We start from the raw sequence: 72,089 nt of genomic DNA on the forward strand, positions 1-72,089 counted from the left end.
TCAAGTTCTAAATCCTCTTAACATCATAACCAACAATCAACATGTCATCAACATATAATAAGAGAATAATAAAATCATTATCACTGACCCTCTTCACAAATACACAATGATAAGAAGTGGTTTTACTGTACCCATGATCTATCATGAAGGAATCAAATTTTTTATACCACTATCAAAGAGCTTGTTTCAAACCAAATAAGCTCTTCTTCAATCTGCATATCAGGTTCTCCTTGCTTTTAGCTATGAACCCCTCTAGCTGTTCTATATAAATTTTTTCTTCAAGATCATCGTAAAGAAATGTCTTCACATTAAGCTACTCAATCTCCAAATTCAGATAGGCTACCAAATCAAGAATAACATAGATCGAAGATATCTTGACCATGGATAAAAAAATCTCTTCAAAAATCAATGCTCTTCCTCTAATTGAAGCCCTTCACAACCAGTCTCACCTTGTACCTTGATTGTGAGTTGTGTTCTTCTGTCCTGAGTCTGAACCCATTTATTCTTGAGTATTTTTTTCTCCTTGGATAGCTTCATCAGGTAAAAAGTGTGGTTCTCATGAAGTCATTTCATCTCTTCTTGTGTGGCTTCAAACTAGTTTCTCTTCTATGTATGTGACATAGCCTTTGAAAATATTTTGGCTCTCCTACATCAATCACCGTCACATATGAAGAGGAGGATATCTTTGAGAAGGCTGATGCTCTCCAGTTGACCTTCTCAGCTACTGTTCTGTCATGTACTATGTAGGAGCTTACTCACTATACTCATCTGATGCACTATCATCCTGTGTAGGCTCATCATTCATCATGTCACCATTCTCTGTAGTCTATCCATCATCAACATCTACTTGGCTTGACACATAGGAGGTGGATCAATAAATAACTCTTAATAGACTCGACTTATCTGTTTTCTTCATTTCTCAATGGTCTAATCCTCAAAGAATACTACTGTTAGATGTGTGCCTAGATGCCAGATTGGCTGATACATTCTTATACAAATTAAGGAAAATTTATAATTTTGACTATAAATGAATAAAAAGTTATTCTACTATCACATTGTGTAATTATGTCTGTGATACATCCTTTGAGTTAGTAGGAATGTTAATTCATGTTTTCAAGAGTTGAAAATTTAAGGCATGAATTTACATAACTAACTTATAAACAGCTCCTGACCATAGGATCATCACGAAGATGGTGATCGATCCGGAAGGTTGGTGTACGATCGCTTTCTTAGGATAGATGTTCTTGAGTCTACGGTGTGGAGACATCGGAGCGAGAGTAAAGTATTCGTTGAGAATGAGAGTACTGAGGTGACACTCGAGCATTATAAGGAAGTCTACCTTCTCGTCGATGACTAGCTTGATGCTGCAGCTGTGTGTCTAGTTTTTTGACCTGAGGTGCATCGACAGTTCACCTTGAGTGTGTTATAGTTTGACTACATCATAACTCGTCTCCTAGCCATTCAAATCCTGAGGTGTATGTTGGCTGTAGCATATTCATTGTAGGAACCAGATCGCACCAAGATGGGATCTATCAACTTCGATAGATAAGAGGAGTAGTTCTATGATGATCGAAAGATTGAGTCCTTAAGCCATGGCATGCAGAGTGAAATAATGAAAAAGAGTTTTCCATTAAATTTCATATCGGACTTGGATCGATCGATTGATTCATATGATTGATGTTGGGTTTGACGAGTTCACCTTAACCTTAATTTAGTCGGGACTTATGATAGAGGAACTCAATCACACAGGTAGCTGCACCGAGAGATTCGTCTTCATTTCTGATGGGTTGCCACCATATACTGCTAGGTTCCCTGGTGATTTTGGAAGAATTAGAATGATCTTGATATCGATCATTCTAATTGTCTGAATCAGAAGAGTTCTGGTCCATCGAAAGGAGTTTCGATGATGTCGATGATGAGATCATGACATGTCTCATTATCATACGAAAATAAACTAACTAGATCACACAAACAAGAGTTAGGATCAGGATGACATCAATTGAGCTAGCCAGTTTGATTGATTTGGATTAGATCTAATTAGGTTTAAGAAAATCATGCTAGCACATGATTGAGCCTAACTTTCTCTCGTGTAATTTTTTCTATCTCACTGAGCCAAATATGATTTGACTCACCCAGAGAACTTGAGAAGGTTTCTCTCAGTCTGACTGGAGCCAGTCCAGTCAAAAAAATTTTATCTTAATTCATGAGATGAATTTAAGATAACACCTGCTAATTCTGTCACCGCCATTTTCGTTTTAGGATATCGGTCAAACATTGACTCATGGACTTGGACTGAAGGCCACTTGCAAGAGATCATTGGAGAGTTTTTGTGGAGTGTCCACCTGCTAATTTTACCCTCAAATGGGACCATAATCAGATATGGCATGCGCCCCAAGTGGATAAGGATAGAGTCCCATGAGATAAGACTCTATGCCTTGATCGACTTAAACTGTTGGGTGCCAATCTCACTGTGTTTATCTAGTGTTGGCCCAACAGTAGGAGGATTTGTGGATTCTTATCTGATATGATCAGATGATATCACTCCACCAATTAAATTTTTTTAAAATTAATTAAATTTTTGATTGTTGAATGATGTGGCACTGCATGGCAAGCAGGGTTATTTAAACCCTATCTGCCCCAGGATTTAGAGACTTGCTCAATACCAGAAAAATGTGAAACCCCTCCACTTCTCCATACCCCTCTCTCCTCTCCTCCCTCTTCATGTCCAAGAGGTTGGGCATCCATCTGGTGCTTGTCCAAGGTGTGGTGGCTCCCTATCAGAAGGCTGTAGGGATTTATCGAAAAGCTGTGCTCCAGCTTCAGAAGATCTTTTGAAGATCTTGCAGATCAAATCTAGATCTGATTTTTGGAGCAAAATTATGAGGAGAAGATGATCCAGATCCTGTTGAGTGGATACGATAGAGGCAGATGACTGTGTGGCTATTTTAGAACCTCAGGCGTTGCTGCGATCATCTACAGGGTAATCTAGTTACCCTAGAAGTATTCCTCTAATCCTCAAGTTTTAGATTTAATTTTAGTTAAATATCAGATAATAAGAATCAGATCTAATAGACTTAGATCTGAAATAAAGGAAGATAATTTTTTTTAAAAATATTCATCCCAGATCTCATTAGATCTAGAAGATCCTACAAGAAAAAAGTCGATTTTTTCTTCAACTGGTATCAGAGCCAGGTTGATGGCTCTATTTCAGATCTAATTTAGATCTAATTTTTATTTTTATTTATATGATATTAATAAATTTTAGATATTACATCAGATGTGATTGGATCTGAAATCAAAAAATTTAAAATTAAATCTAAGTAGATCTAACATGTATGAGATGCATGACTAGACTAGGAATAGTTTCAACTATGAATAGTCTTGAAGTTTTATATTTTAATGTGATTAAAATATAAATTAGATCTAATTTATTTCTGATTTTTTGATGTTATAAATATTATATTTAATCAAAAAATAAAAAATAAAATTAATTAATTCATAAGATTGATCTGCTGCATGCCTAAACTAGTTGTAGAATTATTCTAGTAATTATCTAGAATAGATTTTATATTGAATAGTTCATTTAAATCTTATTTTTTAGATGTTAATGTGATGTATCAGATCTGAAAGCATGTAATTAGATCAGATTTTAATAAATGAGATGTATGCAAAGCATGTATAAGTTAGATCTGAAATTATATATGTGATATGTAACTTAGATCTAACTAGTTTTGTAGTTAAATCAATATTTCTGATTAAGTGTTCCTCATGGTCGTCCGGTCATAAGAACAAAGTAGGTTTAAGATCCTCTCCTCCCATTCAATGGGGTGTTCTTCTGGCATGTAGAGGTGCTGTGCGTTCATCCTTAATCAGAAATCAAACTTACTTTTCTGCAAAATCCTAGATCCTGAAATCTTAGGATTTATTTTACATATTTTATTTATGAACCCAAGACTTAATTAATGAATTAAGCTTATGAAATTAAATTAGGTCTAAAATTAAGAATTTCAGATCTAAGTCATTTTCATAAAATTGAGTTCGGGCTTGGGTAGCTCAATTAGGTCTAGCGGTTGATCAAACCGAATCAAAAGTTGGTTAGATGGGATCATGAAAGCTAATAATTGACCAGCCTAATAGGATTAAGTCTAGGTCAAGATCGAATCACATTCATATATGACTCGATCAAGTTAAGACCTAATTTGGCTCAGTGGTTAGAGCCTAGATTGTAGGCTAACCCAATTGGCTCTGATTCGATAATTTGGTGTCTAAGGTAAGTTGGGAAGATGCGATCGAATGATTTTTAATTGGGAGCTACTCGACTCGAATGCATTCTTGTCGAGTTAATGGCATATCCCTTCCACCGGTCTCACTTACCTGACCATATGTGTCGACCAATTCTGATTTGAGGTGACTAATAATTCGAGCTAACCTATGCCACTAGGTTAGTCATAATTGTTATAACTATATCAAGTCAAGTTTAATGAGACCTAAATTAAATTTTCCTAAGAAAATATTAAGTCTAAAGTCTTCCACCATTGTGGATGTGTGGGTCCTTCCCGGGGTTGATTGTTCTCGGCTGGTTATAGTGGTTCAGTTGCACCGAAAGATGCAACCATATCCATTAGGCATTGGATGCTACGGATTAGAGGATGGGTTGTGCTCATATTTCGGATACGGTGAGGGACGCAATCAGGAATCTAGTTCATGCAAATAGTGGGTCTGACTTAATTAAGGATTGGAGCAATATTTGGATACGGTAAGCTTCATGAATTAGAGACCAAATTTTGGGTGCACCATGATTAGAGAATCATTGGACAAGATTGTCCACTCATCGGTTGACCCATCACCAATAACTGTTAAGTGAGGTGATGAGCTAGTCGGTGAGACCGCACCATCCACTAGAAATCACTAATCACGGAGATTTTCACATTTCTATCTAGGGAGTGTAAGGATCTGAAAAAATAATGGAAGCCTAATTTGTTTAAAAATAAAATTCTAAACAAATTGGTTAAGTCTGATTATAAAATCTAACTAGAAACTTTTGACCTCTACAGGAAACATGTCTGCATCCAACCCCCTGACCAAAATACTAGACACCCACAGATTGACTGGACCAATTTCAAAGACTGGTTGAGGAACTTAGAATTATTCTGAGTTTTGAGAAACTGACTCATGTCTTGGACCAGGACCCACCTGCCATGCCAGCACGTCCGACTACTGAATAGTTAGCGTCTCTGAAAAAATGACGGATGAAGATAACAAAGCCAGGTACTACATGCTGGGTGCGATGTCTGATGACTTGCAGCGCTAGCATGAAAATATTATGACTACCCGCCAAATATTGGCTCACCTACAAGAGTTGTTTGGTGAACAAAGTCGCACAGCCAAGTATCAAGTCTGCCAAAGACTTTTTAAGGCTAAAATACGTGATGGGCAGTTAGTCCAAGATCATTGTTTGACAATGATCAAGAATCTTGAGGAGCTTGAGAAGCTCGGTATCATCTTAGACAAGGATTTTCAGATTGATATGATCTTTCAGTCCTTGTCCGATGCATATGATCAGTTCATCATGAACTTCCATATGCATAAGATGCAGTATACCTTGACTGAGTTAATGAACATGTTGGTTACGACTGAGCTTTCTTTGAAGAGTTCAAAAGACTCAGTCCTTACTGTGGAGCGAACTTCTTCCAAGAGAAAGTCTTTTGAAAAGAAGAAAAAGTCTGCGAAGAAGTAGAAGGTGGATGGGAAAAGGAAAAAGATGGAATCGAAGAAGAAGGCTGCTGAAAAGAAAAAATATTTTCACTGCAATTCAGACGGCCATTGGAAATAGAACTGTCCTCAGTACCTGGCCACCCTAAAGAACAAGAAGGATGGTCCTTCTGGAGGTATGCTCGTTATAGAATCTAATCTTACGATTTTTCTGCATCTAGTTGAGTACTTGACTCTGGTTCTAGTGCTCATTTGTGCACTTCTATGTAGGGTCTTGAGGAGAGCAGGAAGCTGAGGAATGGAGATATGATCCTATGCATCGGAAATAGAGCAAGAGTTGCTGCTGTGGCCGTGGGAACCTACCCTCTGCGATTACCATCAAGATTAGATTTAGTTCTTAGAGATTGTTATTATGTGCCTGCAGCAAGCAGAAATTTGATTTCTGTTTCATGTTTAGCACAAGAAGGCTATGTGATTAGCTTTCATAAGGACCATTGTAACATATTTTATAAAAATAATAAAGTTACAAATAATTTTTTATTAATGGTCTCTATCAGCTACATATTGATGTATCTGTATTTCATATCGAGCAAAATGTGAATGCCATGGAAATTAAAACCGTTCCATGATGAGCTTCATGGACCTCCCTGAGTTTCTTTGGGGACATTATCTCAAGACAACAATATATATATTGAATAGGTTCCCTCTAAAATCGTTTCTACCACACCGTATGAGATATGAATGGTAAGAAGCCAAGTCTGAGTCATCTCAAAATTTGGAGTTGTCCGGCTCATGTCAAGAGACAGCAGGCGGACAAGTTAGAGTTCAGATCTTTTAGAACTCGGTTCATAGGATATCCTAAAGAGTCATTAGGATACTATTTCTATATTTCGGAAGATCACAATATAATTGTGAATTGACATGCTACTTTTCTTGAAAAATAGTTTATTCAAGATAGTGGCAATGGAAGAATAATTAAGCTCAAGGAGAATGTCTCCCAAGAGCAACGAGCTAAAGAACCTGAGAAACCCAATCAATTAGAACCAGTCCTAATACAACCTCTTCCACCTCATAGATCGACTAGAATTTTCGTCCTCCTGAAAGGTACTTAGGTACTATACAAGAGGAAGTAGAGGAAATGTTCTTCACAAAAATGGGGCTCATGGTGATGACCCCAAGAACTATGATGAGGCGATATCAGATATCGACTCCGAGAAATGGTTAGAGGCAATGAGATCAGAAATTGACTCGATGCACTCAAACCAAGTCTAGACCTTGGTAGATCCACCTGAAGTATTGTACCTATTAGGTGTAAATGAATCTTCAAGAGAAAGATAGGTGCAGATGGAAATGTGGAGACATTTAAAGCTAGGCTTGTAGCGAAAGATTATAGTCAGCGCGAAGGCATTGACTATCAGGATACCTTTTCACCCGTAGCCATGCTAAAATCCATCCGCACATTGTTTGCTGTTGCAGCCTTTTTCGATTATGAAATATGACAGATAGACGTGAAAATGGCATTCTTAAATAGATATCTTGAGGAAGATATCTATATGGAACAGCCGCTTGGTTTCACATCCAGTGATGATGATCACAAGATCTACAAGCTGCAAAGGTCCATTTCTGGACTTAAGCAAGCATCTCGGAGCTGGAATACTTGTTTCAATGATGTGATCAAAATGTTTGGTTTCATCAAGAACGAGGTGGAACCATGTGTGTTCAAGAAGGTCAGTGGAGCGCAGTTATCTTCCTCATACTGTACGTAGATGACATCCTCCTGATTGAGAATGCTATTCCCATGCTGACCTCAGTCAAAATATGGTTGTCTAAGGAGTTCTCTATGAAAGATCTAGGAGAGGCATCTTTTATACTGGGTATTAAGGTCTATAGAGATAGACCAAATAGGATGCTGGGACTTTCACAGAAGATGTACATAGAGGAGGTGCTAAAAAGGTTTAGCATGAAAAACTCCAAAAGAGGTTTAGTACCTTTTAGACATGGCATTCATCTCTCCAAGAAGATGTGCCCTAGCACACCTGAGGAGATTGAACGCATGAGCAAGATCCCTTATGCTTTGGCAATAGGGAGCCTCATGTATGCCATGCTATGTACACGACCTGATATAGCCCATGCTGTGAGTGTCACAAGCAGATATCAGTCGAATCCAAACAAAGAGCACTGGACTTCTGTAAAATGTATCCTTAAGTACTTGAGAAGGACTAAGAATATGTTTCTAGTCTTTGGAAATGGAGAACTCCAGGTTCAGAAATTTACAGACTCAGACTTTATGTCTGATATAGATGATCGAAAGTCACATCTGGAAGTCTGTTCATTTACAATGGTGGTGCAGTCAGCTGGAAGAGTTCCAAGCAGACGGTAATTGCTGATTCCACCATGGAGGCAGAGTATATTGCTGCATCGAAATTGCGAAGGAGATATTTTGGTACAAAAGTTTGCCGCAGAACTTGGAGTGATGTCATCGGATGCCATCCCTCTTTACTACGATAATAATGGTGCCATAACCCTAGCTAAGGAGCCAAAGTCTCATCAGAAGTCTAAGCATATCGAGCGGTGATTCCATCTGATCCATGATTATCTCGAAAAAGATTATGTCGAGGTTAAGAGAGTCGATTCCACAGACAATGTGGCAGACCCACTGACAAAGCTATTAGGCCAGCAGAAGATCGAAGCCCACTTTGAGAAGATGGGACTTAGATATGTAGCCAATTGGCATTAGGTCAAGTGGGAGTTTGTTAGATGTGTGCCCTAGATGTCAGATTGGCTGACACATTCCTGTACAAATGTAAGGATAAATTTATAATTTTGACTATAAATGAATAAAAGATTATTCTACTATCACATAGTGTATATTATATCTGTGATACATCCTTTGAGTTAGTAGGAATGTTAATTCATATTTTCAAGAGTTGAAAATTTAAGGTATAAATTTACATAACTAACTCATAAAAAGCTCCTGACCATAGGATCATTACGAGGATAGTGATCGATCCGGAAGGTTGGTGTACGATCGCTTTCTTAGGATAGATGTGTCTTTAGTCTACGGTGTGGAGACACTGAAGTGAGAGTACAGGTATTCATTGAGAATAAGAGTACTGAGCGTGACCACCTCGAGCAGTCATAAGGAAGTCTACCTTCTCGTCGATGACTAGTTCCATGCTGCAGCTGTGTATCTATTTTTTGACCTGAGATGCATCGACAGTTCACCTTGAGTGTGTTATAGTTTGACTATACCATAACTCGATCTCCTAGTCATTCGGAACCCTGAGGTGTATGTTGGCTGTAGCATATTTATTGTAGAAATCAGATCGCACCAAGATGGGATCTATCAACTTCGGTAGATAAGAGGAGTAGTCCTATGATGATCAAAAGATTGAGTCCTTAAGCCCATGGCCATGGCAGAGTGAAATAATGGAAAAAAAGTTTTTCATTAAGATTTCACATCGAATTTGGATCGATCGATCGATTCATATGACTGATGTTGGGTTTGACCAGTTCACCTTAACCCTAATTCAATCAGAACTCATGATAGAGGAACTCAATCACATAGGTAGCTACATCGAGAGGTTCGTCTTCATTTCTGATGGGTTTCCATCATATACTGCTAGGTGTCACTGATGGATTTTGGGAGCAATTAGAATGATCTTGATGATCGATCATTCTAATTGTCTGAATCAGAAGAGTTCTGATCCATCGAAAGGAGTTTCGATGATGTCGATGATGAGATCATGACATATCTCATTACCATATAGAAATGAACCTAACTGGGTCACACAAACAAGAGTTAGGGTCTGGATGTCATCAATTGAGCTAGTCCAGTTCGATTGATTTGGATTAGATCCAATTAGGTTCAAGAAAATCGTGCTAGCACACGATTGAGCCTAACTTTCTCCTCGTGTAATCTTTTCTATCTCGACTGAGCCAAATATGATTTGACTCATCCAGAGAACCTTGAGAAGGTTTCTCTCAGTCTGACTAGAGCTAGTCCAGCTCAGAAAAGTCTTGTCTTAATTCATGAGATGAATTTAAGACAACACCTGCTAATTTTTGTCACCTGCCATTTCTATTTTAGGACATCGGTCAAATGTTGACCCATGGACCTTGGACTGAATGCCACTTGGTAAGAGGTCATTGGAGAGTTTTTGTGGAGTGTCCACCTACTAATTTTATCCTCAAAGTGGGTGCTATAATCAGATATGGCGTGCGCCCCAAGTGGATAAGGATAAAGTCCCATGAGATGTGGACTCTATACCTTGATCGACTCAAACTGTTGGGCGCCAATCTCACTGTGTTGATCCAGTGTTGGCACCAACAGTAAGAAGATTTGGTGGGGTTCTTATCTGATATGATCAGATGACATCACTCCATCAATTAAAATTTTTCAGAATTAATTAAAATTTTTTGATTGATCGAATGATGTGGCACTGCATGGCGCAGTAGGATCTATTTAAACCCTGTCTGTGCCCAGGATTTAGAGACTCTACTCAATACCCAGAAAAATATGAAACCCCTCCACTTCTCTATACCCCCTCTGCTCCTCTCCCTCCCCTCTTCACGTCCAAGAGGTTGGACGTCCATCTGGTGCTTGTCCAAGGTGTGGTGGCTCCCTGATCAAAACGCTGCAGGGATTTGTCAAGAAGCTGCTGCTCCAGCTTCAGAAGATCTTACAGATCAGATCTAGATCTGATTTTTGGAGCAAAGATTCATGAGAAAAAGATGATCCAGATCCTGCTCGAGTGGATACCGGTAGAGGCCAGACGACTGCATGGCTATTTTAGAATCTCGAGCGTTGCTACGATCATCTACAGGGTAATCTAGTTATCCTAGAGGTATTTCTCTAATCTTTAAGTTTTAGATTTAATTTTAAATTAAATATCAGATAATAAGAATCAGATCTAATAGACCTTAGATCTGAAATAAAGTAGGATAATTTTTTTTTTAAATATTTCGCCCCAGATCTCATTAGATCTGGAAGATCCTACAAGAAAAAAGTCGACTTTTCCTTCAACTACATCTTGGCTTCTGACTAGCTTCTTCTCTACTGGATCCCATAGTCTTTATCTAAACTGCTCATATCCATATCCAAGAAAGATGCATTCCTTTGACTTGCTGTCAACTTTGATCGCTCATCTTTAGGAATATAAATAAAGGTCCTGCATCCAAATACTCTGAGATGGTCATAAGAAACTGATTTTTCTATCCATACCTTCTCAAAAATATCACCCCCAAAGGTATATGAAGGAGAGAGATTAATCAAGTCAGTCGTGGTCCCCCCAAAAAGAATTAGACAACTTCAAATGAAAAGTATGCATTGGACTCTTTCAACAATGGTATGATTCATCCTCTTTGCCACTCCATTCTGCTAAGGTATCTTTGGGATAGTCTTCTCCAATCTAATGCCATACTATTTACAGTATCTCTCAAATGGACCTTGGTATTCATCACTATTGTCTGCTCAGATGCATCTTAGTTTTCTTTCCTTCTCCATTTCAACATGAGCATGGAATTCTTTAAAGATGTTGAACAATTGATCATTAGATCTCAAAGCAAAAATCTACAACTTTCAAGACTGGTTATTAATAAAAGTAATAAAATACAGTGCACCACTAAGTACCTTTGTGGTCATGAAGTATACATCAGTGTAAATTAAATCTAACATATATAATCTTCTATATGAGGGGAGCTTATGAAATGAAATCTTATGCTGCTTGCTATGTAAATAGTGAGTACAAGATCTCAAGTATGTACCTTTTAAAGAAAGCAGATTATATCTGGATAGAGCATCAACTCTCTTCTCACTTAGATGGCGAAGTCGTCGATGCCACAAGTCTATAGAGATCTCCTTAATTGCATTTATCTTTCCACTGTAGACCTTAGCTTGCAATATGAAAAAAATCAACTTTCTTGCCATTTGCTACAACCAAAGAATTTTTTATGAGCTTCTATTTTTCTTTACCAAAGCAAATGGAGTAGCTCTCATCATTTAGGATATAGACAGAAAGCAAATGCAATTGGATATCAAGAACATACCTCATATTTCTCAACAGCATCTGCACCTGATGGTGGTCTCCAAGCAAACATCTCCCATACTAACAATCTAAGCTACCACATCATTTTTCATCCTGATATGTCTAAAATCACCTTTAGAGTAGGACGAGAAGAAGTCTCTCCGAGATGTAACATAGTATGAGGCAGCTGAATTAATTATCCAACTAGATTCCTAGTATGTGAGATTAATACACTCATCATCACAAGCATTCATGACCTCACATCAAATGCAGCTGCAGTCGTACTCTGTATCTCTTCTTTCTTTCCACCACTCTTATCCTGATCCCTCTTGTACTTTTTGCACACTCTTTGAAAATACGCTGGCTTATTACAGTAGTAGCAGGTGACACCCTTTCTAAACTTTGATCGATCTCTAGATTTCTCCTTATCTTTCTTATCATGGGACTCACCATCCTTTTTACTGTAAGAGGGTCTATTTTTGCTTCTCCCCCTCAGCTCTATAACTAGTACCTCAGAATCTATATCTATCAAATCCTGCTCCTTTCATTTGTTTGCTTCATTCGATATACTATCCTTTACCATAGTCAGGGTAAGTTATCAATGACAGTGAAATTACTCAACATCACCATCAATATCTTCCAACTGTCTGGTAAGGAACTCAGTAAGATCAATGCCTGCACCTCATCATTAAGAAGTAGTTTTAACATAGCCAACTAATTTAGGATCTCCTGAAAATTATTCAAGTACTCTGAAGTATTTTATCCAACCTTGTACTTCAAGTTCACAAGTCTTCTGATCAGATAGACATTATTCCATGTATTTTTTTGCTGATACAGATCCTCCAGTTTCTTTCAAACCTGGTAAGCATATGCCTTTATAGCAACATCATGGATCATACTCACATCAATTCATTGTTTGATCGTACCATGACTTTTCTATTCAACTTTTTTCATTCATCAGTCTTTACATTATCTGATATTTTTTCTGTAATTCAATCAGCTCAAATAAATCTTGATAATATAATAAATCCTCCATCATCATCCTCCATAAAAAATAATTTGATGAAGTTAATTTAACCATACTAGATTTATCCTCCATTTTAATTAGCATAAACTACACCAGCTATCTAACCACAGCTAGAATAGCAATTGTTAAGGTAAAAGGATCACAAACACACTTATGTCTAAGATAAATTCTACCTTCTATGTGATAATTAAAATAGGTAATAACTCAATAATATAAAATCCAGTGAATACCAATATAAAGACACCATATTTGTATTGTGAATCTTTATTATAAAATAATAAGATTACTGTAGATCTTTTCTAAATCAATTAGAGGCTATACAAATATATCTTCAAAATTAAATCTTGATTTTTATAATAAAATATTCATCATCAATAAGATAGATTTTAATGATAAACAAGAACAGAGAGCAGATCTCACTAAACATAGATATTTAAAATAATTTATGGAGAAAGTTTTTCAAAGATCAAAACCACTCAAGTTGTAGCTCTCGATGCTAGAAATAACATATTAAAATTGCATCAAAATTGGAATAGAATCAATCATCCAATCATCAGACAAAGAAGCTTATTTTTTGAATCTTTTTTCTCTTCCTTGCTATACCGCTGCTCTAGTTTTCTACATCATGCTTTTTCACGTTTAGCTGGTTTTCCATGCACTTGGCTCTAATTGCTTTCACATGCCCCCTTGCCTCCATTAAATAGGCCAACCAATGAGTCTTTTTGGACTCTTCTTCCTTTTTCTTTTATTTTAAGAAAATACAGCCCCACATGAGGAGAGACTATCCAACAGGATATGATGCCTCCATGCATAACAAAGTGGTAACATTATTTGACAGTGAACAAGTGCGATGAACGCCACTTCTATTTTCTACCATTCTTTCTAGGTGATTGTTCAGTACAATGGATGAGGTTTTCTAGATCTAGAAGCGTCTAAGCTACAAAGGGGCTAAGTAGCTATCTAAACCTATTTCTCTAGTCATCAGCACAGTTAAAATTTGTGATAGATCCATCATATATCGTGTAGACTAAGTAGAGTTTGAGTAGCCATGCGGATAGTGGTTTATGCTCCATCCAAGTGTTGTGCCAAAAGGAGATTTGGTGGCCATCATCAATGCATAGTATGGAGAGGAGCTGGAATAAATCGTTGAGCTTGGCTATGTTCCTCTAGAATGGTGAGGCAATCCTGATCAAAGAGGGAGAAGGGTCACCTGAAGTTCTCCTCATATAGTATATCCTTTGTATTAGTGGACACCATGGGCAGTCATTGTTATTGAAAAGCTTATACCACCAATTAAGGAGTAATGCTTCGTTGGCTAGGGATAGGTTAAGTAAACTCAAATGTCCAGTTGACCAAGTATTTAAGCAGCTTCCATTGCTTTGTCATTTCAAGAAAAACTCTACATATTTTATCAATCTTCTTTGTGATGGCCACGGGATCTAAAGAATAGACATCCAGTATAATGAAATTGATTAAAGAACCAAATTCAATAACATAAGATGACCTACAGGTGATAACGTTCTTTTTTTCCACCTTACTAATCTCTTGCTAATTTTGTCTGTTAAGAATCTACACTCAGATGTCTTGAGTGAGTTATGAGGGAGGCAATTGAAGCTCACCAACTTGAGAGCCCGGGAACTTAGATCATCGTCGATTTTATCCTTTGATAAGTTTAAGCTAATTATATATATTAGTTTTAGAGAAGTTGATTTTCAAGCCCATGAGTAGCTCGAAGAAGTATAATATCAACTTTAGTATGGGAAGATGTTGCTTAGAATGTTTGCAAAAGATCAAGATATCATCTGTAAATTAAATACATCTTATCTCGCCCACAATCTCAGATGGTCCAATCCTGATAATTAGGTTTGTTGAAGCTATCTTTCTAAGGATCCGATCAAGAACATTTGCCACCAATATAAAGAGAAGAGTGGGATATTAGATTTCCTTGTTTGAGTTCTTCCTGCTCATGAACCACTTTTCAATTTGACCATTCATAATGAGGGCCAAGCTTGAGTTATGTAGTATGGTGATTATCCATGAGATCCATCTCGGACCAAAACTCTATTGCTTGAGTATATCCAAAAGAAATTTCTAAAGATGATATCAAATACCTTCTCAAAATCTACTTTGCACAATATTCTTTTGCTTTGGGATTGCTTACAATACAATATAATTTTGGTGTCAGTCACATAAACTTGAAAATTGAGTCTGCTTTTGACAAATGCATTCTAAGATGGAGAGACCAATGTATCAATAGTTTTGTTCCACCTTTTTGCAAGAATTTTTGAGAAAATATCTCGATGATGGCATGCTCAAAACAAATAGGTCCAAAGTCTTTGACTATTGTGAGCCCTAAGCATTTTGCAATTAGAATAACATTTGTAAAGTTGAAGCGAGAGGCATCTGTGGCTTGATGCTGAATTGCATTGATGGTCTTAATCGAATCTTCTTTATGCTATATCTCAATATATTTAGTAGAACAATATTAAGAATCTATCAGGACATGATAATTTATTTTTCTAAATATAGCCCCCCTAATTTCTTCTGCTGAAATATCCTTCTCTAGGAATTGAGATCATTTTTTTCTTTTGGATAAAGACCTTCCCATGCTACTTCAATGGGAGTCACCTTTGTGAGGCCGAATAGCAAAGATTATAAATCTTGAAAGCATTATGGATGTCCTCTTCATCATTGATCCATCCCTCATTATCTGAAATTTTCAGTATCAAATTCTTATGACATCAATTGGAAGCATACAGATGAAAGAATTTAGTGTTACAGTCATCTTCTTGAATCCATTATTTATAAGACCTCTGATGCCAATAAGCTTTTTCTTGAAATAATAGCAGCTCTAGTTGTGTTTTGTATGTATTATGCTCCCTTTTCTCCAAAACTGATAGAATTCTTTCATTCTTTAATCTCATCATGCACTTCTATGTGATGCAGAATATGATTCTTTCTATGCGATATATTACACACTTGAATAAGACTCTAGTGTTATAGTTTAGATCATAAATATCGTAGTTTTTTAGTGATGTTCTTCTCTACATTCAGATATCTTGGGGTTGAAGACCACCAAAGTTTAATTAATTGGCTGAAGTCAGTCTAAATGTACCACAAATCTTCAACATGGAATGGAGTGTTGCATTTTTTATGGAGGATTTTTGAGACTCCAAGTTAAGGAGAATTGGGGATGATCAGATATTGGCCGAGAGAGGATTGAAAAGCTAGCCAAAGGAAAGATCATGTGCCAATCAATAGATGTAAAGCATCAATCTGGATCAGCAAGGCTTAAAAGGTCCTTAAAGTTCATCCAAATAAATCATCGGTTGTTTGCATTGATTCCAAGCAGTTCAAGATCGTGGAGAATTTGATTGAATTTTCTCACTTCTGAGGCATTGCTTTTTGTATTGATCCTATCCAAGTCTAGTCTTGTAACATTGAAGTCACTTAGAATAATCTATGGGTCCGAGATAGATTGCTTAATCAGCCTTAATTCTTCATAAAAGGATGCACATTCACTCTAATCATTGGGACCATAGGCATTGGTCTGAATGTATTTTAATCCATTGCTTTTGAAGATGATTTCCATGCTAATAGATGAATGCCAAGTATGAAGAGAGAGGCTTCAATGTCCAATGCGTTCCAACATGTTAGTATGCCTCCAAGTGAACCTATAACGTTGCGAGCATGCCATTGATCGAAGGCATTGCCATATACTAAATGGATTAACTATGGGTTGAGAGCTTGGCATTTGGTTTTCTGTATGCATACTACCCAATAGTTAAAGTCCTTCAACACTAGTTTGATGATGCATCTATTGGAAAGGAGTCCTATGCCTCTGGCATTCCAGCATAATATTTTCATTGATGCTAAGTGAGTAACACAAGTGATCAATTGGAAGGAGATACTAAGAATAGTAGCAGCATGAGTGAGAGAGTGGCATGATAAGAGTGCATGGCGATACATAAGAGCCAAGTAAGTCATATATGCATGAGATTGAGACTATAAACAGAGAGCATTTTATAACAAAGCACTACCAAAATGCAACCTTTAAAGTAACATAAAACATCAAAAGGTACAACCATATAAGAAATACAAAATATAGTCCATATAGCCGTACAAATGCGGTCTCCAAAATGCCTTTTGTGTGAGGATCAAGATATTGTAAGTAAGGTTGGAAGCAATGATGGATTCATTTCATTGATTGGGCGTACTTTCATCAGATTATTCCAACCACCTCCAGTAGGTTTATCCTTTTCATACATCATTGTATTTTTGAGAACTTGAATTTGGTGATGGAGGACTTTGCACTATTGTCAGATAGGATGAATCTGCACTTCATCCCCAAGGTTAGACTCTTCCATGACTAGTACCCTGAGTTTTTTCTTCCATAGTCAAAGACTTTTTTTAACCCCACGATTCATCATGCGGACCATGGAGTTGTTTGACATGGCCAGTAAGTGAGCAAGTATTCTTTCAAATATCTTAGAGACCAGGATGGCCTTTGCCAAATCAATGGGCTGACTTGTAGGCTTGTCAGGTTTGCAAAGCATCAAGGACTGGGCAATTGAAGGGGCTCGAGGTGGTTGTTTAAGTCAACCTCTTAGATAAAATTAAAAAAGATTTGAAGTGTAAAGTTTGAATTTAAATTGCACCTCTATGATAGGCTTTACCAATGAAAGGCAACCATTAAGATTTGAAATGGGTGGAGGCATGGCTGGAGGATATGAAGCATTATGTTTGAGCACACCTCATAGAGTTTTGGTAGTCGATAATGAGACGACGGTCGATTGGGTAGTTCTAGATTAGAATCGAGCTGTCACTGATTAGAACTCCTATTTCTAAGATTGTGCTACTCTGGAAGCTGTTACGCAAGCAAGAATATGGATATTATTCCTTGCTTCTTTGGTGATGGGGATTGGATCGGCCCAACAAAAATTTCTAGTCATTATCACGGGATCATGACTATCAGAGGAAGAGAGATTAGCAAAGTTTGACTCATGTGGGGATGTGTGGTTAACAATGACTCTGATATTTTATGTATAGGGACCAACTGTAGCATCTACAGAATCTAGAATCAAGGCTGGGTCTTCAAAGAAGATGCTTAGATCAAAACTAGATAAATCCTCCCATTGAGTGCTAGATCAACTTGCACGGAAGGAGATTCTAAATCTAACAGCAATATTTACAATGGCTTTGGGATGCCAACAGATTAAGGGGAGGTTGAGAAGGTTGATGCTTACTTTGAATTTAAGGTTATGGGGCATGTAAGTTCTTGTTTGATCTCAATGATTGACAAGCAATGTAAAGCCTCACCCCTTATGTGACCTAGTGCCATCATCATTTGCACCACCTTATTAGATGGACAAGAAAAAAAATTACTATATTTAGCCAATTTTCTAGTTGTCCATGAGCCATTCACTCTAGCTTTGTGAGCCAAGGTGTTGCCTACATCATTGACCTTAAATGGGTTGACGAAAGGATTGGACAAAGGCTACACTAGTAAGGTAATTAGATGAGATGTCAGCCATCTTAGCAAATATGCAATGCAAGTCTTTAAACGATGTTCTTGGTTAGGTAAGGTGGACATATTTTCATGAATTGATGATGAATGTTCAGGGTGATATCCCAATGATTTGAGGGAATGGTGACTATGGTTGACACTGATATGGAGAACTCGATGTATTTTATAGGAAGTGTTGAGCAGTTAATAGAAATGGTGAGTGAGAAAGTGGGGGTAAAAGGTGATCTATATGTTCTGTAGAATCCAAAATTAAGGTATTTAAATATTTGATAGGATTACAGCAAACATGCTTAAGATGGCCTACTTATCACATCTGTAGCAATGCCTTCCTTTAAATAGATGTAAAAGGGTGAAAGAATTGTGGATGGTGAGTTAGAGGCCATACGTGTAGCCACTCTCTTACCTAAATTGATAGGACCACTCTCATCAGCTTCAATGGAAGAATTGACATCTTTCAGCCGCCCTTAACCCCATTAGCAAAAGAACATAGAGTAGTAAATATGATAAAAAGCAATGGCTAAAGTCATTAGAGTTTCTCTTTCACTGCTCACATTTGACTTTCCTAGAAGTAACTTTGATCCAATTCCTATTTGGTGGAGTAGAGGTTTTCAGCTGACGTGTTGGAAGATCAGACGAAGTATTATGAGGGTTAATGGGAAGAGGGAAGAGATCTAGGATATCGGTTGTGTCTTTGCTATATCTAGAGGAGGAAGTTTGCCCATTGAAAAGTTAGATGCCCAAGGGGCTAAGTTGGCACCAATGAGTGGGGGGAAAATGGTATCACTTTCCAAGATAAGATGGCTGTACATGGAGATTATATAGTTCAATGGACCTATGTAAGCAGATCAGCCTCTATGTTCATGAATGTATAAGAGTGTATGGGCTGAGATCTAGCGAGACCATAATGATACGGTTGTGATTGTTCGAAGCTGGTTGAAGGATGGTGAGTGTACAAAGATGAAGGCCATGAGGGAGACTGGCAGCCTTGAGAGGAGGAGAGCCTCTCCCAACAACTGTTTCTCTCAGAAAATCCAAAGCTTCTCACTCTATCCATTCACAAATGAGTGAATTTAGTGATTAGATGTTTCTTTTCTTCAAAATACCAATTATGTTAGAAGACATGAATATACATTGCCTCGTACTCATCTACAATCTCATGTTCATCAAATAGAATCAATCTTTATTACTTATGATCAGGTTATTTTGTCTAGAATATAAGAACTTGACAGTGATTCTCATGTACTCATCTCTATGCTCACATGAGGTGGCTGAATTCCTTCCCAATAAGGCCTCTCATGGAAGACAACTTGCCTTCTTAAGTTGTTCGATGACTCCACAAATCAACATGTATATAGAGAAGGAAGTGGGATCATCGATTGGTTGATGAACAATCACTGACAAGAGGGTTTTGATCATAAGTAGTCTTTTTCCTTTTATCTGGAATTGTTATAGTTGTTATAACTAGATAACCTAGCCATTCTAATAGAACACCATTGTTTGGGGTTGTATAACCATTATATTTCATTAGGGAGGGAAACTAGTCATATGGTGGGATCTGGTAGAGGATGTGAGAAATCTGATGGTTCTAGTCTACCGCTGATGTTTGTAGTTGGTAGCCACTAAGATGGAGGTGGCACTCCGAGTAAGTCTTTTTAGTAACATTTGTGAGATTGAGTAGGAGATCGTCCTCGACTTATCCAGGATGGAAGTGGTATTCGAAAGATTATGATTGGACAAGTCCTAGAGCTGCCATACTAAGAAGTGTTATTAGAGTATGAGATCGATGACTATGCCATTGAGAAATGGATGGTGGTGATGATCACCCTTATCCATCTTATCTGCTATGCCAAAGTGTGTCATCTGTGGTGCTTCCACCTAGAGATCATAGTCTATCAAAAAAAATTAGGTTCTCAATAATGGATCTTGCCATCCACACCAGCTTTTGGACTTGATCTCACTCAAGCTGTTGTGGGATCTATCATGGTGGTGCAAACATATGATTGGGAGTCATCAGTTGGTGTATCACCTATGGAGCAGACTAAGGCCTAATTGAAAGTTTAAAGCTTGATAAGTAGTGGGCTCTACTTGGGAATCGGCCTAAAGGCTAGGCTCAAGTCTAACTAAATGAAGTGGTACCTTAGGCTGAACCATCCTCAAGTTGAGTAGGTCTATATTGCTTGCCAAGCAATTAATCAGATAAACAAAGAACAGAGAAAAAAAATAGCCAATAAATTTTGTTTAGGTCATTCATTGAACTTTAGTGACAACAACATATGAGGCATTGTATCCAAGCTTGAGCTCAATAGGCTTTTTCTTTATAATAGTTTCAAGCCGCAGCTTGGATGATCAAGGCTTGAATAAGAAGGCAAGGAACATGAAAATCGGACTCATTTTTGTGATCAAATCAAGACATAGATTTATGGGATTGAATCACAACAAGAGCAAAAAATATTAAGGGCATGTTTCGTTGTGATTGGAATCAAAATCAGAATAGATTGAAATAGGAGTCAAAATGGCCATAACCTTCAATGTATTTATTTTGTGATTGAAATAGAATAGAAATAGAATTTGAATGCTAAGAGAGAGTAGAAATTAGATTCTGAAGGATTGAAATATTTTCATTCCTCACTAGAATTGGAATAGGAATGAGACTCCTCCTAACCAAATAGTAGTTCGAATGAGTGACCCTAATTTCTCCTCCTAGAATTAGAATGGAATGGGACTCTCCCAATAGATGGAATGGAAGCCACTCATTCCATTTTCATTTTAGAGTCTAACACCTCCAACTAAAAATGTCTAAAAGTTTTTAGTTTTGATACTATTTAGGATTGAGCCAAATGCTTGTATTGTAAAGAACTCTCTCTCTCTTGTATGCTGTATTTTTTTAGTGACATTGTATGTTGTTGTATTTTTTTCTATGATGTTGCATGTTGTGGAATTAAGAGAGAATCATATAATATAATGGTTACAATAACTATGAGATGAGCTTACCATCTAAGTCTATATGCATATAGTATTACACCACATACAATACATCATATTATAATATGTACAACCTAACTAACTTAGCCATCTCACTTTAAAATTTTATGGAGGAAATCTCATCCTCCAAATCTATGCTTTGGGGGTCATAGGACCAGAATAAACTTGTTATTTTGATAAATTTATTTTTTATCTATATAATGCAGCTCAGGATTATTTCAAAGTTAGACTCTAATACTGCTTAATAAAATCCTCATGGAGTTATTTGTTTTATTATTCCTTGACTTCTATTTTTTTTGCACTTGCTCCCTTTCTACATACATAGCATATGAGTTAAACTTGCACAACTAGCACAATTCTTTTTTTATTTTAGTTATCTAGATTTTAATCATGAAATAATATGGCACTTTTTTCTTCCTATTTATTAAATTATTCATTTATTTTTGAAGGAGATAAGAACGTAGCATTATTGTCCTCTTGGTAAGGACCATAACTAATGGAAACCTCAAAAAAGCATTTTAAAACTTAGTAAGGATGTAAAGTGGAGCAATGTCTAAAAGAGATTAAAAGACAGATAAAGAAGAAAAGGAGGAGAGGGGGGAGAGGCGATGGAAGTAAAGATAGGAGCTTCCTAGTAATGAAGTCAATATGATTTTCCTCGATAGATAAAGAGATGATGCTTGATGAAGGTTCTGCGCTCCTCAAACAGATAGAATTAGAGATCATAGTCCTTAAAAATTATAGAAAGGAGTAATAATGGCCAACCATCCATTGTTCATCCTTCCTTCAATACTATGTACCATTAGGAAGGTATCCCTAGCAGGTGCCCCGACTCATGCTGCAAAAATAGCCCTGCCTGAAACTCCATTCTCCCTCCCTCAAAAGGCCTCCTTTACTATACCTAGCTCCAAGAAAATTTGTTCATAGCTTCTAACTCATTTTTTCATCTATCAAGATAGAGAGTGGGAGAAGACCACGAACTCATCGGGCTATAAATCAACATCTTCCTGCCACAAATAGAAGCATTTTTTCTCATTCAAAATCAATGCTTGCTTCAGATATAGAGAGTTAGGACATTTTAAGATGGAATATTATAGAAATGGCCTTATTTGTTTCTAGTGCAATGGTAGAGAACTCTATGCAAGGCGATGTGGAGCAAATAAAAAAAATGAAGATGGAGCATAAGGAATCTCTATTCATTTAGGAGAGATCTGAGTCTCTTAACTTTTTTTTATCAAGAAAGAGTCTCGTGTTAGAAGATTCAATGTATTAGAGAAAGCTGCTACAGTTCAGACTCATCCTGCTTGAGATGGTGTATCCATAACTTTAGTATTCTAAGTTAATAATGCCCTGTCAAGCCTCTTCCTTCATCATGACTGGGATCCTTTGGATTATGGCTATAAACTTTTTTTGGTGCTCTTTCCTTTGTGGCAGAGTCTCCTTCTTGCTTATAGGTAAGGCCTGAAGCTCCATGGAATGGAATATCTTGATTTGGCCTTAGTCCATATGTGATGATGGTGCTCTCATATTCTTTAAATTATAGCTAAGCTCTCTCTTTTTGAATTTATGTACCTACAAGAGATCCTGATATCATCCAAAAGATTCTATCCAAATTTAGTCTTCTAGAAAGGATCTTCCTCTAACTTTGGTAGGCAGAAGCTCTTTGTGTTCCTTGCATTGGATGAGATTTCATATAGAATTCTTGATATTATTGTCGATGCCACTTATAAAAAGCCCCTACCTTTTGATCTCCAATCAGATTAAACTGAAAAGTGAAATGGCAAAGTCATGATTTGCTATTTCACCAAGGTAGCTAGTCTTCTGATCATGATTTGGGCTCTCAACTATTCCTTTGGAGGAAGAAGGGAGGCAACATGGTGGAGGGTCATCTGATTTGATGTATGAAGATTTGGATCGTTCTCTATAGCTTGAGGGAGATAAGGTTAGAGAAAATATATTTTTATTGATAGTTAGGCTTTGGCTACTTTAAAAATTATTCAAACCCTTGATCAGCCTCCTTTTGTGCTTTTAGTTGGTCAAGGTAGGTCAGAGAGAAGGAAAGATGAGGACTTGGCTGTTGACTCTGAAGGAGGTCCAATCTCCAAGCCTTATCATAGCTCTAGAAGATTGACATCCTATGACTATTTTGGCCTCCATAACTGGAGTAAAGAATAAATCGAAGCTTGTGGACCTTGCTAAAATGGAGGGTTATGAATTGGTGCTAAGATTGATATCCTCTTTCGACTCAAATTCAAATTTTTCAATCCTAAAATCTATCACCGTCCTTGTGGGTGATAGGGTCGAAAGTCTTTCCAATATGATATCCTTCACCCTAATTGAAAGGACCGTTACTAGAGAAAGCTATGGCCGCCCATCCTACTGTATTTTCTCTCCTTGACATCTCCTCTATAACAACTAGAGACATATTAATTGTCTATCAAAATATCTCAATTGCTTTCCTTTTCTGACAGAAACTTCAAATGCTTTTATATCATTGAAGGACCATTCTCCTTTCCAAGACTAAGCTTCACCTGTAACAACTACCCGAGAGGTCATTCCTTACTCTCTCCTCTTGATAGGGTTAAAGAATACAACTTGGTGCCTAAGTCAACACCCATTCAGCCTTTATTAGTGCTTAGTCAATAGGGACACTAATGCCACTTAGCAAGTGACACTAACACCAGTCAGTAGGGGATATGATGGTTGCTTCTCCTTCTCTAAGCCATCTATCAATAGAGCATATTTGAAAGGCTCTAGTAGCCCCTATTCCTAAAGTAGAAAAGAAAAAAAGAGGACCTCAAGAGCTAAGGTGGTAGGTGATGTTAAAGCAGAATGTGCCAAGCTTCTCTCCACCAGAGAAAGAAAAAAACTTCAAACCCCTCATTGCCGCTCCATAGCATTTCCAAATGGAAGCTAGTGGAATGGGGCAATTCTTGTGGTTTCTACTTCTCAGAGGTGATTGTCGATGAAGTGATCAAGTCCCTACTCCAGTTAGAAAAGTAGAAAGTTGCTATAGCTCCCACCTAATGATGCCTCTTCTCTGGTCTTATTGTGAGATCATGAAAAAAATGGATTCAGCTTCATCCTTCGATCATCCTTGTGATTCCTTCCTCACCCCCTGGCTCTATCTCAAAGAAAATATATTTTGCTATTGTAATTGGTGCTCTTTAAATCTTATTTTTTCTACTAGTTGCAGTCTTCTAAAATTAATATGATAGATACACAAGTTGTGCTTCAATGGTCCTCCAATTCTAATGAGGTCGAATTGGATTTTTTTGTTTTGCATCAATGGCTTTTTTATTATATTGCGGCTTTGGTGGTTTTTTGAGCTAAATATTAGTGAATCTTCTGATGCAACATGATTGATCTATAATCTTTTATGATGATTCTATCTTGGAATATCCCTAGACTATGGCCTTTGCTAAGAGGCATGCGACCAAAGATCAATTGTCTCAACCAACTATGATATTTTTTGATCAAACATCTAAAACCTCTACTCCTTGAGATACTTTCTTGAAATCCTTGGAGTGGTCAAATTTTAAATTAGATCCACCTTAACACTACTAGCCTCTCGATAAGAATATTGATGGGATGGAACCAAAGATTCTTTATGATGAAGAAATCATACATTAAGCATTTCTCCATTATTGATGAATTCTATTGCCATCACTTACAAAAATCTTCTATCATTATAATTATCTATAGCCAAAAGGACAAACCCTTGAGGCTATTTTTCTCTGATGAATTAAAGGATGCCAAAAACAATCTTCATGGTCCTTAGTTCATCGGAGGTGTTTTCAACATTAACAAGTCAATTGGGATAGAAAATGTGCTCATGAAAGTGTTAAAGATAATATCACCTTTGAAGACTTCATATCATCTCTTAATCTCATTGAATTGGAGCTTAAAAGAAAAACTATAACTTGGAGCAATAGACATGAGCAACCTTCACTGGCTACATTGGATGGATTCCTCATCTCTTGGAATGGGATGAAATATTTCTGGCTTCCTTTCAAAAAGCACTGATAAACTCAATTTTAGATCACATCCCAATCTTGCAAGATCTTCATATTGGGAAGTTGGTGAACAAAGGAGAATGATATTAATAAATTAGTAAAAATAATTGAAAATGCATTAGGGGATCCTTAAATGCAGCAGCAGTTGGATTTAGAACCATAGATGATTGTGAGCTTCATTCAAAAAATGGGTTTCTGTGAAGAGAATTGTAATGAGAAACTAAAATTGCTGCATGATATTGATGTCCTAGACAAAGAAGAGAAAATTAGTGAACTTTCAACTATGAAAACCATAACTTGTACAAAAAAAATATGAAAAACATAATTAGAAGCATCCATAGATAGCCTTTGAATGAAATTTATAAAAAAGAAGAGCATTACTAGAGATAGAATGAAATCACATTGTTGAAAGTAGAGGATAGGAACACCTCGTTCTTCTACAAGGTGGCATTTTGTGGAAAAGAAGGAATATACAGCTCTAGAGGATATTTTTAATCACTTTCATGCCTCCTTTATTGACTTGTTTGCTCCTCTTTAGGCCTAATTATTTTTATTAACTAGAGTTTATTATATTAGAACTAGACCTTGAATCTTAATTCTAATTGCCACCTTTTCCATGGATGAGATTCATAGTGCTATCTTCTCGCTCTAGGCAGCACTAAATCCCTTGGAATGGATGGGTTTCGCCTATTATTTTTTCGAAGATATTAGAACATCATCAAAGATGATCTTTTGGTTCTTTTAGAGGGCTTTCACAAATATATGCTGGATCTTTCTTGCCTAAATTTTGCTTATGTAACTTATGTAAGGACCCAGATCCTTGATATTTATCCATGCATGAGTCTTAAAGCAAAGAAAAAAGAAACAAATAGTTGAAGCCTCATGCACTTAGCACGTGAGGCAGAAGATGCGAACTCCCAATGGAGTTAATCTTTCTTCCAAGTTCGAACGAGAGAGTGATTCTAGAGCCAATTGAACTCCAATTAAGAGCCTAGAATCTCCGCTATAAATCCCCAGTCGCCTCCCTCAAATCTCTGGCCAATCACTGATGAAGTTGTGAAGGATTAGAGGGCTCTTTCCGTCAAGTGATTTCTAGTGACTTATATCGATTCATCATCAAATTTGAGGTATTGATCTATCCTTCTTCTTCCTCTTTTCTTTCTTGAACCCCACGAAGCTCTTGATGTCGGATTTAGCCACTGGCCATCGAATTTCATAGGAGATAGGATCTCCCCTATTTCTTCTTTCTTTCCTTCTATTGGACCATTTGTCATTGTCGTGTATGGTCTTTTTTAGTCGCCAAGGGCCAGAGCCATCTCCTACCGACGTCGCCCAAGGTGTTGTCGATGATGGCCATGGCCATGGGAGGTGGGTCGATTTAAGACCCCTTCCCTTGTTTCAACGAAGAAGAAAGAGACAAAGAGAGAAAGAGAAAAAGAAGGAAAAAAAAAGAAAAAAGAAAGAAAAGAAAGAAAGGGAGAGTTTTCTCTCTCTTTACTCCCTTGTTTATCTTCTCTCTCCACTTTCTCTCTCTATAAGTTTCTCCTTTATTTTCTCTCTTTATAATTTTCTCTCTCTAGATTTTTTTCTCTCCTTATCGATTTCTCTCTCTAGCAATCTTATGGACCTGTGAAAGGTCCAGGTACTTAGACAAATTCAGATCTTGATTGATCCTATGAGGATCTTGGATTTATGATATTAGGATCGTTCATCATAATTTTCACTGTCTCTAATCATTTATAATTTTTATGTTTGATCTTGATCACATAGAGATGTGACTGTTTGTATATGTGTCGAGCAAAAATACTTTGATTTTGAGTTCATAGATCGAAGGATTAATCAATAGCAATGTTTGAGCCAGAAATAGATAGAGGTAAGAGTCTCTTTATATGATCACCTATATATATGATTTTTCTATATTATGCATGATGATATATCTCATTTCATATCAAATATATAATTTTTTATTATATTTGTACTATATGTTAATATTTTGATTGTAAGAAACATGAGATGTGATGTTTAGAAATTGAACAAGAAATGTAATACAAAATCAATGAAAGAACTGTTGAATGTATAAGGATCTGGACTCACTACAAAAAAAAAAAAATTCGAGAACCCTTTTCTTTCACTAAAAGCCAATGTCTATCATCAAAAAATATTTTGATAATATATTACCATCACTAGTCATCATAAATACTTCTCTCATAAAAAATTTATTAGTAATGAACCGTTGATGATGGTATATTTCTGACCATTAATAGTCCTAAAAAATGATATTAACTGTCGTTATTAATATATCAGTAAATGAAGAAAATGGATGAGAATTTTTTTATGACAGCAAGATAGTCATTGCTAAAATATTTTTTATGACAAATTTTTATTGGCCATAACAAAATAATACAATTAGTGATGGAATAAAAATGATCATTAAAGACAAGCATTTATGATGATTTTATTTTATGGCAAAAGATTTAAAATTTTTGTAAATAATCTATCAAAATAAAATTTTTTTGTTGCTTTGCAAGTTAGGATTGTGCCATCTCTATCTATATTTATTCTAACTAGATTCGAATAAAGATCTTATGAATTCAAGATAAATATTTTTTTAATATATAGGTCTTTATAAAGGATCAAACCTAAGACCTATTGGATATTTGCCTACTATTTAACTACTATGATAACATTAACTTTTAGTATAAAATCATAGTTTATTATACTTACTTAAAATATTTTATGTTATAAAATATTTTCATTTCAAATATATTATGACATATTTTATTTTTTACTAATTATTTTTTTATAATAATTTAATCATCTTATTTTTTAATGCCGTTTAAAAGTAGATAATTTATGACTCTTTTTATTTAGATTATAATTAATAAGTAATAGTATTTAATATAAAATACTTTTTAATACTTTATATTATATATTTTATTTAATTTAGATTGATGATCTAAATTCTTAGTTAAATCAATTTTTATGAAAATTTTTAGTAATTATGTTTTAAACTATTATCTAATTTTTATATGTTGCTTCCAATATTGATTATATATTTCATAGTAAAACTTATTTTTTTCTAATTGTTAATTTTTTTTAACTCATATAACTTATTCATTAAGTAGATCGGATCAAATCAAGTTGAAAATAAATATTTAGTTCATCAAAAAATTCTAACTAAATATAAAATGTGTAATCAATTTTATTAAATTGAATTCGATTGGGCATATAAATTTTAATAGTTTAATATATTTAAAAATCTATCACATTTTCAATCAAAATCATATGGTATTATCAAGTTTTCAATCAAAATCATATGGCATTTCAAGTAGTCATCAATATGTTAAGATCTTGACAACTAATAATGATGACTGAATTTTACCATCATAAATAATTTTTTTGTGAGGTGTTAGTACTCTCTCATTATATTTTGATCATAAATGAATACGTTATTTGTGAAAAAATCTTAATATAGTCAATAATATACTGAGTTTTTAATGATTAACAATGATGACTAATTTTTGGTCCTTGTAAATAAGATACTTTCATAATAAATTTTATATTTTTAGTGATATTCAGTTATAAATAATATACTTTTTATGAGGGTGTGGATTCATTCATCACTAGTATATTGGTATAAAATTGGTGCTAATACTTTCCTCCAAAAAAATAATATTTGTGACAAAAAAATCCAATATTTATGATGGTATTTTAAAATAGTCATCAATATATTAAGATCTTGACAACTAATAATGATGAATGAGTTTTATCGTCATAAATAAAGCTTTTTATGAGAGTGTTATGCTTTCTTACTATATTTTGGTCACAAATGAATATGTTATTTGTGAGAAAATCTTAATGTAGTTGGTAATGTACTGAGATTTCAACGATTAATAATGATGACTAACTTTGGTCCTCGTAAATAGAATACTTTCAGAATAAAATTTATATTTTTAGTGGCATCTGGTTATAAATAATATACTTTTTGTGAGGACATGGATTCATTCGTCACTAGTATATTGGTATAAAATTGGTATCAATGATTTTCTCTAAAAAAATAATATTTGTGATGAACAAATTCAGTATTTGTGACGACATTTCAAGTTAGTCATCATTATGTTAAGATCTTGATGATTAATAATGATGACTGAGTTTTGCCATCATAAATAAAATTTTTTATGAGGGTGTTAGTGCTTCCTCACTACATTTTGGTTATAAATAAATATATTTTGTGTAGTGACTAGCCATGATATGGATTGCCAATTACGAGCCGAATAATGACACATTGGATTGCAGTCATGAGCTGAATCATGACACTCTGATTTGCCACCACGGACTGAAGTGAGGATATTTTTGGTTTGCCACCGTGGGCTGAAGCATGATATCCTAATTTGCTACTACGGATTGAAGCACATTATTATGGATTGCCACCACAGACCGAAGCATGGCTAGTATGGATTGTCATCATGGGCTGAAGTATGATTTATGATTTATCAGTCACGGGCTGAAGCATGATCATGATTAATCCAAATTGAAAGATAATGATTGATTGAAAAAAATATACATGAAACATAATTGATGAGTTGTATAAACATACATGTAATAATTAATTATGATGAAGTTGTGATAACATATGATTTGTGATATATATGTTCACATAACTAATGAGTTATATTGCATGCCTAACACGAGATGTTATGATTTATGATTTCTCTCCGATATTGCTTATTCATTATTTATGCCTGACCGTAAAGCTAACAACCTCAAATTTTTTTCTTTATAGAGTTGTGGGATGCTTAGCATTAGTGGGTTTGAGCATGAAATTTAAGTAATAGAGTCCTTAGTTAGTTAGTTAGTTTATTTTCTGATACCAAATAAATGTTTCAATCTTCTAACCTTATTCAATAAAGATGGATTAGTTTGGTTTGATAAGTATAGCTAAAATTTTATATTTCTTTTGATATTCTTTGGATTGTTTATTATTTAGGCCATACATGATCTTTAGGGCATCACTATAGGGTTCATATGGCTATGTCGTATGGTCGAACCAGGTGTTGGGTTCAGGGCATCACAACTTATATAGCTCTTATTCCTAAAAAGGATGGCATCCTATCTTACTCATGACTTTTCCCTATCGTTTTGCTAAATAGTCTCAACAAAATTACTACAAAAATAGTAGCTACTAGATTAGCTAAATTTCTTCCTCAGTTAGTGGATGAATCTCAATCAACTTCCATTAAAGGGAGATGCATAATTGAAAATTTACTATGTGCTCATGAAATAGCTTTTTATTGTAATAAATTGGATCTCAAGGGTATTCTATAAATTGGACTTTGGAAAGACTTTGGACAAGTGAATTGGTAAGTTCTTATAGCTATGCTTTAAGATAGAGGATTCTTGTACCACAAAAATTAGAAAAATTACTGACTGAATTTTGTTGAGCATCGAAAAATCCAACTCCTGTATTCACTTGCTGACATTTTTTGCAAGCATCAAAAAATTAGGTGTTCTATGGTGCTTTAAAGCATGGCAACTTATAATGTATAAAAGAATCGACGGAACTATTTATCCCCATCCTCTTCCCCAAATCGGTATCCTAGACTCTTCATCCTATTTCTCTCCTAGCCAACTCTTCCTCCTCTAATCTGGCCTCCCTGTGTCATCATCAAGAGTCGAACTTTTTGAATCGAACTTTCTCTCATCTCTCCAGTTCTCTTCCATCTCTCTGATGGCCAATATAAATAGCAATGGCAGATGTTGGAGGTGACACCAACTTTCTCCTTCCATCTTTCTCTCTCCAAAATCTCCTATAGCTGCACCCTAATATAGTGGTCCATACCTTTTCTTTATCTCTCAAATGGCTGTTTGTTTTGAATGATGCATTTTTTATAGATCTAATATTTAATTTCAATTTCTATAATACTTAGATCTAATGTTTGATCTTCAAAATCTCACTGGATATTTGGCCTTCTGCCTTTCTATTTTTCTTCTCTTCAATCTCTACTAAAATTTTGAGTCATTTAATTTGTGATCTTGCTTTTAATGTGTGATTTTGCTTTCTTTACATTTAGCTATAATGAATGATTCAATTTCTATGTAACAAAAAAATTATTTTTTATTGTTATATCCTATAATATATGTGATGTTGAAATAATCACACTATTAACAATGGCTTGGATCACTAAGACTTAAACTCTATGTCAGTTTATACAGTGGTGAATGCACACTTGACCACTCTTCTAATGCTATTGTCATCATCAATTTAGGATGTTATAGCACAGTCTTGATTAGGTGTTCTTCCAACACGTTCACATTGTAGTGTACTAAGATCACATGTTTGTCAGTAAATGTATAGTTGGATGGGCTTTTGATTCATCAAATATTGATGGATGACTATAAATAAGTGAGCTATTTTGTTTTTCTTAGTTTTTTTTCTAGACTTTAGTAGGAAAGTTAGTTTTTGCAAGTAATGTTGAGATAGAAAGCCTTATTGAGATAGGTGGAGGCGATGCTAGCTATAGAAAAATGATTAGTCTTAAGAATTAGGTTTGTAAGCCAGTTACAGTAAGGTAATTCAGCATTGTAGTTTATAACAAATAGTATTAACCTAGTTTGCTTGTAGTTGAGTTGATCAAAATAGTTAAGAGGGTTTTTATGCTTCAGATTGAGGAGCTTTGTTTGAGCTTAGCAATGAACAAAGGGCAGGATGGTGGAGGTTTTGTTGATCAATTATAACTGAGCTTAGATTGAGTGCTTGTTCTCATTATGATAGCATTGAGTAGAAACTAAAAGAAATGGTGAATCTACCCAATGTTCCTCATTTGTCTCCAACTAGTGGAGTGCAGGTGGTATGAATATGAATAATTGTGTTACTTCCATGGGGAAGATGTTGTTTGTTTTAACAATAAGATTTCAACCTTCTCCAACAACATATGTCTCTCCTAAATATCCTCAAAAAATAAACGTAATTCCTACTTAAGATTTGTTTGGATTTCATATTTAGTAGCTTAATCTACCCATTGATATCTCTTTTTCCCCTCAAAGTACAAACAAAAATTTAGAATGCACTATCAGCTAAAAGGGACTAAACTTTGCCTTGCATGACTTAGTTAATAAGTAACTATGCCTCTACCTTTACACTCTCAAGGGCCATACATTGGAAAGACTCCATTTGCACAATTGAGCTTTTCAGTTCGGTTGTGTATTACATGCTAATGTATTAGGAGCAAAGATATATCGAATATTAAAGTAGAATTTTTGAAAATAATTTAAGAGATTGTTTCTCTCTTAGAGAACTATAAATCAAAGGTTATAAGTTTTGAGTTGGTTTAAGGATAATTGAATTCTCACGGTTACTCAGAGACCTTCACAGTCACCAAGTTTTCTCTAATCAAGGGAAAAAGCAGTTCATGTCACTGGGAGTGCCCAAGAGCTACTAGCTGATCTACATTATGCAATTTGAAGTCATGATCTTCCAATAATTTTTGGGCAAAACTTACCTAATGGTTATAAACACTCCCCAATTATGAAATTGTATGTATCTTATTCTTATGGTTGTGGTTTTACAAATTAGATAACCTTAATGCAATAAAAAACTATGGTTAGCTTGTCACAACTGGGATAAATTTAATAACTTGATATTCTAAATTTGTCCTTATCCATTAAGAAAGTGACTTCTAAATTTAAAGTAGTATTATTTTGATATGATTGGATGGATATAAACTCGTCAAGGGGCTTAAAGCAAGATACAAATGGTTTATACTTATAAATATTTCAAGATTGACACATACTGATGTATTATTAAAGGATAATCTATTTTTTTCATCTCAAGCTCATCAAGTATTTTTTATACCAGACTCGAAAGATAAGGAATAAGCCGTTGTTATGAGAACGAAACCTAGTGACTTGTATAATATGGGAAAAGAGTTAGAAGTAGAGAATAATGAGACTTATACATAGTGTATGTCTTCTAGTCTTGTCTTGACTGATGATCTAAATACTACAAGCTTGATTATGATAGATATTAAAGGAAAAAATATTGACTGATTCTTAATTGATAAGAGATATTCAAGATATTTATATTTTGCATGAAATATTATATTATATTATCAAGTTCATTTAGTAGATCTTGCTTCCTATTAGCAATTCAATCAGTATTATATTTATTATTTGATAATTTATATTAATTGATTTTTATTTCTATTTGTGAATGCTAGATGATATCATGCCTCGATGTAGATAATTTAATGTGTTGAGTTACAATTTTTTAGAGTAGATCTTGTTATGATCAACCCCAACAGTCGATGTAGCCACAGCAATCTGAGGTCGGTCCTTCATCATTCATGCATCAGATCGAGGCTGGTCTTTTCTTATCTATGCAGTAGATCGAGTCACAGCATGATCTTCCTACTGATGAGAAGATTAGTTTGGATGAGATGCACATCTAAGATAATTTAATAGAAATATTATATATTTAAATATTAATTTTTATTGATTGATTCTTAATATATTTTTTTTATTTTATATATTTATTGTAGATAGATCCAGGAGAGGAAGGATTAGACACGAATCCATACAGATAAAAGATATCTGACATTTAACTGAGGATGAAAGGGTCGACATCCAGTACAGTTAGATGGTGCATCCCATCAATAAGGTTGCCAGATTATTGACGATCTTTTTAGGGATGATTGCACAGAAGGATTAGTTTGTCGACCCTTGAACTATACGAAATAAAATGATATGCTTCCTGCATATAAGCTTTAGCTTCTACGAGTAGTACAGATAAAAAAATAAATTAATAATGTATACTAATTTGTATATAGTCAATTAACTATATTATTTTATAGTTAAATATCCTTCTTTACTTTATTCTAGGATAAATTTGTACTTCCTTTAAATAGCCATGACTAGATGCTGAAGTCCCTCAATCAAAAATAGAAAGAATTTAAGACAATACTGAAGAGGGACTACAAGAAAGAAGGTTTGGTAGAGGATGATATTGCTCGTATTTCTCTTTCTAATATAAATCCTCATCAATGAAGGGACCTTATTTATTATTGCTTCTCTGAGAAGGGATATGTAATTGTATACACTCATCATATATCTTATATTAATTACTAACATACATTATATATATACAAAATATGTCATACTATTTACTTTATTTTGTAGATATATTCTGATATTAGTAGAGCAGTATGAGCAGCTCTATCTATTCCTCATACATCGAGGTTCAAGAGCTATGCACGATACAGATAAGAATTCATGTACTTCTTTCAAGCTCTTTGGCATATTACAAACTCTTTCTTAGACTAATTTGACATAGCTTCTTAGTGAAACTGTGTATCATGTATCATATATCATGTATTATGATACTTATAAATTTTATTGAAACTCTTAAAGTTTGTCAATTAAAATTGGCATTATAAAATTTATTTTTCTATTGATGGATGAGTATGGGAGGGAGCCTAGTCAAATGGAGTTCTACAGGATGACTCATATCCATCGAGATAGAAGTTTTGTTAGTGAGGAGTCGAGATATATATTTATATTATTGATAATCATTTAGTGAATAATTTGGAGATTACTTTTAAGTATAATATTAATATATTTTTTTTCTTGAATATAGGAGAGAGCTTCATCCGTTGTTGCAGAGCATATCGGTGAGTCCTCAACATCTATGGAGGTCAATCTTATTGAGGCTCAGATGATGACAGAATTGCTGGGATCGGACTGTTATGATTGAATGGAGGGTTATAGAGTTGGAGTTATCTCTTCTCGGTTGTTTGCAGTGAGCTGATACACTTAGGATGCACCACAGGAAAATATGAAATAGTCAACACTATTTTTGGCCTTCACCAATGCCTATAAGCATTGCTAAGTGGATCCATGATGCTTCCTAGAGTGTTGTGCACACATTGTCTATGGAGGCATGAAAATTTGATTGTATACGATGATGCTTTTAAGCGTCACAAAACTAGAACATTAACAACAAGATTAGCACCTCTGCATGAACCTCTTGCCTTTCCCCATTGCCACCAAGGCCTCCACCATCTCCTTGTCTGGCTTCTCCTCGATCATCGTGTTGTATTATCGCTCCATGGACTCTCAGTAATTGGCAACAACCCTCTTTCGCAGCTCATCGAAACCCTCCATGAACTCCTTGAGCTTCTTGTGGAGGTCGACGATGATGGAGATGCGGGTGCAATCGGTGAAGGTGCCGGGGAGGAAGCAATTGGTGGCATTGGCGTTGTCGAAGGACTTGAGGCGGAGCTTGATGAGCTTGGCCTTCTTGAGGGCAGTGGCGAATGTCATCATCCATGTGGACATGGAGGTCATAAATGGTGGAGCCAGCATGGAGGGTCTTGGAGGCCTCGTTGGACTTGTGGAGCCAACGACCTCAAAGAACTTGTTCAAATCGGTGCCAATGGTGGTGGAGGATGGATTGTGGCTCATCTGGACATCGCCGCCCGCATTGGCATCCCAGCTCCAAGATCCTCGACTGTTCATTGTATTTTAACTTCATATTTTTATATCTCTCCCAGAATTATTCCAATCTCTGATATAGGACAATCAATTAGGTCGAAGGTGGTTGGGATGACAAGAAAAGAAGAAAGGGGATCCAAGTGGAAGAAGTGGAAACTTAGGGGAATAGGGAGGAGGGGTTTAGTGGAGTCTGATGATGCTTATAAGCATCATATCCAACCTGATGATGCTTATAAGCATTGTTAAAAGCCAATGGAGTCTAATGACACTTATAAGCATTGTTAAAAGCTAGTAGAAGCATCATTAAAAGCTATTATTTATTTAATTTCTAATAAGCAACCTAACGACGCTTTATAAGTGTCATTAAGCGCCATTTATTTTATTCAATCTCTAATAAATGGGAGGAAGATAGTTTTATACTTGTCAATGTTTTAAACTAGCATCAGCAAATAAAAATCGGCCATTTTTCTTTTTTTTCTTGTGATGCCAGAGAGAGTTCTAGCAATGCAGATATTTATGAGATCAAGATGCAGATGAAGGGGTAGATAGAGGCAATGAGATAGAATTATGACACAGTGATATCCTCTATGAGGACTTAAATTGAGTAATTGACATTCGTGATATAGATATTCGTGGACTCTTCTAGTATACATATCTCGCTATATTTATATTTTTGCATGGACTTAATCATTTAATTTATATTATGATTTTTATATCTCAACTATCAAAATTTTTATATCTTTGTTGTAGGTCTTCTATAGTTCCAGTAGTCATAGAGTCGATGACGATCATGCTCCTATGGATCACGATAATCTGATATCTATCTTTTTTTAGTTTTATATAATATATTTTTTTATTTTCTTGTCTTCTGTTATGGTTTGTAATTAATGAATATGATGGACAATATAATCATATTTTTTTAATAAATATACACATTGCATAGTATTTACTATGACTTTATATTGATGCTTGATTTTTATTAAAAATTTTGGACAAGTTTATGTATTTTGTATAGATTTTAATAAATTATTTTTGATTTTTTAAAAAAAATATTGCTGACACTTTAAAGCATCACCAAGTAATAATTCACCAACGCCTTAAAGTGTTGGCAAAGGATTCAAACATATTGACGTGTTTTAAAAGTGTCAGCATGTTGCGCATATTTAGTAACACTTTAAAGCATATGCAATTGCCGACGCATTATTCAAGCATTGAAAAATAAGTTTTTCATGCTTCACTTAGTGATGTATTTTTGATATTTTTGAAAGTGTGCTTATAAGCATTGAGAATAATAGTTATTAGCATTGGCAATAATTCTGGTTATTGTAGTGTTGACAAATAAGGATTGATTGGATTAATGCCTTATTATCCACTGCATCAGTGCTTGTGAATGGAATGCCAAGTAAATAGATTAAATATAATTAAGGACTCAGATAGGGCTCAGATAGGGTGGTCCTTCATCTCTTGCCTTCTTTATCTTGGTAATTGATGTATTAGTCAGGATTCTTAAGCATGCTGGTTTGGCTAGTCCTATTGAAGGTATTGAATCATCTGCTTGCTTTCAAACTTGAGAAGTCTTCATTTGCAGATAATACTTTTTTTCTATGCTAGTAAAAAGAAAAGTATAGTGATAGTGAAAGCAATCTTGGGTTTGAGCATACTTCCGGGCTCAGGATTAATTTTTATAAAAGCTCGATGATATGCGTGAATTTGGACAAAAATGAAGCTAAGCCTCACTGAATTGTAAATATACATCCATCCCTTCACATATCTAGGCCTGTCACGTAGTGATAGCAAGTTTTCCAAACAGTACTAGATGCTGCTTATTGAGAGAGTGAGTTCTAGACTTGCTTCTTGGAAAGATAAACTCTTTAATTAGCTTTGCGGATAGACTTTCCTGGATTGATTTAATGTTGACTGTTGCACCATCCTACTTTATGTCTGTGTTCAAACTTTCCTAACATGTTGCAAACATAATTGATTAGCTAATAGCTAAGGATAGCTTTCTTGTGGAAAGGTAAATTAAGAAACCAACAGCGGCTTTAATTATCTTGTAAATTAGGACAATGCATGCAGAGATAAGAAAGAAGGTTGCCTGGGCACCAAGAACATGTATTAGTGACTTGAACCACCCTTTGCTGGTCGAGTGGGCTTGGAAGCTTTTGAGCCAACCAATTAAAAATGCCTATCATGCCAGAAGAAATTTAGAATATGAGTCAGAAAATCTTTTGTGAATGTTTCACCAATGTGAAGGGATATTAGTAGGGATTCAAAGGCTTTTTAGAACTGCACCTGATTCAAAATGAGTAGTGGTGATAGTATCAAATTCTGGGAGGATTCTTGGATCAGTCCTGTTCCTCTTGCTTCTTGGTTTGATGAGCTATTTAGAAGGATGGTTAAAACAAACACTTCCAATCGCCTCATTGGAACTGGGAGAGACAAAAATGGTGCATTACACTACTTAGCCCTTTTAACACGAGGCCCTTTGAGTCTGCTAAATACGATGCCTATATCCAAATGTTAGAGCCAATCAAACATTTACGAGTAGCAAACACCTATGCATGGAAACTCACTAACAATGGTAACTTTTCTATCAACTCCAACAAATTTATTAATCTAGGTGGAGTTCTTTGGCCCTTCCACCGAGCCAACTGGCTGAAAGCGGCAATCTTGAAGAAAATTAAGGCCTTTATGCAGTTAGCTTTGAAAAATAAATTGCATACTGGTGATATTATGGCAAATAAGATTTGGAAAGAGTTACTAGGTGTTCTTTATGTGGAGATAACTTTGAATCAATATCGTATTATATGGTCAAATGCAAGGTTTGCTGAACTGGTACCATCGATCGTTTCAGTCGATTGGTGATACGGTTCGGTATGGTTTCATACAGTACCGAATTGATGATCCGAACTGAAAAAAAAAAAGAGAGAAATAGAGAGAGAGAAAGAGGAAGAAAAAAAAAAGAGGAAGGAAAAGAAGCCGGCGGGGATGCCGGACGGCCTCCGACTGGCCGCCATAGTCGTCGGAGGGCGCCGTCCACGCGCGCGGCGTCGTAGGCGTGAAACAGGGGCATCGCCCCTATTTAGCAATTTTTTTTAAAAATATAGTTTTAAGTGAAGTCGGCAAACGATTTGCCGGCTTCACGATTTTTATTTTTTTAAAAAAAATTCTTAAGTCGGCAACCCAGTTGCCGACTTCATAAGTTTAAAATAAAAAAGAAAAAAAAAATCGAAACAGACGTCGTCTGTTTTGAAAAAGAAGAAAGGGCGGAGCCGCGGAGGGGCTCCACCCGCTCGACCGCCTTCAGGCCGTCGGTGTCGGCTCGCCGGCCATCGGGAGCCTCGCAACGGAGGCACCGTCTGTCCGATAGGTTCCCCGCCCCCCTCCGAGCACTCTCTCTCTCTTTTTTGCTCTCTTGAAAGCCCTATCGGGTGATACGGGGTTCAGAAGCCTTCCGACGACCGCAATCGGCCATCGCCGGCCTCCGACGGCTCCCACCTCCCTCCCTTCCCTCCCTTCTCTCTCTCTCTCACTTTCCATTCTTTATTCTTTGATACCACCGGTGTACCGATTTTACCGACCGAATTGTGCCGGTTTTCCATCAGTCCGGTATGAGATGGGATGTACCGGCCGGTTCAGTACGGTATGGTAAATCTTGGTCAAATATCTATTTGCAAAAAGCTTGTGGGTTGATCCGAAGGTACTCAGGATCTTTGGACTGCAGAGCATGAAAATGAAAAGAAAATTAAGGTGAGATAGAGATCGGTTATCAATTGTGGTTGGAAAGAAGCTCCCACATTTTTCTTCGAAAGAACTCTTGCATCAACTCTATGCTCCACCAGGCCTTTCAAACCTTCATCCACTGGGAGAATATTTGCAATGAAAAAACAAAAGAAAGCTATCAAGACCCTCCTAAATTTTCTGGGTCCAACGTTGCCGAAGCAGGCATCTTAATCTCTTTTGTTCTTCCTGGTTGTTGTAACCCCTCTTGGCTGTGTACCCTGTCGGCTATGTTAAACTGTAAATACTTTTAACCTTAATGAAAGCTGGCGGAGGCACTTTGCTTCCTCCATTTTCCCTCAAAATATAATATGCAAGGTTTTTCAATGCATGACAATTTCAAAATTCTTTTCCCCTGTACGCTGGCAATGTAGAACTTTCTCTTATAATATCACAAGACATATGACATGATATATCCTAATCCAACAAGTGTATCCACACTTGACTTCCTGAATTATATTGTGTGATGTGTCTCACATGTTGAGATGCAACAGATTGGTTTCTTACTCTCTTTTCTATTTCAAAACCGAATTTTTCTTCCTTTTTTTCGAAAAATAAGCTAGCCTTTTTATTAAGGTTTTCTTGATATGTTTTCTAGAACCAAGTTACATTTTTCTGAATGTTTTATATAATTAGGATTTATTAGTAACTAAGTCAAATTCGTCGGGTTTATGAAAGTGCCCACGTCCATAAAAGTGCTTGTATTAAAAAATATTCTCTGCCATCTTTTACCACCGTATTGGTAATCAGTTCATCCCACATCGTCCTGACCAATTTAAATGCAAGTCACTATCTCATCCGTAACATTTATTCACCTTCTCTATCTCTCTCTTCACATGCCATAGCCTACAATATGTTCAGAACTCAGCAGTTATGGTTAAGGAGCTAAATCTCAAAAGGTGTTGGTGGAGTGATTACTATACCTCTTGGATGCTTACGTATAAATATAAATGCGTTTCTTGGTCCTCAGAACTGAATGAATATGATCTTATTTATGGGATGAGAAAACTATAAATTTCATCCGCGTGGGAGAGGGAGAGATGGAGAGAATATTTGTTGGGGGGGTTTCTATTAATGCTGCAGCCTGTCTTCTTGTTTGGTAGCCGGGCGTTTTAAATGCTCTCCCACACATCGCCCTCCTTATATTCCACCGAGACATTCCCCACCTCCCCCACCCAGCTCTCTCTCTCTCTCTCTCTCCAACTTCTATGTGCTGCATGCTAGGAAGAGAGAGCTTGTTAAGGCTCAATCCATTCTCATCCTCTTTGTTTCTCCGTTGGATGAAGGAACGCTGGCTTCCTTTTTCTCACTTCTTCTTCTCTTCATCTTGTTTTTATGAGAAATCTTTTTACATCTTATAAGTTTCATGGCTTTCCAATGTCTTTTCTCTAGAGAGAGAGAGTTCTTGTTAACATTCCCTTAATTTTCTTCTTCTCACTCGGAGTCAGCCATTTCTATCTCTTGTTTCCTTCTTTCAAAAATGCTTTACAAACTAAGTTTTGCTACAAAAAACCACTCAGCCGCTTTGTTGCAGTACCATTTCTCCTCTTGATTTGATATCTAGTGTGCCATATGATAAAGCAAAGTGAAAGATGCAATCCGAGTAATCTTCTTGACCGAGATTTGTGAATCACCACAGTGTCGCTCTCTATCTCTCTCTCTCTCTCTCAAGCTGTAATCCGGGAGTCTTCTTGAGTGAGATTTTTGAGTTACCTTGGCATTGCGCCCTTTTTTTACTCAGTGCTTCATGCCTCTCTCTTGCCCTGCACCCCACGTTGGAAGGAAAGGATCGAGGAGCAAGCACGTATGAATGAAATAGTTACTATGATGTTGGCCCGGTTCACTCAGAATGCACTTCTCCTAGGGCAGCGCGAATGCTGGCTTTAGACACCGTGTTCTGATTGAGCCGTGCCAATATCTTAGCACTATTTCATCTCTTTCTCCTTGTGTTGCTGCTCAGCATCATGAGAGTTTTTCTCAGGTATAGCTTGGTTTCTGGCCCAACATAACTATGCTATTACACCTTTTTTGATGGAAATTACAAGAAAAAATCTACGGATATAACAAAAGTACTTCAAACGATAACCACAGCCATACTACCATGAAGGTAAGACTTACTACAAACCCCACCATCATAGTGATCTCCAGACATAGATAAAATGGGAATTATCCCCACAAAGTGCTGTCCAACCGAAGAAAATGTTTTTATAGACCTTTTTCTTATGTATAAAAATACTATCTATTGGGATTTTTTTTTTTTTGCTTTCTCGTTTTTCTAAGCACATACATACATGGCTTATTTTAAGGCATGAAGTTATCTCATGGACCAGCTTTCTCTAGCTTTATGACCATCTCTAACTTTTATTTTTCTTGCCAAGTACGATCTCTAACGTTTAATGAACGAATATCTTCTGGCCCTTTCACAACAAATAGTTTGAGCACAGGTCACTGTGCCCCACTGCAGTAATTTAGTTAAGTCACCAAATAGAAAACAAATACCAGTAGGTTACTCCATCAAGAAGTAGCGGATGCTTGAAACAAATATTTTACTATATGGAGGGTGCAAAGAGAGAGTAGTTGAAGAGGAATAACTGTACATAAATGAGGGCAGATAAGCATCAAAACAGTAAGAACAGAAGGCATTTATGCACGTAGATGCTTTTCCTTTATGTCGTCACTCAGGTAAAGATTCCCTCATTCATTGCTGCTTCACCCTTGGCTCCCTGCCTGTATTTACTGTACCTCTCCCATTAATTATTTAATTCATTTTTCCTTTTATCTTTGATTTTAATTTTTAAATTTTAAGGCTCATGTTGTAATTAAAAACTTTTACATAAGTCATGTGGTATTAATTAATGGAAAGGAAAATGTTGCATTTTTCTTTTTTTATGGTATTAAAGAAGTGAAGGGAGATGTGTATACATATATAGGTAGGTAAATCGGATGAATCAAACCATTCGAACGCGGATACATGCATGCATGAGAAAAGGAACATATACTTTCAATCACAAAGTTTTGTTCTTTCTCAAGGAAATGAGAGAATGGATACAAGTCATGAAAATAGAAAACTGTAGTTGGATCTATTACTATTAGGTAATATGACCGAGGAGTTCAATTACCTTCTAGATTTTTTTTAAGAAAAAAAAAGTATGAGCTTTTTTTAAAAAATGTTTAGTGGCTTTCAATGTCATTAAATGCATATCAGTGATGCAGGTCTCATTTCTTAAGCTCGTCTGTGCTGTTTGGTTGCCATTGGAATAGTATAATAAGATCAAAGGAGAAAAGGTGTCATCTTTGTTAACGAAAAATAAGCTATTGATCTCTTTTGTCTCTTCTTACTTCTTCGAGAGATATGATGTGGAAAAGACTGGAAAACTCCTTTATAGATAATTGAACATTGAGTTAATATTTCATAGTCACTTCAATATCAAGTGTTTTAAGAAAGTTTCATGATGTTTTATGTTTGGATTTCTGGAATTAAACAAACTGAAAAATGTGTCAAATAAGATTTAGTTCATCAAGCTCCATAAGAGCTTGCTTTGGCTGCCACTAAATTCCAGAATTTTTTTTTATAACTATTGATACTATTGTTTGTTAGTAGAAGCCAAGGCCTAAAAGGTAGTAGGGAATGGATTAAATTAAATTGGGTGGGATTTAGCACTTGATAGGAAGTCAAATTAAGGAATTCAAGTGCAGCACTGCATTGCACATCTGTGTGCCAAGAAAGGCACACATTTATATGATAGTTATTATATCTCAGGCAAGGTTCCCATGATGAAAAGATAAACAACAAATTCCCGACCAGTATATGATGGATTACTCTTCTGTCTCTATCTTCCTCTTTATAAAAACATGTCTAGAGAGTGACAGACAAAAGGTATGTCTATTTATGTTTGCATTCACAGCTAGCTTTAAAGGTGCATGACATTATGGGCTCCACCGCAAGGCACAACCTGCAGAATTGTCTAACATCAATTGGACATGAAGTGTCACTATAATCTTATATTAATTAAAAAGATCATTACAATTTTAAATACAGTGATTTTACCTTAATTAAGACTTCTAATATCAAAACAAAGGATGGTGCAAAAGCTCCTTTGGATCTTAGTAGCACCCAATGGCGCACATGTTAACATTTCGGTGAGATTAAAACACCACTGATGGAGTTTGTATCTGTATTTTCTTTGAAGAAATTGGTAGGTACAGCAGGGGATTATGGGTGTAGTTGCTCAAAATTTTCTGATGAACAAATACAGATGCTTGTGTTGATTATGGTAAGGAATGCCTCATTACAATAAGGGAGACCACAAGAATATTCTTCAGCAAAAACTCCACAGCGGATGAGGTGGTTGGGAAGGAGCTGCAGCTGTTTAAAGATTGGTCTGTTCTATGTAATGACTGGGAGCTTTCTAGTTTTGCCACATTGGCTGGCAAACTTCTCAAGAGGTCATCCTGATTCCAACTTCTACCTAGTTTCAGTTCTTGTTACTATTCTCAGCAGTGATCCTGAAATCTACTCCATATTCTCATCCCTTACCGTAACACTGTTCACTCCACTTTGTAATCCATTCTCACATGTAACTGTCACTCATTTGTAATTATTTATTATTTCAATAAAGTTCAGGGTGGCTCTCAGCCTCCCTTACAATCAAAAAAAAAAAAAAGGTACAAGAAGGGAGACCTCTTGGACTTCAAAACAGAGAACTCGATACATAGCTGGAATATCTACAAGACATTAATCAATTTGCAAAAACTAATTTTCAACACTTCCCCTGAATTTGGAAAAGTTTAAACTTCTAGTTGCTGGCCAAAAAAAAAAAAATCTGAATTTTTCTTCTGGAATTGCCTTGGTGTTCTCCAATCCTGGAAAATTTTAACTTAATCTCCCCTTTGTCAACTAACTCCTTTATGAAGTGATGGTGAATTTTTATATGCTTTTGGTGAGCTGAAAAGATTCTTTCTTATAGCTATGGCTTTCATGTTATCACAATGGATGGTAGTTGCATACCTCTGAACTTGTCGCATGTCCTGTAAAAATTCTTCTGAGCCAACCATCTTCACAAGCTGCACCTATGGTTGAAGTATACTTATTAACGTCAGCTGAAGATAATGCCACCATCTGTTGCTTCTTTGATCATGACAGAGAAATAACCTTGGTTCCTAGACAAAGTACATGGACTGATATAATTTTCTGTCATCAACATAACCTGCCCAATCACTATCCTTTGTAGCCCATTGGATGTTTGTCTTCTTCAGCTGGAGATAGAATGCCAAAAATCTTGGTCCCTTGAACATATCTTAGGATTCTTTTGGTTGCTGCAAAATGAAGCATACTAGGAGCATCCATGGATCTTGAAACAATGCTATTGACATGAACAAGGCCTTCTTTTGAAAAGTAGAGGAAGTGATCCAACAAGACTTCGGTATATAGAAGCGTTATCTTTCTCCTTGCCATCATTCTTTGAGAGCTTCTCATTGTTCACTGCCATTGGAGTGGGTGAAGGCTTCATTGTGCCATATTGAATTTCCTTCAACAAATCAGGTGCATATTTTTCTTGAGAAATGAAAAATCTTCCCATGTTCTTACTTCATTGAATTCCAAAAAAGTATCTCGTACGGCCAAGATCAGTCATGTCAGATTGCTTCATCGTGGCTTTTTTATTTGAAGAAGTTTGATCATATATAGTAGGATTATTACCAACATATATCAAATCATTCACATAAAGGCATACAATAAGAAAAAGCCTTCACATCTTGCGTTTTGACATATGAAGAAGGATCACTTGGACTTTTGATGAAACCATACAGCTGAAAATATGCATCAATCTTGCTATTCCAAGCCTCCATGTAAAGTTTTGCTAAGCCGATGTATCTTGTCTTCTCTCTCTCTCATCGCATATCCTTATGTTGGCTTACATAGACTAATTCTTCACTTTCACCATGTAAAAATGCTGATTTAACATCTAATTAATAGACTTGCAACTGGAGTTAGCCTGTTGGTGCTAAAATATAGTTCTTATAATCTCTATTCATGCTATCTTCAATGTCAATCATGTAGTACTTCACTAATTTGTAGATAAACAAAAACATAAAAACCACAATGATGCCAAACAGACATAAGCTTACCAGGAAGCCCAATCAAGGCCTTCACCACATCATTTTTCCTAGGTAAATTCCCACGGCTTGCTTAAATATCACAAACTATAGTATCGGTTTCTTATAGTAAGCCAACAACTTGTTACTTATAATAATTTCATCCTAATGAAATAAAAGGTTAATTATAGTTTCCCCATCTGAGGCTAGGCCCGATTTCACTAAGCCTCCTATGGTTTAAAAAGTAGTACTTAACCCACCTGGGATTAGGTCCGTCAGACATCTCATTGCTCCATTACCCACCTTTACGGTAAAAAAGATTTAAGGATTATTTTTCTCAGATTTGAATGTTCTGTTCTTTCCCAGAATTCTCAATCCTTCGACTACTTCCCCAAACCGAGTGCTTTTTCCACCGAATCGAAGCCTCCTTTCATCTAATCAAAGAGAAAACACCAATTGAAATAAAAAAAAAGTGGTACATTAAATTTTTTATATATTTTTCGTTCCCATTTGGTATTTAGATCGAATAAATTTAGGTATTTACATGTTTGTATGGTGGAAGCTCACTTATGGCAATGTTTTCAATTTCTTTTCTTCTAACGGCCGGCCCTTTATTTAGATGTTTGGAATACTTTGAAGATTCAGCAGTGGTCCCATTATATTTCTCTATTTCGATAACTTCCAATCATTCAATAGTGATCTGAGTAATTGTTTAATGTATTAGTTTGGTATCATCCAACATATTTGGATTTGTTTAAACGCTTATGCAGTGGTCCTAGTAAACCTAAACATCTTTCTTGTAGTGGTCCACAGTATTTGGATTACTTAATAGGATTATAAAATGATCACATTGTTGCTCTTAGATTGTGTAATAGGATTACTTTATATTGTTTGAATTACTTCTCTATAGATTTACTTGTTGCTAAATAAGTACCGACAGTTATTTTATTTCGCATGCAGATATATATGGCAGATGCTAGATTCTCTTTTGAGATCCATCATGGAGGAGTCCTATATCAAAGAGAATCAATACAAAATATTCTGGAGGTAAAATGGATCACTATGATAATGTTGATCCTAACTTGATAAATTTCTTTGAACTCTAAAGCATATATTAATCTAGGATGCCTATCCACCAATAACATATACTTCTTGGTACCCAATGATAATCTTGAACATGGATTAAGGTTATTAGAGACTGATGATGACAAAATATCATGTTAGAGTTACATTCAGAGTGGGGAGTTTTTATGCTGCCATTGAATATTAGAGGAGGCTCCATAGCTATCCAGGAGGATAAGTTTAGGACCCAAGAGAGCGAGGATGAGGTTGTAGGTATATAGAATATTGTGAAGTTTATGGACTTAGCTGATAATGAGGGGGCTTATGAAGTTCCTGATAATAAAGCTGATAATGAGAATGATAGACAAGAATAGAAAGTTAGGCCTAATAATGAGAGAGGTAATGGCAATGATGGTTGGGCAGATAATGATGAAGCAAATGCTCGAGCAACAAATAAAGATGAAGATGAAGATGACTCTATTTGGTTGAATGAGGGTCTTAAAGATCCTAACTGTGATGACATTTTCAATACTAGGACTTCTAACCCCACTCATAAAGATGATTCATCTATACCCCCTTCTGATCATTTTGGTGCTACAGGGCCATCGACAGAAGGGGAATACATCTCCTTAGATGATTCTGCTAAGCACCATCTATACAATGAGGATTTGAGAAGTGTGCGTGGGTCTTTCGACGATGAGAGTGAGCATGATCTAGAATTCAATAAAAAAAGTGGACATGGTAAATCCAGACTTATAGTTGGAGATAAAGTTTACAAATGCCATAATATTTAGAGCTGCATTGAGGGAATACGCAGTAAGGAGATCAATTGATATAAAGTTTAAGTTAAATGAAGGTTATAAAATGTCAGCTATATGCAAGAATAAATGTGGGTGGTGAATATATGTTTCTAGGATTAGGAATGAACTTATATTTTAGATCAAGATGTTCCACCTGACTTATGTTTGGGAGAGAACTTTTTCTAATGCCCAAGTAAAGTCTTGTTACCTGGCTAAAAAATACTTGGATGAGTTCAGGATAAATCCAAAATAGGATGTTTCAACTATACAAACTCATGTTAGAAAAGATATTTCTGTGGATGTTAGTAGGAGCCAAGTCTATAGAGTCTAAAAGAAAGCCAAGAAGATCATTGAAGGAGATAAAAGGCTATAGTATGGAAAGCTGAGGGATTATGCATAAATGATTAGGATGACAAATGTTGGAAGTCATATCATTTTGCATTGTAAGACTTATCATGAGGGTTAGCAGTCTATTTTTAAGAAGATGTACATCATGTATCATGCCCAAAAGGTGGGCTTCTAGATAGATGCTTTCTGATGGCAAGATTTAGAGGACAGCTGTTCTCAGCTATAGATAGAGATGGCAATGACAATATCTTCCCAGTGGTGATGGTTGTTATAAAGTAAGAAAATAAAGACTCATGGAGTTGGTTTTTTTTGTATCTTTGCAGAGGATATAGATAGGTCAGATGACATTGGGCTAGTATTTATTTCGGATAGGCTAAAGATATGTATTCCTTGCTGTTGAGTTTCGAGGTGTCATGTATGCAGATTTTTAAAATAATTTCAAAAATGAAGCGGAAGATCAGATTAAAACTATTTTAATCTACGCATATATAGATCTAATCTTACACATACGGATCTAGTTTCTATGATGAAAATAAAAATGAGTATGCATCTGATTTCAAATACAAAAATAACTTAGTGATCAGATCATCTATTTGAATTGCTAAACTCCTTCAAATCTGGATCTAAAGATGTCTGTAGGTTCTGGTTGAAGCCGCACATGCATTTAGCCTTGATAGCTATCCATATGGGATTGAAGCAGATCGGAAGCACCAAAGACTACCGAGGTGTCAGCTTTCTTTCAGATCTCCACTTCGCTGGTTTGAATCTGATCTCCTTCTTCAACCATTGTAGAAGAGATCTACGCATGAACTCCTTTTGCATAGGATTGGAGGAAGAGCAGGTTTGATGGAGAACTCCTTCTCCTTGCTTTTCTCTCTCTTTCTAATCTCTCTCTTGTTGAGCTCTCTCTCTATGTGGCTGACCAAAAGGGGGTTTGGGTGTGTGGATGATGGAAGAGGAGGGGGTGGCACAGATGAATTCTATGACTTGATTGACTTTCACGCCCAACAAGACCCCTCCTTTTATTGATGTGGTGAAGGGAATTAGGTAGAGTTCAATTAAATTTGAACTCTTATCAAATAAAAAGTTCAAACTCAAATTGAACTAATCCAATCCCATGTGGTAAGGAGAGAGGGAAGCCCAGGGAAGAGAGCACCAACCTTTGGCGCCCTCTCTCCCTTTTTACGTACTCCAAAGGAAGGGATGTGTGCCCCTCCTTTCTACCATGAGAGAAGAGAGAGAGTCCCAAGTAAACCTGAGACTCTTGCATATCTATCCAGTTTGGGTTCAATCCAGATTCAGTTCGAACCCAATTCTAACACGAATCGAGCCCAATTCATTTCAGACTCAATCCTAATCCAATTAGGATCTAAATCTGAAGCCAAAAACCCAATTAGGTTAAGTCTAAACTAATTAAATCTGATTTAATTATTTAGAACTTGACCTTCTATTTGATCTCATCAAATTGGATTGCAATAAATACAATTAAGTCCTCTTTGCTAACTGTTAGCTGATCTTATGCTTGTAATTTTTACAAATTGATCTAAATCGTCAATCATGTTGATAATTTAATCATGATCTAATTATTTCATCTGATCAAACTCTTTCTGTGTGTGATCCAATAGATTCTGTTCTGTCTGGTAGTGAGATATACTATGATCTCTATCATAGTATCATCGAAATACCTTTCAATCGGTTGAAACATTTTCAACTCTTATCCAACAATGATCATCAATCCAGAGTGATCATAATAAACTCTCATAATCCACTAGTGACACCTAGTAGCATATGATGGTAACCCAGCAAAATAGAATGAGTAGACACATAGGTGTAGTTTTCGTATAATTTAGTTTCGCTATCGTGAGTTCCAACAAGATGGAGATTATGAAAACTCATCAAATCCTAATATCCATCATATGAAAGATTCAATTAACTTGAGTCCAAATCATGATACCAATAAAAATTTCTTTCCATCAATTATCTTGCTGTGGCCATAGACTTAAGGACTCAGCTTCTCAAATCTTATAGGACTATTCTTTATCTACTAAGCTCGATAGATCCCATCTAGATGCTTACCCTACTCCTACAATGAACTTGTTGTAGCCAACATATACTATAAGAATTCAAATAGTTAGGAGATCATGTTTATGTACAGTCAAACTATAGCAATCTCATTGTGAGCAGTCAAAGCACCGCAGATCAAAAAACTACTCACACCACTACAGCATCAAGAAGATCACTGACGAATAAGTAGATATCCATGTGATCTTTCATATGATCATGCTCAATACCGATATTCTTGATATCTCGCAATATTATCGTTAGGGCACCATGATTATCAAATTAAATCTGACTTTAACAAAAATTAAAAATACATAGAGAGTAGCGAGTCGAATCAAATTCACAGAGAAGGCAGTGCTTTGATTTTAAATCTTTAATTTAAAAAAATAATAATAAAAAATAATTTAAGTCAAAAAATAAAAAATAAATCTGGTACTAAAATCTATTATTTAGATCCTAACTTCTACTTATAATAAAAATAAATAATAAAAAATTAAAAAATATAAAAATAAATTGGTACTAAGATCTACTAACTAGATCCTATCATCTACTTGTAATAAAAATAAAAGATAAAAATTTAAAGTATAAAAAAATAAATTTTACATTAATTGAAAGTTAAAATTTAATTATAAAAAATAAAAAAAATAATAAAATAAAATAAAATTATAATAAGTATCTGAAGTTGATTGACGTAGTCTCATTGGGAAGATGATCGATGATCTCTCCTTCTTTTGCACTCTATGGAGCGAATCAGCTTTTTTTTTTCTTCTCTTTGGATCCTTAAATCTCTTTAATTTTTTTCATTTTTTTTATTTTTAAAACTTTTTATTTATAGATGAATTTTTTACCTTTTTCTAGTAGCAAACGGAGTCCCAAAACCTCTCAAAATCATGTTAAACCCTTGTCCCTTAATTCTGACCGTTGGATCTTGTTTGGACTGTCCAGATTAGCCCAAAAATTAGACTTCATCTCCTCATCTCGATCAGGATCAATGACAGTCGTTGGATCGTATGATAGATTTAATTTCGACCATTGATCAGTGCACTGAACCTCCTATTCATAGTTGAGATTGATTCTGACCGTCGGATCGGACATCAGATCGAATTTCGATCGTCAGATCGCACACAAGATCTCCTCTGATTTAGTTTTCAACCGACAACCAACACAGATTGTCAGATCTCGCTTAGGATCAATTTGGGCCATCAAATCGAGCACTGAAAGTGGGCCACCACCGATTGATATGGGATAGTGCGTTCTAGACTGTCTGATCGCGTAAAAATTTTTTGCCTGCCATGAGCCATGTCGTGCACTGCAAACTATGCTTGTGGATCGCACCCTTGAATCTATGGACCGAGCGGTTAGTCTACCATGCACCGAAGGCTATTAAACATAAATTTTTGAGATATTTTGGCTTAAATTTGCTCAAATTTTATGCTTAAAAACTAAAAAAAATATGAATTAAATTGCTCATTAATTTTTTAATTATTTTGATACTTAAATTACTCAATTAATTTGATATCTATTTTTTATAAATATGCTCTAATTTTATATTTTTTAAAATTATTTATTTTTATAAGAAAATCTAATTTATTTATGAAATTAATTTTTTTTAGAAGATGTTAGCATCATTAATTATCAAAAATATCTAAAATAAATATAAAAAATATATAAGTTATCACACCCTCCAACTTGAACTTTACTCATCCGCGAGTAAAGAAAGAATCTAGAATTAAGTACTATTTAACTTAAAATTTTGAATTTTATCAGGCAATTTTCAAAAAGGCTATCGATGTTCAGTAGAATGTGAGTGAGGTATGTCATTAAGATATTAATACTAATCAATGTGGGAGTTAAGCTAAGAATACTAAATTTTTTCTCAATTTTTTTTAAATTATCTTTATCTTTATTTTCAAATCATTAACCTTCATATGGACAAGTATATTGTTACTTCCATCCTTCATTTATTAATTTTTTTTAGCATTGTACTGCTATTGAGTGTCTTAATCCTTTAAGCTTTCTGTTTGATCAATGTAGTGAGTTTTTAGCTAATGACTCCCGAATCAGATGACTTTAGGATACTAGATATAAAATATCCTTCCGACTTATTTGCTCGAATCAAACAGATTATGAGTAAAAACTAACTTTACAATAAAGTTTCTTTGTCCTTCATATTTTTTGACGTGAAACTAATGCTTGCTTAAGCAAAGAGACCCGGTTACTCAACATAAAGTACTTAAAAAAAATTTTCTCTTTTTTTAAAATTTTTTATTTATTTTTTTATATGAAGAAACATATAGTTATTCTATTTAAGCTCATAAGAAGTAAACTCTTCTTTGATGCTGATAAAAAAATTTAGAAATGCTCAAAAAAAATTATTTAAGTTCTAAACTTAATTCTTTATTGGATTTTCTTAATACTTGATTCCTCAATATCTCATAAACTCTCTAGTTTGTGCATCAATTTTTTTTTAAAAATATTTAGTTTAACTCGATTCTTTAAGTATAATCAGGTGCTTAGATGCTAAATAGTAACTTACTTGAGGACTTAAAAAATTTTAAAAAAATTATTATTCTCCCTCCCAACTTAATCGACATTGTCCTCAATGGAGTAAGAAAAATAAAGAGTGCATACAAAAAGAAAGAAAAGAAGAGATGTCACCTGATCCGAAAGTCTTTTCAAAATTGGTTCTCCTCCCAACTTAGCCAATATTGTCTTCAAATCCCTACAAAAGATACTAAACAAAACTTAATTAGCCTAAATAAAATATAAAAAATATCAAAAAATAGAAGCTGGATTGCTTTCTAGAAAGTACTAAGTTTATCATTTTCAGTCAAACCAATACAGATTCTATCTCATCTATCCCATTTCGAATATTGAATTGACAAATTCTAATGATTTTGGATTGCCAATCTTAGAAAGATGGCCTACGATAAATTTCAACATTTTATTATCAATCTTCAGAAAGTATTTCACAATCTCATTTTTTATCAGTTTTATCTTTCTAATATTAAGAAGATGATTTATAAACACATTCACAGACCCTTGTTTGTTGAGAATTTCTCCTATTTGTTCTTTTAAAATGTTCATGATTTGAGTTTTTGGATTAGGAGTTGAGTTCGATGTAATGCATACTGAAAGAGTATCATTTGATTCAAAATATGCATACTCAGATGTGACCAAGGACGATTTCAGTTTTGGAGGAGATGGTGATTCTAAAGAGGAAGAATCAATTTCTAGGGTTGAAAAAAATGAGACTCTTGATTTATATATCTCGGATAACTCATCCACTCTCTTCTTCTCTTTATCCTTCTTACTTAAATTGGAATCAGCATCAGTACCAGTTTCGAGCTCAGATTCTTCTATGTGGTTAGTCTCAGTACTAACCTCATCTTTTAAGTCTACATTTTGGCTAGCATCAGTACTAATTTTTCTCACCTGATCTTGATATGGGTCCTTAAGAATCCTACCACTTCTAAGCTCAAAATTTTTTTTGTCATTTTCAAATTGAGGATTCTTAGGTGGGACATTAGATTGATAACTAGATCCAGATGGTTGGTGGGTGGGTGGATTATTTTTGAAATTCGATATTGATTGGCTCGGCAATTGATTTAGTTCTCTCCTCATGCTAGACTCAGCTAATTGTTCTATTTGTGCTTCTAGTCTAGTGATGGATTACTATTAGATCATAATCATTTGTTGAAGTTGGCTAAACCTATCATCGACTAGAGAGATCTGTTGAGGAGGTGGATATGAAGACTGATTGTAATAGGATGGCTGGATAGATTGACTAGGCTGACCTCTATTATACGCATAATTTTGATATTAGGGCCTATTTTGAAAGTTTTACACGGAAAGAATTTGAGTCTGAGCTTGAATCTATTGGGGTCTCCAAGAAAAATTAAGGTAGTTCCTCCAACTTGGATTATATGTGCTTGAGAATGGGTCATTAATAGGCTTGGAGTAACCTTGAGAAGCTTGAACTTGTCTTAGATGAAAGATAGAAATTGTATAGCCATGGGACATTCACTCACATGATGGGCTGGGCTAGTACAGATAGAACAGATCTCCTGATAATTGAAAGGTGGTATGTATTGCATAGGAGATTGTTGACCTATGACTAAAAATTTATCTATAAGAAGGTTGACTTTATCTAATTTTTAGACTATCAGGTTCAAATCGACCATAAGACTAGAGTCTGAATGTTTGATCCCATAGCATGATGGAAACATCGATGGATTATAGGTGAAAGGAATAAAATATTCTTTCATCTACTTAAATAGTTATCCAGGATTTTCAATCATTTGATGATCAGATTTAATATGGATCAGCTATTCAATTTTAGAATTAGATTCAACTAGGTCAGAAAAAAATTTTCTACCGTGCATATACCAGTGCAAACCCAAATATGTGTGGTTCAGATTTTTTTCTTTTTAAAGAAAGAGGGAGAGAGGAAAGAAGAAGAGAAGAGGAAAAAAGAGAGAAGTTCTAAAGGTGAGAACCTTAAGAAAGTCCTAGACCTAAAGACGATAGATGAGAAGAATTAGTTATGGTTAAGTATTAATTGCAATCAAATGAGCAAGCAATTAAACTTGGACACCTATGAATTTTTTAGACCTAACAATTTAATGTAGAGTGGCTCAGTCTAGATGCAAGTTGGTCCATTCTCATTTTCTTCAACTAGCCAGATAAGAGGTGAGATCGTGGGGGTCTCCCCATTGCTTGCTTTAGACATCAATTAGATTGGTCAGGTAAACTAACGGAATCAATTAAATAACCACGAGTCTATTTAGGCTTAGCTTTTATAACCTCTTGTCTTAGACACTACTTTCAGGGGTGAGTTCTAACTTACTTTGCACTTGACTTCACCACAATACTCAAACTGAACTCAATTGATCCTAGTAGCCAATGTCTACTTAATTTTAATTAGGCTTGAGTTAATGCGGGATGTTGGTTGGTAGTTTTTGGGTTAAAGAAAGGTAATGAAATCACCACCTTATCTTATTGATGGGTATTGCCCTTAAGTTGATTTGAGATGAATATGCACAATCAATTTCAAACAAGAGATTCTATGCAACTAAATTATATGCATGAAATTAATCAAACTTAAAAGCTTACCTTGTCTCCAGCGATCATCAAAAGTAAATCTAAGATGATGAATGCTTCTAAATAATTAAGTTTCTACTCCTGTCATATAATTTTTATTAGGTTTATATAGATAAATTTTATGTTAATTTAAAAAAATTAATATTAAAAAGAAAGTAATTTAGGATTAGGGTTAGGATTGATCTCACCAAATTGAAGCATTTCACCCTTCTTTTCTTCTTCTTTTTTTTATTTTTTTATAAAAAGATAAAAAAAATTAAAAAAGTTAATGAACTATATAAACAAAAAAATTAAAAAAATTAAACATTAAAATTGATGTCATCCCCGATAATGGTGCCAAAAATTGATATCTCGCGATGTTGTCGTAGGACTGTTAGATGTATATCCTAAAAGTCAATATGGCTGACACATTATAATAAATCTAGGACATGATTTTATACTTAATACATTAATTTGATCAATAAAAGGATAAGTTTATTTTTTATTCAAGTGTGATGTATCCTTGAATCGTCCATGGAATTAGCTTTTCATACATATTCTCAAAGAGTTAAGAATTAAAAATATATTTTTAATTCTTAGATGCTCTCAATTATAGTATCATCATGAAGATGGTGATTGATTCAGATAGACCGACGTACAGATCACTTCTTTTAGGATAGATGAGTCTCTGATCTACAGTATAAAGATACTGGACGACGAGTGCGGATAGTTGTTAGAGAACAACTAGTACTGAGTGTGACCATACAAGAGATCACTTGAATTTCTATTCGATCTTAATGATTATCTTGATACTGTAGTTGTGTGAATGATCTTTTAATCTGAGATGGTACTACTGCTCATAGTGAGGCTACTGAAGTTTGACTGACACATAAACATGGGTCTCAATGAGTCCTTGTAGTGGATGTTAGCGATAATTGATCCACTGTAGGAGTAAGGTGTGTATCAAGATGGGATCTATCAACCTTGATAGAGAAGAGTAATCTTATAAAATTTGAGAGGCTAAGTCTGAGAGTCTGTGGCCATAGCAGTGTGATTGATGGAAAGAAGTTTTCATAGAAATCATAATTGAACTTGGGCTAATCGAATCTATCATATGACTGATGTTGAGGTTTGATGATTTATCCATAACCTACCATCTAGTCGGAACTCACGATAGAGGGACTGAATCACATATTAACTACACCTTGAGGTTCATTTCGAATATACTAAGTTGTCACTATATATTGCTAGGTATCACTGATGGATTGTGAGAGCTCACTAGGATTGTTCAGAATTGATAATCCTTGATGAGTTAGAGTGAAATTATTTCGATCCATTGAAAAGAGTTTCAATAATAATTTGATAGAGATCATTGTATATCTCACTACCAGATAGAATTGAACCTATGGGATCATGCAACAAAGAGATTAGATCTGGAATAAGTAATTGAACTTATGAAGTATCAATTGGATTTAGAGAAATCTGATTGGGTTCAAGGTAACCTTGCTAGCACATGGTTGGACTCAATTTTCTCTTTATATTTGGATTTCTTATTTAATAAGATAATTCAAACTAAATTATCTGCTAATAATTTAAATAAATTAGATTCATTAGACTTTAATTATTGGATGTCTTAGATTTTGGATCAAATGAATTAAGGGTGCAAGTCTCTAATTAATTTTTTTGAAAATTAAGTTGGGGCACGACCTTGATTTGATCAAGTTGGGCATGACCATGCTTTAGAGGGTGTGTGAATCCTTATTGGAGCATCTTTTGGTTGTATTTTGGGGTGTGATTTAGTGGGTGAAAGGGCTCTAAGAGTTAGCACCTAATAGGTCTCCTAATGAAAGTTGAATAACTTAAGTTATTAGGAAATCTAATACAAGTTGGACTTGTATTTTGAGATTGAATAGGATTCAATCTTTATGTTTATTTAAAGGAACCTCCAGTTAAGTCCCTAGGCATCACAACCAGTAGCCTACACACCCCATAGGAGTACCCAATGCCCTCTCTTCCTCTCTCCCTCTCTTCTCCCTAGGGTGTCCAAATGCCCCACCTTCTTGGACGTCCCCTCTTCCTTCGATGCCCAAAGTTGTTGGGCGTCCCTCTTGTATTGGTTCTTCTTCCTAGTAGCAGCATAAATCAAGGAGAGAAAGACAAGAGAAGAAGAGAAAAAGAAGATCAAGGAAAGGATCAAAAAGTTAATCGCGATCCAGACTTCGTTCAGATTCACAGGCTGAATTTTCTTAGTCTGGCTGAATTTTTTTAGAGAAAAAAATTCAATCTTAAGAGGGCTACTCCAGACTGATCCTGAGTGAATATCCGTAGAGACCAGATACTTATGCAGCTAAAAGAGAGCCTCTTTTTTTTCAGATCCAGATTTGAAGAAAAAAATTACGAAACAAGTATATGATTCGATCACATGTTAAATTTCAGTATATGTTCAATTTCAGCATATGAAGTAGATCCTTGTGGTTTATATTTTATGCATGCATGATATAGATTAAAAAAAATTTAATCTTCTATTCTACTTTGATGTTTAAAAAATAAAATTTTAAAATATACATGCATGCCTTAACATACAAATTCCAACAGTGGTATCAGAGCCTTGGATTTTATATGCATAAAATTGACATACATATTCTGAAAGAAGTTTTAAAATCTGATTTTTTCTTAATACATAAGATGTATAGATAAATATTTTAAATCTAAAATTTAATTTTAAATTCAATTTTAGAATATATAGTTGATATATTAAAGCATGCATAGATTTGAATTTTGATCTAGAATGATTTCTAATTCATATTCATATGATATGTAGATGTATGCATAAACCTAAAATTTTATATGATCTGATTTATGATTCATATATGAGATATGTGATTACATATTTAGGTTACAAAATTATTTTTAATATAATTCATGATTAGTATATGAGATATATGATATCATGTGTTGATCTGAATTTTATTTAGATCTAAATTTGATGTGCATATATGAGATATATGTTTGTATGTTAAATCTAAAAATTTATTTCATGATTTAAAATATAACTTTCATACAAAAAATTTAGATCTGAAACTTGATTTTGAAATCTAAAATTTGTGTTTGTACATGAGGGTTTTGGTTATGAGAAAATCAAAAAAAATTAGGTCATATAATAGGATTGCATCTAAGGTTTATGATTTGAACTATATGGATCTAATTCAATTAAGTAATTGATCAAATCGAGTCAAGTATTGATCATGATTAGATCAATTAAATTATATGATCATGCAATTATTATTGATAAAATCAATTGAATCCCATACATAGAATCGATTAACCTAAGGACCTAATTTGGTTCGATGGTTTGAGCCTGATTCACTTGAGTTAACCTATTTGGATCAATCGATCTATTGGTGTCTAAGGTAAGTAATTGAGATATGGTTGTTTAATTGATTCCGTTAACTGATCTGATTGATTTATTGATGTCTAAAGAAAGCAACGGGGGACTCCCACCGATCTCCACTTACCTGGCTAATTTGGAAGATTGAGTCTTCATTTGGATTGTCTGGTATTTTTGGTTTAGTCCATGTCAATTAAATCGATCATATGATGACTGATTAGATGAGACCTAAATCTAAATCTCTCCATAAATATTAAGTCCATAGGTCTTCCATCATTGTAGATGTGCAGACGTGCTGCTGGTGTTGATTGTTCTCGGCTGGTTATAGTGGTTCAATTGCATCGAAAATATGCAACTACTCTATTAGCAAAGAGTTGCTATAGGATAAAAATGGGATTGGACCCAATAACTGTTAGGTGAGAGATCCAATGATGGCCTTGCACCTGCTTGTGAATAGTGGGTCAGGCTTAACTAAGGAGTGTGGTCAATAACTATTAGGTGAGCCCATATGACTTAGAGATCAAGTCGCTGCAACATACTTAGAGAAGTATCTGGGTAAAGAGTTGCCTACACATCGGTGTGCGTGTTACCAATAAATGTTTGGTGAGGTGCATGGCATCAGTGGACCGCAGCACCGACTAGGAACGTTTGTCACATTAGAGTTTTTGTTTTCTATCTGGAGAGTGGAGGGATCTGAAAAATTAGGAGTTATTGTTTGCATCTTAAAATTTTCAGAAGTAAATATAACATTAAAGTACAAAAGTCTAACTTGAATCTCTACTCTCACAGTTAAACCATATTAGCCTCAAACCCTCTAGCCCACATCCTTGAAACCAATCGTTTGATCGGAACTAATTATAAAGACTGGCTCAAAAATCTCAGGATTTTCTTGATCTCAGAAAAATTAGGTCATGTACTCGATCAGGAACCCATATTGTTACCAAACCATCCTACTGCTGAGCAAAGAGCTGCTTTTCAAAAGTAATGGATGAAGATAGTCGGATCAAGTGTTATGTACTGGCATCTATGTCAAACGAGTTGCAAAGCTAGCATGAGTATATATCCACTGCCAGGGCTATGATCACTCACCTGCAAGAGTTGTATAGTGAGCAGAGCCATACAGTACGCTTCAAAGTATCCAAGAGACTCTTCAACTTGAAAATATACGAAGGACGGTCTGTCCATAAGCACTGTATGACAGTGATCAAGGACATTGAGGAGCTTAAGAAGCTCGGGCTTGAAATACAAAAAGAATTGTAGATGAATTTGATCTTTCAATTTCTTATGAGTTTATATAGTCAATTTATTATAAATTTTTATATGAACAAACTCGATTGTACTATACCCGAACTGGTCAACATGTTGGTCACTACAGAAGAAACTTTGAAGAGTTCAAGGGGCACTATTCTCACTGTAGAGAAGACTTCTTTCAAGAGAAAGTCTACTAGGAAGAAGAAGACTAAATCCGCTAAGAAGCAGAAGAAAGAGAGTAAGCCAAAGAAGGACGTTCCTAAGAAGGCCGAAGCAAAGGAAAAGTGTTTCCACTATGATGCTGAAGGCTATTGGAAGAGGAACTGTCCACTCTATCTGGAGAGCCTAAACACTAAAAAAGATAATAAACCTTTGGAAGATATGCTCGTAGTTGAATCTAATCTTACGATTTCTTTACTTCTAGTTAGGTATTAGACTTTGGTTCGAGTATTCATATATGTACTTCAATGCAGGATCTAATAGAAAGTAGAAGATTGAGGAAAGGTGACATGATCCTTCGGATCGACAATGGAGCAAAAATTATTGCAGAGACTGTTGGCACTTATCCTCTTCGATTATCATCTGATTTTAGATTAGATTTAAAGGAATGTTATTTTATTTTTATAACTAATCAGAATTTGATTTTTGTGTCTGTGCTAGCACAGGAAGTTTTGAAATTAGTTTCAATAAAGATTTTTGTTCAATTTATTTATGAAATAAATTGGTTGCACGAGATCTTTTAATTGACAGTCTATATCACTTGCATGTTGATACGTATATAATTTAAATGAGTAAATAGTGAGTGTCGTAGGTCAAAAGAGACCAAAGATGAAATTAACCAGAAGTACTTGTGCATCATAGACTAAGACATATTAGAGAGGATATGATAAACAAACTGAAAAAGGATGAGATCTTTGACTCTCTTAACCCAGAGTCGTATCCAGCTTGCGAATCTTATCTTCGAAGAAAAATGGCCAAGTTACCCTTTGTAGGACATAGGAAAAGGACCGCTAAATTACTTGCTCTGGTACACACCGATGTATGTAGATCATTTAATATGCAGGTCAAGGATAGTTATAGCTACTTCATTACTTTATCGATGATTTGTTTAGTATGGGTATGTGTATCTGATGAAACATAAGTTTGAAGTCTTTAAAAGTTCAAGAAATTCAAAAGTGAAGTAGAAAAACAAACTGGTAAACACATTAAGATTCTTCGATCTGATCGAAGAGGTCAATATCTTAGTCAAAAATTTTGAGATTTCTTAAAGACAACGGTATATCCCTCAATGAACTCCTCTCAGAACACCTCAGCTCAATGAGATATCCAAAAAGAGGAATAAGACCCATTAGATATGGTCAGATCCATGATGAGCATCACTGATCTATCTTATATCTTTGGAGACATGCCTTATTAACCATCATTCATCTATTGAATAGAGTTCCATCAAAGTTTTTCCTATCACACGTATGAGATATGGTATGGTAAGAAGTTGAGTCTAGGTTATCTTAAGACCTGGGGATGTCCGGCCTATGTCAAGAGACAGATGGCTAATAAATTAGAGGATAGATTTGTAGTAGCTTATTTTATAGGGTATCCAAAAAAATCTATGAGATACTACTTCTACTTTTCATAAGATCACAATATAATTGTGAGTCAGAATGTCATATTTCTAGAAAAATAGTTTATCCAGGATGGTGGCAGTGGGAGTTAGTTGAGCTCAAAGAGAAGGTCTCTGAAGAGCAAAAAGCTATAGATCTTCAAGAACTCATTATTTATGAGCCAATAGTTGATGTTCCTCTATCACCTCGTAGATCTAGCAGGATCTTCCGACCTCCTGAAAAGTATATGGGTATGCTTACGAAGGAAGTAAAGAAAATATTTCTTATGAAAGATAGGGGTCATGATGATGATCCTAATACATTTGACGAAATGATGTCTGACATTGATTCTGAGAAATGGTTAGATGCAACGAAATCAGAAATTGACTCGATGCACTTGAACCAAGTATGACTTTAGTGGATCCACCTGAGAGTATTGTACCCATTGAGTGTAAATGGATCTACAAAAAAAAATAGATGCAATGGTAAGGTAAAGACCTATAAAGCTAGATTTATGGTAAAAAATTATATCAGCGTGAGGGCATTGACTATCAAGAAATCTTTCGTCCTAGCTATGTTGAAATCTATCCGTATTGCTTTCTGTTGCAACTTATTATGATTATGAAATCTGACAGATGGATGCGAAAACTATTTTCTGAATGGATATTTTGAGGAAGATATCTATATAGAGCAGTCTTTGGGTTTCACATTTGGTGATGGTGATCACAGAGTCTCAAGCTATAAAGATCTATATACGGATTAAAGCAAGCTTTTCGGAGTTGGAATCATCATTTTGATGATGTAATCAAATCATTTGATTTTATTAAAAATAAAGAGGAACCTTGCATGTACAAAAAGATCAGTGAGAGTATAATAACATTTTCGTATTGTACATGGATGATATTCTCCTCATTGAGAATGATATTCCCATGCTGACATGGTCAAAAGATGGTTGTCCAAAAAATTCTCTATGAAAGATCTAGGGAAAGCATCCTATATTCTCGAAATAAAATCGATAGGGATAGATCTAAAAGGATGCTAGGCCTGTCACAAAACTGTACTTAGAGAAGGTGCTGAAGAGGTTCAGCATAGAAAACTCTAAAAGAGGACTTTTACCTCTTAGGTATGGTATTAATCTTTTCAAGATGATGTGTCCGACCACATCTGAGAAAGTTCAGCGCATAAGTAAGATTCCTTATACCTAAGCCATCGGGAGTCTCATGTATGCTATGCTGTGTACTCGACCTGATATTATCCTTGCTGTGAGTGTCACGAGCAGGTATTAGTCGAATCCAGACGAGGAGTATTGGATAGCTGTGAAGAACATCCTTAAGTACTTAGAAGGTCTAAGGATTTGTTCTTGATCTTTGGAGGAGGTTTTGAGTTGCGAGTCGAGGGGTATACTAATTCAGACTTCATGTCTGATCCTGATGATAGAAAGTCGACATCAAAATATATGTTCGTTTGCAATGGTGGTACAGTCAGCTGAAGAGTTTCAAGTAACTCATCATAGCAGATTCGATCACAGAGGCTAAGTATGTCGCTGCTTCGGATGCTGCAAAGGAAGGCTTCTGGTTCAAAAAGCTTATCACAGAACTTGAGATTATGAAATCAGATGCCATACCACTTTACTGCGATAATAATAGAGCCATACACTTGCTAAGGAGTCGAGGTCTCATCAAAAATTAAAGCACATCGAGCGGTGGTATCATATCATATGTGACTATCTTGAAAATAAATATATCGAGGTACGAAGAGTAGACTCTATGGATAACGTGGCAGATCCGCTGACAAAGCAATTGAGCCAGCCAAAAATAAAAGTCCACCTTGAGAAGATGGGACTTATGTTAGTGGCCAATTAGCTTTAGTCCAAGTAGGAGATTGTTAGATGTATGTCTTAAAAGTCAATATGGCTGACACATTGTAATAAATTTTGGTTACAATTTTATACTTAATACATTGATTTGATCAGTAAAAGGATAAGTTTATTTTTCATTCAAGTATGATGTGTCCTTGAATCGTCTATGAAATTAACTTTTGATACTATTCTCAAAGAGTTGAGAACTAGAGATATGTATTTAATTTTTAAATACTCTCGATCATAGTATCATTATGAGGATGGTGATTCATCTGAATAAACCAATATACAGATTGCTTCTTTTGGGATAAATGAGTCTCTGATCTATAGTATAGAGACACTGGACGACGAGTGTGGATAGTTGTTAGAGAATAACTAGTACTAAGCGTGATCATACGAGAGATCACTTGAATTTTCATACGATCGTCAGTGATTGTCTCGATGCTGTAGTTGTGTGAATGATCCTTTGACTTGAGATGGTACTACTGCTCGCAGTGAGACTGCTGGAGTTTGACTGATACATAAATATAGATCTCAATGAGTCTTTATAGTGGATGTTGGTGATATTTGGTCCACTATAAGAGTAGGATGTGTATCAAGATAAGATCTATCAATCTTGATAGAGAGAAATAGTCCTATAAAATTTGAGGGACTAAGTCCGAGAGTCTATGACACAGCAGTATGATTGATGGAAAGGAGTTTTCATAGAAATCATAATTGGACTTGAGTTGATCGAATCTATCATATGACAGATATTAAGGTTTGACGATTTATCTATGACCTGCCATCTAGTCGGGACTCATGATAGAGGGACTAAATCACATGTTAACTACACCTTGAGATTCATTTTTGATTCTATTGGATTGTCACTACATACTGCTAGGTGTCACTGATGGATTGTGAGAGCTCACTAGGATTGTTCAGAATCGACAATCCTTGATGAGTTAGAGTAAAATTATTCCGATCCATTGAAAAGAGTTTCAATAATATTTTGATAGAGATCATTGTATATCTCACTATCAGATAGAATTGAACTTATGGGATCATACAACAAAGAGATTAGATCTGGAATAAGCAATTAGACTTATGAAGTGTCAATTGGGTTTAAAGAAACTCGATTGGGTTCAAGGTAATCTTTCTAGCACATGGTTGGATCCAATTTTTTATTTATATTTGAATTTTTTATTTAATAAAATAATTTAAATTAAATTATCTACTAATAATCTAAATAAATTAGATTCATTGAACTTCAATTGTTGGGTGTCTAAGATTTTGGATCAAATGAATTAAGGGTGCAAGTTCCTAATTAATTTTCTTGATAGTTAAGTTGGGGCGCCATCTTGATTTGACCAAGTTGGGCGTAACCATGCTTTAGAGGGCATGTGAATCCTTATTGGGGTGTCCCTTAGGTGCATTTTGAGATGTGATTTAGTAGGTGCAAGGGCTCCAAGAGTTGGTGCCTAATAGGTCTCCTAATGGAAGTTGAATAACTTAAGTTATTAGGAAACCCAATATAAGTTGGACTTGTATTATGAGATTGAATAGAATTCAATCTTTATATCTATTTAAAAGGATCTCCCCTTAGGTCCCTAGGCATCACAACCAGCAGCCCACACGCCCCATAGGAGTGCCTAATGCCCTCTCTTTCTCTCTCCCTCTCTTCTCCCTTGGGTGTCCAAACGCCCCACCTTCTTGGACGTCCCCTCTTCCTTCCACGCCCAAGGTTGTTTGGCGTCCCTCTTGTGCTGATTCTTCTTCCTGGTAGTAGCATAAATCAAGGAGGAAAAGGCAAGAGAAGAAGAAGATCAAGGAAAGAATCAAAGAGTTGATCGTGATCCAGACTTCATTCAAATTCACAATTTGAATTTTCTTAAAGAAAAAAATTCAATCTTAAAAAGATTATTTCAGACTGATCTTGAGTGGATATCTATAGAGATCGGATATTTGCACGGTCAAGAGAGAGCCTCTTCTATTTTAGATCTAGATTTGAAGAAAGAAATTATGAATCAGGTATGTGATTCGATCACATGTTAAATTTCGACATACATTCAATTTCAGCATATGAAGTAGATTCTTGTGGTTTATATTTTATACATGCATGATATAAATTAAAAAAAAAATTAATCCTCTATTCCACTGTGATGTTTAAAAAATAAAATATTGAAATATACATACATGCCTCAACATACGAATTCCAACAAAGACATCATGATTATCAAATTAAATTCAACTTCAATAAAAATTAAAAATACATAGAGAGTAGCGAGCCGGATCAAATACATAGAGAAGACAGTACTTTAATTTAAAATTTTTAATTTTTAAAAAAATTAAAAAATAATTCAAGTCGAAAAATAAAAATTAAATCTGGTATCAAGATCTACTATTTAGATTCTAGCTTCTACTTATAATAAAAATAAATAATAAAAATTTAAAAAATATAAAAATAAATTGATACTAAGATCTACTAACTAGATCCTAGCATCTATTTGCAATAAAAATAAAAGATAAAAATTTAAAGTATAAAAAAATAAATTTTATATTAATTAAAAGTTGAAATTTAATTATAAAAAATTTAAAAAGAATAATAAAATAAAATATAACTATAACAAAGATCTAAAGTTGATCGATGCGGTTTTGTCGGAAAGATGGTTGATGACCTCTCCTTTTTCTTTCATATTTCGTGGAGCGAACAAGCTTCTCTTCTTCTTCTCTTTGAATTTCTAAATCTCTTTAATTTTTTTTAATTTTTTTCTTATTTTTTTACTATTTTTCTCTATTTTTTTATTTTTAAACTTTTTTATTTATAGATAAATTTTTTATCTTTTTTTGGTAGCAGACTGAGTCCCAAAACCCCTCAAAATCCTGTTAAGCCTATGTCCCTTAATTCTGGCCATTTGATCTTGTTTGAATCATCCAGATCAGTCCAAAAGTCATAGTTCATCTCCTCATCTCGATCAGGATCAATGACAGCCATTGGATCGCATGATAGATTTAATTTCGACCATTGATCAGTGCACTAAACCTCCTATTCATAGTTGGGATTGATTCTGACCGTCGGATCAGGTATCAGATCGAATTTCGGCCATCGAATTGCGTATAGGATCTTTTCTGATTTAGTTTTCAGTCGGCAACCAACACAGACCGTTGGATCTCACTCAAGATCGATTTGGGTTGTCAGATCGTGCGCTGGAAGTGGGCCACCATTGATTGATATGGGATAGCACATTTTAGATTGTTTGATCACATAAAAGTTTTTTCACCCACCATGAGCCGCATCATGCACTGTGAACTGTGCTTGTGGACCATTCTCTTGATTCTGTAGATCAAGCGGTCGGTCCACCGTACACTGAAGGCTATTAAAAATAGATTTTTGGGGTATTTTATCTTGATTTTGCTCAGATTTTATGTCTGAAAAAAAATAAATTATTTATTAATTTTTTAATTATTTTGATACTTAAATTACTCAATTAGCTTTACGTCTATTTTTCAAAAATATGCTCTAATTTTATATTTTTAAAAATTATTTATTTTTATAAAAAAATTAATTTATTTATGAAATTAATTTTTTTAGAAGATATTAGCACCATTAATTACTAAAAATATCTAAAATAAATATAAAAATATACGACTTATCAGTTCTCTAATAACTACCCGCACTCTTACTCAGTGTCTCTATACTGTAGACTAAAAACTCATCTACTTCGAAGGTAGTGATCCATATATCGATCTAACCAGATAAGTCACTATCTCCGTGATGATCCATTGATGGAGCAATTTAAAAATTAATCATACATGTCTTTAAATCTCAATTCTTGAGAATATGTATCTTTAAATTATTAATTCTTAAAATGATTCTTTGACATATAAAATAAGAATGGATAGAAAAAACTTATTTTATTAATAAATCAATAGTTTAAGTATAAATATGTGTCCTAGAACTATTATAATGTATCTATCATATTGGCTTCTAGGACATACATCTAACAATCTTCCACTTGATCTAAAGTCAATTAGCTACTAACCTAAGTCCTATCTTCTCAAGATAGACTTCAGTCTTCTGCTAGCTCAACTACTTTGTCAATGGATCTGTCACATTATTTGCAAAGTCTACTCTTCGCACCTCGATGTATTTTTTCTTGAAGTAGTCGTGTATGATATGAAATCGCTGATCGATGTACTTGGACTTCTAATGAGATTTGGGCTCCTTAGCTAGTGCTATGGCATTGTTATTGTCGTAGTATATTGCGATGGCATCCGATGTCATTATGCCAAGTTTCGTGATGAATTTCTTGTACCAGAAGGCTTCCTTTGCAGTATCCGAGATAGCGACATACTCAGCTTCCATTATCGAATCTACAATGATGGATTGTTTTGAACTCTTCCAGCTTATAACACCACCATTGCAGACAAATATACATCTTGATGTAGACCTTCTATCATCAGGATTAGATATAAAGTCTGAATCAGTGTATCCTTCGATCCACAACTCTGATCCTCCTCCAAAGATCAAAAATAAATCCTTAGTTCTTCTCAAGTACTTAAGGATGTTCTTCATAGCTATGCAGTGTTCTTTGCCTGGATTCGACTGATTTCTTCTCATAACACTCACAGTAAAGATAATATCAGGTCGAATACATAATATGGCATATATAAGGCTCCCTATAGTCGAAGCATATGAGATCTTACTCATGCACTCAATCTACTCAAATGTGCTTGGACACATCTTCTTGGAGAGAGTGATACCATGCCTAAGGGATAGGAGTCTCCTTTTAGAGTTTTTCATGCTAAACCTTTTCAGCACTTTTTCTATGTATATTTTCTGTAAAAGATTGAGCATCCTTTTAGATCATCTCTATAGACTTTTATTTGCAGAATATAGGATGCTTCCTCTAAGTCTTTCATGGAAAATTTTTTGGACAACCATCTTTTGATTGAGGTCAATATGGGAATGTCATTTTCAATAAGGAGAATGTCATCCACGTACAGTATGAGAAATGTAACAGTACTCCCACTGATCTTCTTGTAAACATAAGGCTCCTCCTCATTCTTGATGAAATCAAATATTTTGATTGTATTATTGAAATGAGTATTCCAACTCTAAGAAGCTTGCTTTAATCTATATATGGATCTTTACAGCTTACAGACTTTGTGATCTCCATCACTAGAAGTAAAATACAAAGGCTGCTCTATATAGATATTTTTCTCAAGATATCCATATAGGAATATAATTTTCACGTCCATCTGTCAGATTTCATAATCATAAAAAGTTATAATGGCAAGCAGTGTATAGATAGATTTAAATATAGCCACAGGTGAAAAGGTATCCTGATAGTCAACGTCTTCATGCTGACTATAATCTTCTACCACGAGCCTAGCTTTATAGGTCTCCACCTTATCATCTGCACCTATTTTTCTTTTGTAGATCTATTTACACCCAATAGGAACTATACCCTCTGGTGAATCTATTAAGATCCATACTTGATTCGAATACATTGAGTTAATCTCTGACTTCATAGCATTCAACCATTTCTCACAGTCGATATCAGATATCACCTCATCATAGGTTTTAGGATCATTTCCATGACTCTTATCTCCTACGAGGAACATATCCTCTACATCCTCTATAAACATATCCAAGTACCTTTCAGAAGGACAGGAGACCCTACTTGATCTATGAGGTGGAGGAAGAACAACTACTACTGGCTCAGTGTCAATGGGTTCGTCAAGTTCTACAGCTCGTTATTCTTCAGAGACTTTCTCTTAGAGCTCAATCAACCTCTCATTGCCACCATCTTGAACAAACTATTTTTTGAAGAATATGGCATGTCGACTCACAATCACATTATGATCATCTGAAAAGTAGTAGTATCCTATTGATTCCTTAGGATACCCTATGAAGCGAACTTTTATAGACTTAACCTCTAACTTATCAGCCATTTATCTTTTGATATAGACTGGACACTCTCAAATCTTGAGATGATCAAGATTCGATTTCTTACCATGCTATATCTTATACGGTATGATAGAAATGGATTTAGAAGAAATCTTATTTAATAAATATACTGCGATTAGTAAGGCATGATCCCAAAGATACAAGTATAAGTCAGTGAAGCTCAACATGGATCAGACCATATCTAATAGGATCTTATTTCTCCTTTCAGATATCCTATTAAGTTGAGGTGTACCAAGAAGAGTCTATTGTGAGACTATGCCATTTTTTCTAAGATAACTCAGAAATTTCTCACTAAGATACTTTTCTCCTCAATCTGATCGAAGAATCTTAAGAGATTTTTTTTATTTTTTTTTTTACTTCATTTTTGAATTTCTTAAACTTTTCAAAGGCTTCAGACTTGTATCTCATAAGAAACATGTAACCATACCATGAGAAGCCATCGATAAAGGTAATGAAGTAGTGGTAACTATCCTTGGCCTGTACATCAAATGGACCACACATGTCAGTATGTACCAGGGCAAGTATCTCAGTGGTCTTTTCTCCATATCCTACAAAGAATAACTTGATCATTTTTTCTTGAAGGAAAGATTCACAAACTGGATATGACTCTAAATTCAATGAGTCCAAAATACCATCTTTTTCTAGTTTGTTTATCCTATACTCTTCAATATGATCAAATCTGAGATGCCACATATATTTGTGGTTAATGTCATCGCTAGATCATTTATGACCTATGGCACTCACTAATTGCTTATTTATATTTAGACATGAATCAACATATATGTGATAAAGATTGTCAATCAAAAGACCATGTGCAGCCAGTTTATTTCATAAATAAATTGAACAAAAATCTTTATTAAAATTAAATACAAATTCTTTCTATGCTAGTACATGTATGAAAATCAAGTTTCGACTAGCTACAAGTACAAAATAATAGTCTTTTAAAACAAATCTAAAGTCTGATAATAATTGAAGAGGATATATTCTGACGACTTCAACAATAACCTTGCTCCATTGCCGATCCAAAGGATCATCTCATCATGCCTCAACCTCTACTGTCCACTGGACCCTGCATAAAAGTTTATATGTGAGCACTTGAACCAAAGTCTAATATCCAACTAGATGTAGAGAAAATCATTAGGTTAGATTCAACTACGAGCATACCTGCTGAAGGTTTGTCATCCTTCTTGATCTTCAGGCTCTCCAAGTAAAGCGGACAATTCTTCTTCCAATGGCTGTCAGTATGATGGTGGAAATATTTTCCTTTATCAACAACTTTTTTTAGAGTATCCTTCTTCGACTTCTCCTTCTTCTGCTTCTTCGCAGGCTTGTTCTTCTTCTTCTAAAAAGATTTTCTTTTGGAGGAAGGTGCATGTTCTATAGTAAGAATGGAGCCCTTTGAACTCTTCAAGGTCCCTTCTGCAATAACCAACATGTTGACAAGTTCGGACAAGGTGCAATTCAACTTGTTCATATAGTAATTTACTATAAATTGATCATATGAACTAGTAAAAGATTACAGGATCAGATCCACCGGCAATTCCTTCTGCATCGTTAAGCCAAGCTTCTCAAGCTCCTCTAGGTTCTTGATCATAGTCAGATAGTGATCGTGGACCGACTGTCCCTCATACATTTTGAAGTTGAAGAGTCTCTTCGATGCTTCAAAACACACAGTATGGCTCTGCTCACTATATAATTCTTATAGGTGAGTGATCATAATCCTGACAGTTGGTATGTACTTATGTTGGCTCTACAACTTATTTGTCATGGAAGTCTGTATGTAGCACTTGACCCAATTATCATCATCCATCCACTTTTTTTGTATTACCCTCTGTTCAGCACTTGGATAGGTCGGCAAAGTTGAGGGCCCTAATCGAGTCCATACTCTATTTTTTTCGAAATCAAGATTATCTTAAGATTTTTGAGTCAGTCTTTGAAGTTAGATTCGGTCATACGGTTGAACTTTAGGATGCAGGCTAAAGAGTCTAAAGTTGATATGGTTAAACTGCGAGAGTAGATATTCTAGTTAGATATTTATACTTAATTTTATATTTATTCTAAAAAAATTTAAGAAATAAATTGGCTTCCATTATTTTCTCGGATCTCTCACACTCTGGTGGAGAAATGAAAACCCTAATATAATTAGAATTTCTAGGGGTACTACGGTCCCACCAATATACGTGCACCTCATCTGATGGATATTGGTAACATGCATATCAATGAGTGGATAACTCTTATCTAATGCTTCATCAAGTATGTTACAGTGATTCGATCTCTAAGGTATATGGGCTCACCTGATAGATATTGGCTACACTCCTTAGTTAAATCAGACCTACCATTCAATGTAAGAATGAAGCCGTCATTGGATCCCTCACCTGATAGATATTGGGCCCAACCCCATCATCATCCTGTAGCAATTCTTTGCTAATAGAGTAATTGCATGATTCCGATACAATTGAACCACTATGACTAGTCAAGAACAATCAACACCAGTAGCACATCCGTACATCTACAACGGTGGAAGACCGCTAGACTTAATATATGCGAAAAAATTTTGATTTAGGTCTCATCTAATTTAGTCATCATAATAACTAGTCTAATTGATATGGGCTAAATCAAACCACCAAACAACTTTATTTAAGATCCAATCTTTCAAATTGACCAAATAAGTGGAGATCGATAGGAGGCACCCCCTTGAAGAATCAAGGGTCTCAATTAAATAACCACCTTTTAAATATTTATCTTAGATGCCAATTGATCAATTAATTTCAAATAGGTTAGTTTAAGTGATTCAGGCACGAGCCACTGAGCTGAATCAGATCTTTTGGATCAATCAATTTAACATATGGATGTCAATCGACTCGATCAACTACAACTATTGGTTTGATCATGAGCACTCTAAACCTAATCCTAATCAACTCTTGATTCAATTTGATTAATCACTCAATTTGATTGGATTTCAGTATGTTCAAATCGAAAACCCTAGGTGTAATCAAATTACTAGACCTAATCTGATTTATCCATATCCAATTTA

General features: G+C 35.1%; 1 pseudogene; it reads right to left on the reverse strand.

Annotated features, from left to right (window-relative positions):
* Positions 1 to 35,289: 35,289 nt before the first annotated feature.
* LOC105061220 (syntaxin-121-like) lies at positions 35,290 to 35,802 on the reverse strand (annotated as a pseudogene).
* Between the last annotated feature and the right edge of the window lie 36,287 nt (positions 35,803 to 72,089).

Source organism: Elaeis guineensis, chromosome 11, assembly GCF_000442705.2.
Source record: "Elaeis guineensis isolate ETL-2024a chromosome 11, EG11, whole genome shotgun sequence".
In the NCBI taxonomy this organism is placed as follows: Eukaryota; Viridiplantae; Streptophyta; class Magnoliopsida; order Arecales; family Arecaceae; genus Elaeis; species Elaeis guineensis.